The following is a 61,307-nucleotide window of genomic DNA, read 5'->3' as shown; positions in this document are numbered from 1 at the left end:
TTTTTCTTTTCTTTTATTAATAACATAAAATAGAGGGATGGGCGGTTGGTTTCCTGTTGAGATGGCCCATTTTCTTTCGAGATTGTGGGTGGGTGCCAGTCACCCCAAATCAGCTATAGCAGAGGAACTAATATTGCATAATCCTCTATTTAATTTATACAAAAAAAAAAAACTGATCGAAGATTTATTTTGCTCTGGTTTCTTCTGACATAATATCTTTTGATACACTATTCATCTTTTCGGTATTGTCCATTATCATCATAATCTATTATCTATGTATTATTTGGTACCTAACAATGGAACCACAAACACTAGAGAAAAAGGAAAAAGAAGCAAAGGCAGCTGTAGACGAACCACCAGTGGCTGCTGTAGGCGAGCGTTGTGAAATCTGTGGTGACGGTCACAGTACCGTCACATGCTCATATGATGACATTGGCCTAGATTCAGACGTAGGTAGTGATGAGGAGATACCAGAGGGATTTACAAGGGCATCATTGCACTACAGTACCAAGTCGAATGGTGAACGCATTCGAGGACCTGCTGTTCGTGTTGTTCCCATGGTTTGTTTCCGTTGTTTTAAGTTTGGTGACCACCGGCCCGAAAATTGCCCGGGAAAGGTAAGCGTGGATGATCGGACCCCAAGGTCTCAAGAATCTCGTACCTCAGAGTCAGAGGGTGGCGCTGCTGTTACTGGCTAGAGTACATACTCCTCCAGACTTGAGGGAACCCGACATGATTCGAAGCATATAATTATAGACGCTAGTACTGGCATGGCTTAGCCTGGTACGTAGTACCTAGCTCGATTATTAGCGGTGAATAAAGATTTTCCAAGTATTTTTTGTAGGGGACTTTGGAGTTAAATTCCAATTATTTATTCTATGATCAGTACTGTTTGATTTCTATATGTTGTTGTTCAATAGTATTCCCAAAAGCCTGTTATTTGTTGTTCCTGTATTTCAATCCCAAATACCAAATGATTGACCTTCTTTGGGACAATTTTACTTCATGATGCTTGGTCTAGCCATGGGCATTGCTGCCTTTGCTTGGTCAGTATGATGGTTTGCAAGAAAATGAATCTTAATTGTCATGACAAAAAAATGGCTTTGTAAAACTGATCAAGATGTAAAACACTTGGACGTAACATTTAGTTGTTATTCTATTTGGCATCAAATTATTTTAGTATTTGTCGACTAGACAAAACAAAACAAGAAAGATATATATTGTGTCCCGTCCCTATATATGTGCAAAATCATGCTTAACAGTACCTTCGTAAGCTCAAATAGTTATCTAAATAGGAAGATCGAAGTAGCATGCATTTTGTAATTACTAGAAGAACGAATGGTTTGCCCATGCTGTTTCGAATATCAAGATCGGAGGCAATGCAGGACGACCCAAGACAGAACAAACCAAACAACGTACAGAAAGATGCTCAGAAAACAAAAATAATAATTTGGAAAGTAATTAATAGCATACTAGACAAACGAAACACTTTTTTTTTTTTTTTCTTTTTTGGATAGAAAATCAAAGGGGAATTTGATTCTACAACCAAATTCACACACACCTTTTAAATTAAACTCATCTATAAGATTTTTTTTTTTTTTTTTTGGAGCAGAAAGTGATTTTTTTTTTTTTTTGCTTTTCAACTATTCTTTTTTTTTTTAATAAAAGAGTAAGAAGAAAAGAAGGAACATAGGAGGGGGACCAAACCAAACCTCCCTACAAAAGCAACGAAAAGAAATAAGCTATCGTAACCGAAATTGGGGAAAACCTAATTGGTCACTCTGACAATGCGATAAAAGAAAAGATGGTGGAGCATCCCACCACACCATATTAGGAGCAGTCGTACCATAATTCGCCAAAGCATCAGCTACCTTATTACCTTCACGAAAAATATGTGATACACGAAAAGTCATTTGAGAAATCTTGTACAAGCAATTGAGCCAGCTAATACGAAGTTGCCAGGGGACCAACAAAGGAGATTTAATAAAATCCAGAATAAGAGAAGAGTCCACTTCTAGCCATATGTGCTTCCAATCACGAACCCATGCCAGCTCAATTGCCTTAATCACAGCCATCACCTCTGCCGCAATGGAACTAGGAATCTCAAGATTAGAAGCAAAAGCTCCAAGAAAACGTCCCATATGATCCCTAAACACAGCCCCATAACCTCCAACCCCCTCATCATGTTTCCAAGCTCCATCAGAATTAATCTTAACCCAACCAATCAATGGGGGATGCCAATTCACCTCTATCACTCTAGGGGCACGACGCAATCTGCAATGGGCCCCAAAGGCTTTCAAAATGCGTAGATCTTGGATGGAATTGTGCATGGTACTTGTTGCCAAACGACTAGCTGCTTGAATATGACAAGAGACAAGCCTACAAATAGTACCAACTGAAAACACCTTTCCCTCATGTCTCATTTTGTTTCTAGCATTCCATACAAACCACAATATTGAAGTGAAACAAATCAACCATAAGTCTTTGAGCTGTCCACTTCTTCCTACAACCATACCCACTTGTAAACCCTCCAAAATTGAGGGAGGAACTCCACCCAACTCAAAGAGAGAAGTAAAATGACTCCATATTGCAGCCGTAAAAGAGCAATTAAGAAAAATGTGATCAAGAGATTCAGAATCGATACCACAAAGATCACAACGAGAGACCAAAGCTACTCCCCTTCGTTGTAAAAAATCATCAGAAATCACTCTACCTCTTAAAACCTTCCAAGCTAGCAGAGACATTCGAGGCAAGATAAATTTAGACCATAATGATTTGCCCCATGCTACTGAAGGAGAAGGCTGCCGCAAAAATATGTAAGCATGCTTTGCAGTTAACTCACCAGAAGAGGAAGCAGTCCAAATAAGTTTGTCTTCTGCTGAAGGATCTGCGGCAATTGGAACTTGACTAATCCAATCACACAAGGATGGAAAATAGAAGTGTAGAAGCTGAGGCAAATCCCATGAACCATTACTAATAAAACTCGAAACCATGTCTGGAAGATCGTCCTGTAATGCAACACAGACACCGAAGAAATCACTAATGGGTCTGCCCAAGAAATTATCCCTCCAAAAAGAAATCTTATCCCCTGAACCAATTAACCATCGAGCATTATCTTGAACAACAACCCAAAATTGCCGAATCCCAGGCCAGAAGATAGAAGAAGAAGCATAAGAACGACGCCGAATAAACCGGTTCCGAATGAATGAACAACCTTCAGATTGAGAAGAAAAAACCTCCCAGCAGCGCTTTAATAATAAGGAACGATTCAAGAGCACAAGTTGCTTAAGCCCTAAACCACCCTCATCAACTGGAGTACAGCATGACCGCCATGCCACTAGAGGAATCCCCCGCCGATCAATAGAACCTGACCAAAGAAAATTACGATACCACACCTCAACTCGTCTAAGTAAAGACACAGGCCATTCATACACTTGAAAAGTGTAAACAAACATGTTGTAAATGACAGATTTAATAAGTTGGAGTCTCCCGGCCATTGACAAAAAAGAACCCATCCAACTTGACAATCGTAGCCTTATTTTATCCACAATCGGCTGAAAATATGATATGCGAGGCTTGCCATGAAAAATAGGGGCACCCAAGTATATGAATGGAGCAGAGCCCAAAGGAATACCTAAGAAGCTGGAAATAGAGTGTCGGCGTCGATGCAAATGCTTACCAATAAAGACTTGTGACTTTTCTTTGTTGATTATTTGCCCAGAAGAATCCCCATACTCAGAAAAAAACTTCATAATTTTTGCTAAATTTTTTTGATCACCCCTGCAAAAAACAATTACATCATCGGCAAACAATACATGAGATGGAGCTAGAGTACCTCGAGGAGAACTAATGCGCTGTAACCCACCTGAAGAAATAAGCCTTGATATACCTCGACTGAGGACCTCTTCTGCCAAGCAAAAAAGCAAGGGAGAAAGAGGGTCTCCTTGACGAACCCCTCTTCCACAAGAAAAATAACCCACAGGTCTTCCATTAATTAAGAGAGAAAGCTTTGCAGAAAACAATAAAGCATGCACCCACTGAACGAATGTTGGATGAAAACCAAAGGCATGTAGAACATGCAATAGAAAATCCCAAGACAACGTATCGAAAGCTTTAGTAATATCAGCCTTAATTGCCACGTTACCTTGTTTTAATATACACCCAAACCTATTAATTAGGTTTATCTCAAAAAAAAAAAAAAAAAACCGATTAAATAAAATAAATATTAAAACTCATTGTTGTTAAGAATTACTAAAGTTGCCATCATCCCCAAACTTTCTGCAGATGCAAGTCTTGAAACGGTTGTGCAAAGACATCGCCCAGAATTAATCAACTCTTGATTCCAGCAATTGAAATCAATACCTGGGTTGGAGGTTATGTAATCTTCATATTCAAAAGCTGGAATTATAGGTGCCTAAGTCATTCTTTGAATGATTTAGGTACAAATTGTGAACTCCCTTAATGATAGGTACCTAAATCATTTGTTTATGTTAAAACCCACACGATGTTTAACACCTGAATGATAGACAAAATTATGCAATTTTACCTATGGTTCATTCTACCTAAGTTATTCTCTGATTGATAGGTATGTAAATCATTTTCTTATGTTAAAACTCACATGATATTTAACACATGTACGATGGGAAAAATTATACAATTATACCTATGGTTCATCTAGAAATACCAAAATTAGCAAGTGAAAGTTAATGACAAGGGTGTTGGATTATTCTATTTCATTTCCGGTAAATGAGGTGAAATAAATATTTTACTAAAAAGTCAACAGCTATATTTGAGGAATATTTTACCTATTTAAGGGTAAAATAGTCAAACTAAAAAAAGGTGAAAAATCATAATTATATACTTAAAACCTATAAGGAAGGTTTAATTATGTGAATGAGTGTAGATTAAAAAAAAATATATAGGAATGGGTTTTTCCTAATAGGAGCTTCATTTTTTGGGTTTTTTTTCTAATTTTCTCAAAACGAAATGCATATTTCTTGAGTTTCATAGCTGTGTAATATTATTATAATAGACAGATAATTCTAGTGGAATATTGATGTGCTCATATTTTCCTATATTCCTATACCTCTTAATTTGATATTTATGTTTAGTTCTCCTTATTTATGATTCATTTACATCTTTTAGTGTTTTTGTAGGTTTTGTTCCATAGAAAGAAGAAAAGAAGCCAAAATGAGCCAAGTAGGATTGAAAGGCAATGTGCAATCTCAGACTGGGAATCTGCCTGTGTAGAACACCCAACTTCACCTAATTACTGGGAGTTATTCAGATCGAATCAGACAATGAGCCTTATATCATTGGAAAGCTACGGATGTCTATTTTCTGTAGAATTTTACGGATCTTGATTTCGATACTTCTGGAGAAAGTTATGATTATTTGAGTGAAGATAGGTCGGACAGGAAATCTGCTCGGGAATTTACAACCATTCATGGAGAACTCAAGTTCCATGGCACAAGATCGTCAATCCTAATGTTTCAAGGAAGTTAATTCAGATGAGGATTCAATGATGAACTTATTCCTACTTCTACAAGAGATATTTCAAGGTTTTCCCATTCCAAATGAAGAAATGAATCTATTCTCAAGTCTTACAAGGAAACATGAAGCCAAAGATGAGTAGAAATCTTCCCTATATAAGGGAGCACGAATTTACATGAAGAGGAGAGTCTCAGGAGCACAATGTAGACGCCTAAGAAGCAGAGACGACTCATCCATCTTTCCCTTTCTTTTCCCTTCCATTCTTTTTATGTTTTTCCTATGTTTTACTTAGTTATCTTTTGTTAAACCTTTTCTAGGGTTATGATGATGCCCTATCATGATTGTTTATGTACTTTGATGTTTCATTGATGGATTTATAGTTTCTTTATGATGAATGCTTAATCACTATTTGAATTGATGCTTTATGTTTAAGTTCTTTGATTGATCACCTTAGGGCTTTGCATATAGTAATTGGAAGACAAATTTGAAGCAGAGATGCAATATAATTTGATTAGCTTCTTGTGATTAAGTGTGGTAAATTACATTATTACTTGAGAAAGACTAATGGTTTGCTTGATTCCCTTATTTTCTAAAGCGTAATGAGTCTTGCATGTTATATTTATACCTGAGAAGGATAAACTGCATAGTTAGGATATAAGACTTTACCCGAGAGGGAGAGCATCATACACTTAAGGAAAACTATGGTCTAGAATACCTGAGAAGGACTTAGATACGGGAATTATCATCAAAAGAGACAAAAGAATATGTTAATTGCATTGAAACATAAATAGGACTGTTAGTGGTTGATTATGAAACCCTAAGTTTTATCATTATTTGTTTGTTTCTTTCTTTCTTTAATTTTCACATTATTTGTTTAGTCGAAAACTTTAAAACCATATCTTCTTTAGTTTGATTGTTTATGTGTTTTTGTGTTTGGATTAATTAGGTTAGGATTTAAATTGATTATCAATCCTCAGTTGGAACGACCTCGTACCTGCACACTATACTAACGACGATTCGTGCACTTGCGAGTTTTAATTAAAATTTCACAACAAATATTCAATATCCAGAAGACAATCTTTGAACTTTTTAAATACCAACATACCTATTCCATAAAGGGAAAGGTTCATAATGGAGTTGGACCAGAGTAGACAATAAAATCTGGGGCAGTTTCACATACACATTTATTAATGAAGGACACTCAAAATAGTAGAACCTTCTTTGTACTTCATTGGAAGTTCCTTCAAATACAAGCTGTTCAAATTTGGAAGAACAGTCTCTTGTTTCTCACTGTTTGCTCACTCGCTTCAATTACTCTTTCCAAGAAAGGGCAACTTTGCACATAAAGGTATTCCAATTGAAAAAGACATTGAGGCTAATCATGTTGACTTGTGAGTCATGACTTGTAGAAGAAGTTTATTTTGAAGGAGAAATAAACTTGTAGGAGAAGAAAACTTGTACTTGAAGGAGAAGCAAACTTGGAGAACAAGATGACTTGTGTTATACATGTAGTAGTGTAGGGCTTGTGTATATAACCCTATATACACCATTGAATGGATATCAGAAAGTTCAATCACAAATATTTCTTTCTTTCCATATCATAATTTGACTTTGTCACGCCCCGAATTTTGAATAAATAAATTCAAATCCGAGACGCGATAACTTAACAAGCACAAGAAAAACACATAGAAAACTATTTCATTTAAATTAAGCAACTACACAAATCGAACTCACAATGTCAATACCGACTCGTTCTTTAGAGTCACATATTACATTACAGATAGTTTACAAATTAAACTGAATGACAATTCAATAAGTAAACACACCCACTACAACTCACTACACAGCGGAAGACTTAAAACTAAGAGTACCCTCCGAAGTCCACGCTACCGAACGTACACCTCAGCTTCGACGACAAGTAATCGATATTCTAACCTGCACAATAAACCCTACACCATAGAATAGTGCACCGGGTTGAACAAAACAAACCCGGTAAGTTTTTTAAGCTCGTATGAGTAAACTCAAATAAAATGACTCACGTCACGCATGCTTATAATTTCTCAATTCGTGAGCTAATTAAAGCAACAACATTTAAGATCACAAACACAACCAAACATACAATCACACTAGGTAACAATTAGTAATCCCTGCATCTAAAGTTTAGTTCAGGAGATCACCAAAGTCACCCAATTCAAATTATAGTAATCCCTGCGTCGAATTTTAGTTCAGGAAATTACAATTAAAGAAAACAATAGAATTCATAGAAATCCCAATCTCACGTAAACACAAACGAAAAACCCCAAAAACCTTCCCTGAACAACGACAGACTCAAGCTCAACTGAATCGTAACCTGTCACCTCTGCCGAGGTTCAACCTTACGACCAAACTTCAGACTCTTTGGTCCTCAGAATAGAAATCCAGGTTACCACTGTAACCTTCAAACTTCAGACCCTTCGGTCTTCAGAATAGAAATCCAGGTTACCACTGTAACCTTCAAACTTCAAACCTTCGGTCCTTAGAATAGAAATCCAGGTTACCACTGTAACCTTCAAACTTCAGACCCTTCGGTCCTCAGAATAGAAATCCAGGTTACCACTGTAACCTTCAAACTTCAGACATTTAAAGAAATCCCACACGACTCACAAATGTCACATCATAACTCCAAATCACTCTTTCAACAATATAAGTCATCAAAATTCCACATATCACAATGCCACACCATCCAGATATATATTCCACGTAAATATATATATACGTAGTCATTCACGCAGGAATGACCACAAATACCAACTATAGTTTTATAAATTATACTTCTCGAAAATCATTTTATATCAAAACATTGTTTTAACTTACCCATGAACCGTTGTCGATCAAGTTCATATATTTAAAAACAAATAATTTATTTTGATAAATATGATTTTGCATGCTAACAATTAAATCTACTAAATTAAACATAACTAATTTATCAACCGAAACACCGTGAGATTTACTCACCTCCAAATCCTGCTGCGTCTTCACACAAAACCAAGACAAGCACAAAATCATCCATACTCCGCTCACACAATTCCGTCAATCACCTAACCACATCAAGGTCACACTCAATACAACACAAAGCACACAATTCACAAAACACAATTATACGACGATCCAACAGTGGGATCCTCATCCAAGACCATCCAACGTCTTCGGAACACTTCTACGATCAATAAATCAAAACTACAAGTCGATCGAACGGCCGAATCCTCACGGATCGAAAACCGAAACGAATCGAAAACCCTAAAACCCTAACATGCTCATACGATCTCCAAAAATTACAAACTATATATCGAAATGCTCGTATCGACGAGTAGATAGAAATCAGGAACAGAAACTGTCCCTGAGGTGGCCGGAAAACACCACCACAGTGGCGGCACCGCCACTGGCCCAAAGTCGGAATTTGGCAAAACTTCCAACACCAAAGTTCTTCATCTCAACTCCAATTGAAACTTTCATAACTAACACAAAGCTTGAATCAAAGCCATTTGGCCGGAATTTACCTCGCAAGTTTTGAAAACCGATGAACCCTAAATTCCCAATCTTCCAAATTCGAGCTCCACAGGTTGAATCGTTGCAAGCCGCTTGGAGGGAAGCATCTACGTCCTCTGGGCTTCAAAAGCCCCCAAGGATCACCGGCTATGGTGGCCGGAAACGTGATCTCCGATCTGGGCGATTTGCAGTTCGGGTGCCAAACTTCCCGGAGTTGCTGCGTCGTGCACAGGTCTACCCACACAGTGAAACTTCACATGGTGCTAGATGGGAGTGAGGCGAAGAAATAGGGACAAAAATCACGGCCTATGGTGGCCGGACGGTGGAGAACGAAGCCACCGAAGTTGGCTGGGCGGAACTGAGGTCGGGAGAGAGGAGAGAGAAAAAGTTTCCCATTTCGGAAACTTCTGATTTTTCTGATTTTTTTTCTTATTTAACCAAAATGGAAACTTTTTCCAATGACCATAACTTCTTCATACGAACTCCGATTTTTGCGTTCCACATGTCCACAAACTCGTATCGACGCGCTCTACAACTTTCGTGAAGGAAGTTCTCATAGAATCTAAACGTATAAAAAGTCAAACTTCGTAACCCCCTAAAACGTGCACTTCGAATAATTATTCGTCCGAAAATAATTCAACTCCACCCTCGAACCACGAAATCGTACAAACGAACACTTTATTAATCCCAGGAAACATTTAGGAATTAATAACAAATTTCTGAGGTTTTACATTCTACGCATCAGAGCAAAGATTTGAAAGAACTTTGTCTCTTTGTTTTTTCTCATTGTTCTTTCCTCTTATTCAGTGGTTAGATTCTTGTTCCATCCTCAAAATCAGAGGATTGGATTCTTTCTCATGAGGCATTCTTTGTTTTTTGCAGTCAACTTGTTTTTTCGAAAGCCTCTGATTTTGATTAGTCGATCATCTACTCTTGACCAATCAAATTGATCTGCAACTATTGCAAGAACTTTGGACACACCATTGCAACATTTTACAAATTGGTTGGCTACCCACCTGGCTACTTTAACAATTCGAAATCTGATGGTGAGATCTCTGCGTTGGTTGTTCACAGAAATCAGGGTAAGGTTGGTGTTGCTTTACAAATTTTTGACTTTATTGGTGAAGATACTTGGATAATTGATTCAAGTGCCTCAGATCATATGACTTATGATAAATCTCATTTTTCCCATTTCTTGTCCCCACCTGTGTCTAGTGTTATAAATGTTAATGGTGAGTCTTTCCCTGTAATGGGAATAGGTAGAATTCGAGTCACTCCTGCTTTAGAACTTCATAATGTTTCATATGTGCCAACTTTATCTCATCACTTAATATCCATACCACAATTAAATTCTCATCTAAGTGCTCAGTAACATTCTTCTCTCTGTATGTCATTTTTCATGATATTCTCACTAGGGAAATAATTGGTTGTGGATATTTGAGGAGGAAACTGTTCCATCTTGATTGCATGTATGGTGGAGAGAAGCCAACAAAGACACCCTGAGCTGCTTTGACAACCAGTTCTGGTCAAATTAGTGAGGTATGGTTGTGGCATCGTCGTCTTGGGCATCATTCTTTTAGCAATATGAAAAAAACCGTGCCTTCTTTGTTTATTGGGATAAATGAGTCTACTTTACGTTGTGAAACATGTGTTCTTGCCAAGAGTGATCATGCTAGCTATCTTTCCAGTGTGTGTGTAACCACTGCAAGTGGCCTAGTGGTTCTTGCCTAGTTGGGTGTGCTCCCGAACCTAGGTTCGAACCCCGAAGCTGTCAAAGTGGTCAGGCATTGTGCTGCAATGCACAGTTGGAACATTTCACATGCGCCGAAGGGGTTTATCTTGGGCCTAGGAAGCCTTTGGGTTCCCCTTGACAAAGTCAAAAAATCTTTCAAGTGTTTCCAATAAAAGTGCTATCCCATTTGAGCTTATTCATTCTGATGTATGGGGACCTTCCAAAAAATCCACCCCCACTGACATGCGTTACTTTGCACTATTCATTGATAATTGCACTAGACTTTCTTGGGTAGTGTTGCTCATAACTAAGGATGCATTTTTCCCTGTTTTTCAAGCTTTTAAAAGTCTCATTCAAACCCAATATAATGGTCATATTAAAGTTCTTCGTCCTGATTTTTTTTTGGGGGGGGGGGAGAGGGAAGTATATGAGTCATGAGTTTCAGGATTATTTTCAGTCACATGGTATTATTCATCAAACTACTTTAATTAAGAATTACAACAACTAGTTTTCCGTGAGTCAAATTCACAACCTCCCTCTTACTAATATGAGACTTATGCCACCGGACCAAATACAATAGCATTGAACTACACTCGTTGATTTTGTCCGGAACCCCTAAGAAAGATACTGTAATATTATGTTTTTTTATTTCTCTCTTTTGGTGAATATGAAAAACAATTTGTCATTACTAAATGAGTAATGTTTTTCTTTTCTTTTCTTTTTTATGGGTAAAATCACTACAACAGAAAATGTCATCGGCGACAACCCAAAGTTGTCGTAAAAAGTCTAAATTTCTCGCTGAATTAAAAATGCGACGATTTTGGGTTGTCGCAACCAGTTGTCGCCTTATGTGTTTTACTGATTGTCAAAAGCGACGAAATTACACGGTTGTCGCTTTTTCAATATGCGACGCATTTGGTTCCTCACATATAACAAATTGTGACACACACAAGTGTGTTACTAAAAACTATATGCGAGACTTTATATTTGTTGCTATTTTTAATATACGAGACTTCGTTTACGTCGCATATTATTGTATTGAAATGATTTCAAGTTAAAGCCAGAGCATCCCGAATCTCCTTTAACGAAAGAAATAGAAGCTCGAGAAGGAATAGCAAAACCTAGTTCACTCGCTGAGTCTCTTTGCATCCATGGCTGAATGGTTACAGATTCCAACATAAGTTCTAAAAGCTATAAGCATAGACAGCCTACTTAAGACACACCATAACTCATTGAAAAAATATTGACATTCCTCACGAGCCTATAACCTAGGAAACAAAATTAAAATAAAGAAACACACTTACCCGTATTTCGAATGACGAATCAACTACTAATTAACCTCGCCTAAGTATGCAGTATATGATGTATCGTAAACAAATTACTTTAAATAAAAATTAAATTCAGAAATTTTCTACTACAGATAATTTCCCAGAAAACTAAGAGCTACCTAGTCTTGTATATAGTTGTGTTAAATTTGCTTTGGTATCCCAAACATGAATTACAGGCTTCCAGACTGATTACACGTTCACTAACCAAAAATAGGTATAACAATAAGAAAATGATTTCAAATATATTATCCCAGGATTTGCAAATATAAAAAAATTGGAATAATTAATTGTGGATCCAAAATCAAAAGGTAAGTAATAAGTTCTAACATTCCTTCAAAAATTTAATTACTGCATAGGCATGCTTCTTCTTTTCAGGGCAACATAGGTGCTACAACGGTTAGGTCATATGATCAAGATTCCATGAGGGTGAGCTAACTTCCAAACCCGAGATATTTGAAATCACACTTTCAAAAGTTTATTTTCATTCATCTATTCTCAATATATTTCAGAGGTATGTAAACGGGATCCGGCTCCTCTAAAGTGAGGAGGGTGTGAATTTATTTCAATTTCAGAAAATCTTGACTCTCAATCTAATCTAAGAGTCTTGTCAATTGACATATCACACTTCCACCAATTTTTTATTTTTTGTTTAAATCCAATCCTTCTCATCGAGAGTTAGAAAGGTTTCTCGCTGAAACTAATATTTTTGTCTGCACACTACAATGATTCAGATTAGTTTGTCAAGTTTTGGGAATATGGGCTCTCGATGACCATCATCATCATAACAAACAGTATCTTCCATCTACTTGGATTATGCTTCATGTCGATTAAAATTAAATTAATTCAGGTTATGGATTTTTAGGGTTTAAGAAACAGTGTTAGCGTTAAGAAATGCCCTTGTAGTGTCTTAAGCTTTCACATCTGTATATTAAGGTAAAGTGGATTAGATCTTCCTTATCCAGCAACATCTTCTACAAGTTACAATGAACTTACTGGGCTCCTCCATTAGGGTTTCATGTACTATGTGAGAATAAAGTTATGCATCAGCCGATACGACTAAAGGGTTTGAATAAAGTGTTGTCAAGCACACCCAGAATAGTGGCTGACGATTGTATATATATTGATGAGTAACTTACAAGTACAATTGTATTAGGAGTGAGACTCTACATATAGGAAAGATAAGACTAGTAAACAGAACCTATCTACTTGTACGTCTAGGATAAGAGAGGATAATTACAATGGTGAATATTAGGTAACAGAAGATAAGCCATGCAACAGAAGATAAGCCATGCAGCTTGATCAATTGATGATTGGTTTATCATTCCCCCGCAAGCTGAGTGGTCTAGGAAGAACGGGAAGCTTGGAGACAAGAAAATGAAATTTGGATGATGACAGACCTTTTGTAAAGATGTCCACTACCTGATCGGTAGTAGAAACAAACAAGACTTGAAGTTCCTTATTGACAACTTTTTCCCGAACATAATGGTAATCGACCTCAACATGCTTTGTGCGAGCATGAAAGACAGGATTCGAAGCTATAGCAATTGCGGAGAGATTATCACACCAAATAGTAGGACACTGGAGGAATAGACTAAGATCACAGAACATGGAACGAAGCCAAGAAATCTCAGCTGCAGTAAATGCTAGTTGACGATACTCCGCTTCGGCACTCGAACGAGAAACAGTTTTATGAGTCTTTGAACTCCATGAAATCAAATTTGGACCCAAATAAACACAATAACCACCTGTAGATTGGCGATTATCGGGATCACCTGCATAATCCGCATCAGAGTAGGCACTGATGAATAGGGAACCAGGTTGATATTTTAAACCATGATGAATGGAGTACTTCAAATAACGAAGAATGCGCTTCACAGCCGCCCAATGAACAATGGTTGGGCAATGCATGAACTTACAAACTTGATTCACCAAGTAAGAAATGTCAGGGCGAGTTAAAGTAAGATACTGGAGAGCACCCACAACACTTCGATATTCACTAGGATCAGAGAGCTTTTCACCATCATAAAGGCTCAGTTTTTGTCCAGAAGAAGCTGGAGTTGTACAAGGTTTGACTTCATGCATATTTGTGCGACGAAGCAAATCAACAATGTATTTCTTTTGGGTCAAATATAGAACAGGTCCATCATATGAAGCTTCAACACCAAGAAAATAGTGAATAGAACCAAGATCCTTCATAGAGAACATCTTCCCCAAATCAGTACTAAGATTGAACAAGTGAGTTGTGCTATTACCTGTGATGAGGATATCGTCCACGTAAATTAAGAGAATGAGGAAGACACCAGCATTACTATAAGTGAACATAGAATAGTCAGAACGGGATTCTTGAAAACCCAAGCTCTCTAAGTAATCCGCAAAGCATTGGAACCAAGCCCGTGGAGCTTGTTTGAGATCATAAAGTGACCGTCGGAGTTTGCAGACGTGATATGGAAACTGAGGATCAGTGAAGCCTACCGGTTGCCGCATATAAACCTCATCACGGAGATGACCATGAAGAAAGGCATTGTGCACATCCAATTGACGGACATGCCAACGATTACTGACAGCCAAAGCAAGAATCAATCGGATGGTGGAATGTTTAACCACTGGGGAAAAGGTCTCAGAGAAATCAATGCCCTCTTGCTGGTGAAAGCCGTTGGCTACAAGTCTCGCCTTATATCGTTCAATGGAACCATCTGCTTTCTTTTTGATCTTGAAGATCCACTTGTTGGGAAGGACATTCATGGAAGGACTGGGGGGAACAAGTTCCCATGTTTTGTTCTGTTGTAAGGCTCCGAATTCCTCTTGCATCGCAGTGCGCCAGGAGGCATGTGTAACTGCTTTCCGAAAGGATGTAGGCTCTGTCAAGTCATTAGTTAAGGAAGAGTGGAGAGCATATTTGGGATTGGGCTTCTTAATGCCATCCTGTAGCCGAGTAACCATGGAATGGGAAGGAGGAGCAGCTTGTGTGGCATGGGAGTTCTCGGTAGGGTCCAAAAGTTGTAATGATTCTGAATGTGATGGCATAGGTGTACTAGGGAGTGACGCAATAGAGGTAGTGTTTGATAAGGAGACTGGGCTAGGTGACGTGACTATTAAGGAAGAGTTAGATGGTGGGGGTTGACGAGAGGAAGGAAGAGGCGGTGATATACTTGAAGGAGGAGACAAAGATGATGTAATCAAAGGTGGAGATAATTGTGGGTTTGGTGATGGACGTGGACTAGATGAAGGAACAGACGAAGGTGGGAGACTGGAAGTAGGAGACGAAGATGGTGGAATTAAAATAGGAGATAATTGTGGGATTTGTGATGGACCTTGATTTGAGGAAGGGAGTAGTGTAGTTGAAGTAGGAGTAGTTAACGGAAAGAAAATAGGAAGAGAATATTCAGTACCTTGTGATGAAGAGGCGCTGGTGGAAGAAGTAATAACAGTCTCTGCAAAGGGAAAACAATCTTCATCGAAAAGCACATGTTTGGATAGATAAACACGTCCCGTATGTAAATCCAGACAACGATATCCTAAATGATTCAAAGAATAACCCAGAAAAACACATCGTTTGGAACGAAATTGTAATTTAGAATTATTATAAGGGCGAAGGTATGGAAAACATGCACAACCAAAAACACGTAAGAACGCATATTGTGGAGCTCGATTAAACAGTTTTTGATACGGGGAGAGATGATCAAGAATTTTGGTTGGAAGACGATTAATAATATAAACTGCAGCATTAAAGGCTTCAACCCAATAGCATGTAGGCATTTTAGAGTGAGCCAAGAGGGTAAGGCCAGTGTCAACAATGTGACGATGCTTGCGTTCTGCAAGTCCATTCTGTTCAGGATGTTTTGGGCATGAAAAGCGATGATGAATACCATTGGAAAGTAAATAGTTACGAAAATTATGAGAAGTATATTCACCACCTTCATCAGATTGGAACATTTTAATTTTCCTTGAAAATAAATTTTCAACAGATGTACGAAATGTGATAAAGAGAGAAAGAACATCACTTTTAGCTTTCATAGGGAAAATCCATGAATATCGAGAATAGTCATCGACAAAGAGTACATAATACTTGAAACCTTGAACTGAAAAGGTAGAACATGACCAAACATCCGAATGAATAAGATCCAAAGGATAATTTGATACAGAGTCTGACAATTGAAAGGGTAACTTCGTACTTTTTCCTAAAGGACAGGACTGACAAAATGACATGGACAACGTGCCAGACAAGGGCACAGTTTTATTTTCTAAAACTCTAGATAAAATTTTGGGTGATGCATGACCAAGGCGAAAATGCCAAATCTGGGATGTCACTCGTGCACCAACAAAAGCAAAATGTCCTCCGGGATCAAGACCATGTTGTTGATGAAAGCGCAGTGGGTACAGACCATTATTACTTCGTCCTCTAAAGAGCGTCCTCCCCGAAGTGAGGTCCTTCACAAGAAAATGAGTGGGATAGATTAGAAGATAACAATTATTATCATTTGTGAATTTATAAATGGAGAGGAGATTAGTAGAAGCAGAAGGACAATATAAGATATCGTTTAAGGCAAAGGAATGAGAGGCAGTGTTGAGAGTAGAGGAACCAATATGAGAAATAGATAAACCTGTGGTGGTACCTATACCATTAATATGATCAGAACCCTGATATTCCTTAGAATTCTGCAAGTTGCTCAAATTGGAGGTGATATGAGCGTTGGCACCACTGTCTAGAAGCCAAGTAGATGAGGATGGAGAAGATGTAGAAGCTGCCATAGCACTAAGCTTCTTTGTTGGAACACGTCCTTCAAATGAGAGGTTCAGACGATTGTAACAGTCAAGAGCAGAGTGACCCATACGATTACAAATTTGACATGTAGGACGACCGTGAGGAGAGGCATTTGTTGAAGAGGGATGAGATCCCAAAATAGATGAGCCACCAGGGAATCCACGAGGAGAGCCAGAGAAGGAATGAGACCCACGAGGATTAGAGACACCACGACCAAACAGAGATGGAGAGGGACGGGTGCCAACATGGGACATAGAGAACCGACCACGACCACGACCGCGGGTAGAGATCTGAGTAGCATGGAAAGCAGTGGTCATGGAGCTGACATCAAGGGCAGCTTGCTGTTGATCTTGGAGTCTGCGCTCAGCAGAAAGTAAGAGGGCCTCAAGAGAGTCATATGTGATGGGGGTATCCCTAGCCTGAGCAGAACTAACAGTAGTCTCGTACAGTGGACCAACATTATTCATAATTATTGAGACCAAATCATTATCATTCATTGGACTGTGGAGGAAGTGGTGGACAAAGCAGTTGACATGGTGGAGCTAGGTGGAAACGGTGGAGGATTGAGTGGAGGAAGTGACCCCAGCAGAGGGAGAGGGGTCAGTGGAGGAAGTGGTGGACAAAGCAGTTGACATGGTGGAGGTGGAAACGGTGGAGGATTGAGTGGAGGAAGTGACCCCAGCAGAGGCGGAAGAGAGTATGGGAGTAGTAGTCATGAGAAGGGTTGGGGGGAGGGAAAAAAAAATTTGATCGTTTAGGCTCTTGATACTGTAAAGGGTTTGAATAAAGTGTTGTCAAGCACACCCAGAATAGTGGCTGACGATTGTATATATATTGATGAGTAACTTACAAGTACAATTGTATTAGGAGTGAGACTCTACATATAGGAAAGATAAGACTAGTAAACAGAACCTATCTACTTGTACGTCTAGGATAAGAGAGGATAATTACAATGGTGAATATTAGGTAACAGAAGATAAGCCATGCAACAGAAGATAAGCCATGCAGCTTGATCAATTGATGATTGGTTTATCAACGACAGCCTATGATGAAGTTTGTCAGATCAAATCATCACTTCTCAAGGACTTTAGTTGTAATTTTGTCTTCTGTTTTTCCTCTTTTGGTTATTCTGTGGGAGAGTTTTCATGGAAGCACAGCAAGTGAATTTGGGTTGGGACTACACACAGGAAAAAGACAGTACGTGAAGTTTTTTAATTTTTTTTTGGGTGCGACTATTGCCACCCTACAATTTTCTTTGTTCACCCTACTTGCTCATTACACCCTACATTTTAATTTTAATTATTAAATTTACTTATTTAACAAATTTCTCTTTCCAAGAATATCCTTATATGACATATCCAATTTAAAAAATAAATATTTTTAGCGAAAATCTCTCATTTAATTTATACTCATAAAAAAAATTACAATTTATTAAAGTTTCCTAATAAAATCATAATTTTATTTACTCCCATTTTTTTAATTTTTTTCTTTCAATTTCAATGTTCTCTATTCCAATCTATGTAAAAAGATTAGTAAATTTACAACTATGATCAATGAAGAAGAAATTGATTTTTTTTTCTTCGTGTTTTAAATTTTTACTTTCGATGTTCACAAAGAATATTGCAAAGATTTTGATGAAGTTAAAGGTAATGGTTTTGTGAATTGAATAACGAATTAACGATGAGGAGGCAACAAAAAGACAAAAAAATAGTAATAAATTCAAATTTGGGTGGAGAAGATAAAGATTAATGTTATCCAATGAGAAATTAAGCTTTGTATTTATTTAATTACTTATATATATATATATATATATATATATATATATATATATATATTACATATTTGAATTTTAGAAAAATAATGTACTTATTAGTCATTTTGCACTTGGATAATATAGTCTTTCAATAATTCAAATGTTTGTAGGGTGAACTAAGAAAATAGTAGGATAGCAATAGTCGCACCCTTTTTTTTTTCTTCTAGGAGTTAACGATAGTTAACGGCAAGTTAACCGGGGTTTGAAAAAAAATAAAATAAAAAATTAGTGGAAGAGTGATGTGTCAATTGTCAGGACCGTTAGATTAGATAAAGAGTCAAGATTTTATGAAGTTGAAGTAAATTCACACCCTCCTCACTTTAGAGGAACCAAATCCATGTAAACTGACCATTTTGAAAAAAAATGAACAACTGATTGGCCAACCATCAATTGGTTCCTGAACAGCTCTTTCCTTATGATCTTGATAATTCATACAAGTAAATGTCAATTGATATAAAAACTATTTAAAAGTGCAGGTGTGAAATATTTGTGGATTTATATTAAACCTCATTGTGCATGCGATGTGTGGCAGATTTGGCATCGAAAACTCTATTAAGGAGATAAGAGCCTTTTCCCGTTTGGCTGAACCCGTAGTATTTTCTCCACAAAAACTGCATGAATTGGCATATTAAACTTACTATTAGTGACTCTAAAAAAAAAAAAAATGTAGCATTGGTGAACTTTAAAGCCTAAACTAATTGATCGACCGGTAAATATATATAACTATATCAATAGCCCAGGAGAGAGAGGTTAATATACCCATTCCTAGCAAGCCAGTGGGTCCAGTAACAAAGATGGTCTTGTTCTCCAGACATCCTTGAATGCTCTCCAACTCCATTGCAAAGAGAAAAGTAATAAGAATTCAGAGTGCTAGATGGAGGAAAGTATAGTGGTCGAGTCTCTACTAGTTATGATTAAATTGAGATCAATTAGCACGACAACGGGTCGCATTTAGAATGACAGATGGGATATATTTTTTGTTGTTGTTGTTTTTTTCTGTGAATTTCCTCTGTAACAGCTATACTACTTCAATAAGGAGCCATGCGTTAAGCACACAGCGGTCTATAATACTTCAATCTGAGCTAGTGTGTCAGATTAGTAGTGCACACGCATAATGTCAGCTCGAAGTAAACCATTTTAAGGATGCAAATTAGGGGATCTGGTTGGGTTTTTTCACGTTCTTATATTAAGAGAAATTTTATTAACACATTGCAAAATACTAGATACACATCTCCTACTTAATACACATTCTATTAATTTTTTTATTTTAATATTTTACTAGAAACACAACCCCGGACTTCCTAAACTATTCTCATTCATAATACATAATACATATTCACTAAATACACATCCTTTTTTTTATATATACCACCTTAACTAAAAAAAAAAAAAAAAATTCTCACTACCACTTATCTCTGGCATTTCCCGGCATTATTCTTCTTTCTATTCTTTCTTATCAGTATAAGAGTTTACCTGTAACAAGCTTTCTGATCTGCTTGAGGTTTATTGGCAGTACTGTTCTTGGTGTTTGTCTTTGTGGGAACATGTTAAGGGCATATTAAAATTACATCAGTCTAATCCCCTCATCAAGCTCGAGCTCTCAGGTTGCTATATATGTCAAGAATAATTCAAGGTAAGTTAATTGAGAACCATTGCAAACACAATTCATATAGTTCTACAAATAGAACAAAATGGTGGCAACTTCCAATAACGATAACAAACCTAGCCATTAAACTAATTAGCTCAAACAACAATTGAAATTGAAAACCTAAATTTTGTAGTAGATAAAATTCAGTCAAAGATGGAGAAGGAAAGAAGTCATACCTCAATTGAGGGCTGAGAAACACCAATATCAGAATCCATTACGCTATTGATATTTTTCTTTAATTAGAACAATGGATGTTCATTGATCAGTGTCGTTAACTGTTTCTGACTAGGGTTCTAAGTTTGCATCTTCATTCACGTCATTCACGTAAAGGAGAAGAAAACTCCAAAGAGGGATAGTATATTCTAACTATGTTTCTTTATTTTTGATATAAATGTATCTTTTAGTAATTTAACGTAACCATAAAATCTGATGTTGGGTGTATGAAAAAAAGGATGTGTATCTAGTATTTTGTAATATGTGAATAAAATTTTTCTTAAATTAAACATATATGTCAGGAGTCTGGACAACACCAACTCATTTCTACTTTGATTGATAGTACGAGGAATTTTATGGAAGTATGGAACCAAATTCATCAAGTGCACCAAATCGAACTTATTAGTCGGTTATTTTAAACCAAACTGAACCATAGCCTCTCAAATATTGGATTATAGTCAATCACTCTAACTATGCTTTAATTCCGATCGATAAATGTTTAATTGTCTATTACTAACTTTGAGTTATAATTTAATTCTAATTAATTTCACTTGCTTATTTGGTCTTTCATTAAATCTCATCATATCCCTTCATATATTTGATTTGCTGATATTGTCTACAAGTTATAGCTAGTCATCAAATCCCATCATATCTTTGATTTTTTTATAATGTTCCTACAATTTCAGCATAGATGTGTACAATCAAATTTTATAACACCAATAATCATCTTTCTGTACTTCGATCAGATCATACCTCTATTTCTCTCTGATCTCTCATTGAACAGCGTTCATGTTCTTGCTTAATTACAATGAATTCAACTGGATGCTTACACACATCAATCTTTGCTTTTATTTCTGCAAAACTAAATGCATCTTGCATCTTCAAATTTAGTTGTGGTCATGCAATACCATACTTATGTGCATCTATATACCAATTTGAATGACATAATTTGCAGAACACTATAGTCTGCGATCAAATACTTCCATCATATATCATCACGGTCATGTACCCATTGAAAAATTAAAAAAAAAATATTTGGATCCAAAAGAAGTGGACTCACTGAAAACTATCCAGAGGCATGATTTGGTCAGTTTTTAGACCATTGAGCTAATTAAGCAAACTAAAATCTTTTTCTCCTTTCTCTTCTTGTCTTCAGAATAGTATAGGAAAATGTATGCAACAAGGAAACAAAGCAATTGTAACCAAAATGCTCAGAGAAATAATGTTATTAACTTAACAACACATCGAATACTTAATTGCCAATAATGAGTAGTTACGCGGACTATAGTACTATGAAATTACCATCTTTGTTTTGGTTCCTCAACAGTTGTGCCACTATGGAAACATGGACACCAGTCCTGCTAGCCCATGCATGATAATGAGCATAAAGCTGCTTATAAGCCATACGTATCATCGAGTTCCCCCCTGCAAACGAACAGTAAGTAATTAAGTATGTTGATGACTGTAATTGGGGATCAATTGTGATGCCAGACACAATCCAACAATATAATATACATTATATTACTATAGTATAATGATTACACGCATTTCTATGCGTGCAATTGTATCTAAAACACTAGAAATAAATTAATCTCAAGTCAATTATAATGTAATTAATTTATTTTTATTATTTTGTAGAAAATAAGAAGAGTTACGGAAATCAAGACAAAATTGAAGTAAATTAGAGCGTTCGACAAAAGGACAAAATTGACGACACCGGTCAACTGCGGTCAACTGAACCCGACTACCTCTAGAAGATATGAACAGAAGTGTCTTGAGATTGTGGGACGTGAAAAAGAAAACAAAAAAAAATAAAGAAAGGAGGAAAAGAAATGTTGCTTAGTTAATTAAGTTAATTAATCAAGCTAACAATGCACTAGCCATACACGTGCAGCAGCTTAATTATGGTTCAATTAATCAATGGGTGTAGCCACCCCATTATTGACACGTAGCAACCCTAGCTACTCTTTTCTTTGCACAGATGACTCTCACCTCACATGCTTTCACGTGCCTATTCTTTAGCCTTCAGACCGCAGCACCATATATAATCATCCTTTCCATTCTATCGAGAAGAGGCACACTGGACAGCGCCGCACTTCCCAGTTTTCCATAGGGGGAGGGCTTCCACCCTTCCATTTCTCTTATTTTCTTTACTTTTCTTGTGGGTATTTGGAGGATTTCTCACTCAAGTTTCAAAGAATCATCATCAAGAGCACCACACCTCTATTTTGAGTAGTTGAGTGAAGAAATTACTTGGTTCATACTAGCTCATAGCTAGAAGTGACCAAACTAACTCTCCCCTCTCTTCCTTATTATCTAATCCATAATTTTATTTGCTATTGATGATGTATTTGACTGTGGATAGTGAGTAGTTCAATTTTGGGAGTTAGGATTGTGAAACTCTAACTCATCTTGTGTAAATATTGATGCTTTAATGAAATAAATGTAATTTTTCTTGTGTATGCTTTAAATCCGAATTTATTGGTCCTTAGAAGCATGTTTCTAGGCTTTGTCACCCTTTGAAATTATGTTGTGGGCAATTGTGATGATTAGATTGATAAATTGACAACTTATTAGTCTATGGCATCTATGATTTAAGTGTGGTAACCATTAGCTAGCTTAATTGTAGCTAAGTTTGCTTGGGTCTCTATTATCTTGCTCTCTAGGCCTCTAATTTTAGATATCGCGGCCTTAACCGGCGTAATGCCCAAATTAGAGAGTTGATTGTGGCCTTAACTGACATAATCAATACACCGAAAGGATAATTGGTTTAGTAGCGTTAACCGGTACTAGGTACGAGACTTAACACAAAGAAAATGCATGCATTTGTGAAATTGGCATCGATATTTGCAAGATAGTTAGTGTGAATCATCCAACGCTCCCATGTTCCCATTAATTTGAAAACCCAAATTTAATTTTCTAGTTCGTTAATTAGTTGTTTAGTTTACTTTTCGGTTGCGTTTTTATTTTTTTTGGAAATTAAAATAATTTATTAATTAAAAAAGATAGTAGATAAAGGGGGGGGGGGGGGGGGCATGAAAACAAGACCCCTTAGGAAAAAAAAAAAACAGCTAACTCAAAAGGCAACAAAACATAAGCAAGATTAAGCCGAATGAATCAAAGATCAAGACGCACAACGGGCGTTCGATTGCGGGTAGGGTAAGGATCACGGGAATCTCTCTTGGTCTTCAATTTTTTATTTTGAGACTTTGAGAGAGACTTAAGAAGATTCTCATCTGCCAGAGTTGCTTCACCCTCATCAAACCAAGAACACACCGGACTTATCTCAGCCTGAGCATATGTATGATGACCAAGGGGTTCATCATTTTCCAAATCACCCCAACAGAACTTAGCTTGATGAGCAATAGATTCTACCAAAGTAGAATTTGTATTATTATTGCCAACCAAATTGTCATTGCGCTCTCCAACTTCCTCTTGCTCATCTACAACAATGCTCTTTCCTTGCTGCATTTGAGAAAGAATCTCAAAGCTATTACCAGTAGAAATATTGACATTAACATTACCTGGAGAGTTTGTTGGAACTGAACTTGCAACTGGGCTAGAGATAATTTGTCCTATCTCCTGTACTATTGGAACAATGGCTTGCTCAACAACAGATGGACTAGTAGTTGGAGCAGTAACCTTCTCAACAATTGGAGTTTGTTCAACAATATCCATAACCCTATTCAATTCCAAATCAACAACCACTGCTGTAGCAAGAGGAGGAGATGCTCGTGCCAATGAAGGACCCTCTCTAGCATCTGCATTCACACTTGGCATAGGAGCAACAACCATCTTCTTTCCCTTATCCACTTGCTCAGTATTCTTTGCAACAAATACTTGTTTTGTCTTCCGTCGACGACGCTTACACGATTGACCTTGACCCATCTCAATCACAGTCCGACCAGAAGCTGCATGATTTCGTAGAAGCTTACAAGTTGTAACGTTGTGCCCAACATTTCCACAATGCGAGCAAAGATCAGGGAGACGCTCGTATCCAACTTCAATCACAACAATATCTCCGTTGTTGCGATGAACAGCCAATTCATGTAGAGGATCAGAAGATAAATCAATATCAACCAAGACCCTAGCAAAGAGACCAAGGTTTCTATCCAAGGTATTCTGATCAATTTTCACCGGCACCCCAATTCCATTTGAAATCTCAAACAGCGTCAGAGGCTCCCAAAATTCAAGACCTAAATCCCAAAAATTCACCCAAACCTGAGCATTGGTGTTCTTTTGATTTGCAGGGGAAAAATTGGGTGCCCACCTCATAAACCTCAGTATCCCAGGCTTAAGGGCAATTGCACCCTTCTCCCAAACCCTAGAACAAGCCGCATCAGATGTAAAGCTGAAAGAGAAGTATCCCTTGCCCATAGGAATAATTCTCCAATGGCCAATATCACCCCAAACCAATCCCAACTTACGATACAAGTCTGATGGAGAATAGGGTTTATCCTTATTGGCTGCCATATAGAGACGACCCAATAACATGTGTTTGCATTTTTCTAATCCGGATTGGTACCCTTCCTCTGAAATTGTCATAGTCGTTCTCCCATCATGAATAACAGGCGCAGGTAGACTCGCAATCGGAATGACCGGCGCCGCTGTTGCAGAAGCATAAGACCGAGGCGGCGCTGGCGTAGTTGCAGTGAGGAACGGCCACGGACAAAACGATCGAGGCTCAGACATAACAGACATGAAGAAGTCAAAATGATTAATCAAGGCAGAAAGAGGTTGAGACTCTGTAGCGTGAAAACCCTAGCAGAGCCATCAGTCCTCCTATCCCCGACTCAACCTTCCATTTCAAAAAGATTTTCGGTTGTGTTTAATTTAGTTAATTCACAATTTAAAACTTCCTACAATTTTCGACTCATTTGTGCATATCCACCACTAGGCTCTTTGTTTTGATTAGGCTTTGGTGAAAACTAAAGCCGAGCATTGCTAAAGCTTGGTGCCTTAGAATAGCATTTTTATTTATTTTCTTTTTCTTTTTCTTTTATTTGCTTAGTGACTCTAGTTCCGACTATCCAATGATTGTGGGTTAGCCACTAATCCCCGTGGTACGATAATTTTGGGCTTAATACTTCCATATCTTGACATGATTCGTACGCTTGCGAGAGTATATGATTCAAGTCATATAATGATATAATATATATGAAATATGCAGTGTATCAAAAATTAACTGAATAATGTATACCTTATTTATCTGCAATTTGTATTCTTAGAGTAAATGGACAACAAATTCACGAAGATGCATGCCTGAGTGTCTACAACTCTACATAAAATGTCTGTGTTTGTTTTATCTTTTTGCAGAAATCCATTATCGGCATCAGTTGATTACTAAAATGAGTGGATGAGTGACCATACCATATTGGTAATGAGAAAGAAAAAAGCTAGTTACAATTTCTGGGTAGATCATTGAACTCAAAGATTGATAGAGAAGCTCTATATTACCAAACCACCTTTTCTAAAAAATTAAGGCCAGCCCTGGATGTCATTTCAAGTTATTGACTAAATATGAACACTTTAAAGTTAAGAATTTGATAGGGACAAAATCATCACTGTCGATGAACTAGTCGGAATATCAGATTTATGGGTGTCCTAAATATGTCCTTTGATACATATATATTTTATGATACGGAGACATACCTTATCACGTCCAGAGTGGAAAGTGTGAGAGCTTTGATTCATTGTCGATCCTTCCCCGTAGTGTGCCCATATGTTGGTGATCATTTAGTTGGACTTGGCTTCTGCTGCTGATGCCAGAAGCAGAGATTGGAAACCAGGGGACTTGGTTTCTGCTGCTGAAGTCAGAAGCAGAGATTGTAACCCAGGGGCACTCATCCACGTACAAGTGTTGCAATGAAGGGCACTCGATTTCAATAATAATAGTACTGCTGCTGGTACTGGAGAACCTTGTGAGCTTTAGAAGACGTTTCAAAACTAGGTTTTTCAATTGTGGAAGAACAATCTTGTTGCTCTCTGTTTCCTCAGTTGCTTCAATTAGTCTGTCCAATCTACTACAACACTCTACCCAAACGTCTTCCAATTGCAAAAGACATCGAGCTACCTCAGATGTGAAGAGATATTTCAGTATTGGGCAATCCTTCAAGTAAAAGATTTTGAGGCTCTGGAAGATTCCAGGTGGAGCAGGACCATTCCATATGTTTATTAGCCGGTACATTTGTCTCAGTGAAATCATTCTCAACTTTGTAAAGACAACGTGTTGTGGTTCATCCCCTTCAAATCCAAACACATAATTCATAACTACATAAGAACATACTAGTTTTTCCAGACTCTGTAATCTGTGCAACAACTTTGACGGTAAAAGTGGTTTCACCAACCTAGAACAAGATTGCACATTCAATATCTTGAGATTACGTACAGAGCCAAGTGGTAAATCACCAACACATAGCTCCTCCAGGCAATGCCCGAAATAGATTTTCAACTCTTCCAAGTGCTCAAACACAGGTTCATTTGACCCCTTAGGCCATGTTATTGTGTTGAACAACACTTCTGCATATACAGATTCTATACAAAGATACTTGAGTCCATGTAATCTCCCACGGTCGTGTTCCTCGAGAAGGTTAGTTAAGCCATTGCAGCAGTTGTACCATAAATCCTCTGTTTTTTCTGTCACCACACTGATGAACCAATTGGGTAAGTTATTCATGGTTGTGTCAATGATCAATGCTCTTGAAGAAGGATGTGGAATGTGATCTCCCCTAGTGCAATTTCTGAACCCGAATCTTCTGATACGTATATAAAAGTTGACCCAATTTGGAATGGGCTCAACATTTTGAGGCAAACGTTCTACACCATATACGGAAACCTCCAAAGTGTTTAAACGTGACAAGACAGTTAACTCATCAAAGTCAGCATTCTTACCAAGAAAACACAACAAGCCTCCCTTAACTTTACTACCCCAGTAGCCAAAACTATAGTTCATGTACAGTTCTTCTAGTCTATACAACCTTGTTATCACTTGAGAGGGAACTGTCTCAAAACTAGTCTTGGTCAAGTCCAGCATTCTTAATTTGGTCAAATTTCCTATCTCTTTTGGAAATTTCTTAATAGAACAGTCTCTCATACTAAGAATCTCGAGCTTTTTCAGTTTTCTAAGTATGGATATGTCCCTAAGGTACCGGCAATTATCTAATTGCAAAGCTTGGAGTGTGGTCAGGAGACTGAATGATGGGGGCAGTGATGAAATGCCAGTATTGCTAAGATCTAAGACCCTTAAATCATTGGGACATTGAAAAAAGGTTTTTGGGATCTTTATTATACAAGCATTTTGTTGTAGCAATAAAATCTGAAGTTTTGAACATACCAACTTGTTGGGAAGCTTGCAAATGTTGCTCTCAATTAGTGAGATTGCTGAGTAGCCCTCATGCGCATCCATCGGCCAATCTTTTAAATCACAACGAGTTTTCACCAAAAAATGTTGGCCATCTGATGCAATGGACACGGCAATATCTCGAATGACATCGTGCATCTTTATACATCCGACCTTTGAACCGTCCAAAAGCAAACAAGAATCTTTAAGGTGGTCAATCACTGATTTTGCGTTGGCTCTGGCATTCTCTATTGTGCTGTTGTCATCTCGGAACAATCCTGTTCTGAAGCCATACTTCATAATGTCTTCTATTTGGATATCATAATCTTCTGGGAATAGGCAGCAGAGCAAGAAGCAATACTTGGCTTGACTTCTGGACACATCGGCATTATCGTCCAAGTAGTCATAGCTCAACTTTATACACTTGAACACATCTTTGTCCTGTTCAGGGTTGGCAGGTTGAGACATCTCAAGTTGTCGAGCTGCTTCTTTCCAGGCTTCAAAATCTTTATCTCCAAGTGCCCTCGCAACTGCTATCAACGCAACTGGGAGACCAGCACATTCTCGAGCTACCTTTCTGGCTACTTCATAAAAAGCGGTAGACTTCTGAAAAGACTTTCCTGCCTTCTTCAAAAACAAGTTCCAAGCATCATCTTCTGATAAGATACTGAGATGAATTTTTGCTTGGCTCTCCATGGTATGGCAAACATTCAATCTCCTTGTGGTGAGTAGCACTTTGGAATTGCATATTTGAAGCTCGTTGTAGCTGGGAATTCCAATGCTTGACAACTCCAGTCTATTCCAAATGTCGTCTAAGATTATAAGGATCTTATTTCTTCTAAGTATCTCCTTCTGCAATCTACTGGCTCGTCCAATTTCTGTCTCCTCCACCAATTTCAAGCCCAGCAGATCCGCAAGTGCGCCTTGAATATTTCTTTTATCTGGGGTTTGGGATACAACAGCCATAATCACATGATCAAAAAGCCCCATTTTTTGGGCCTGTGCACCGACATGTTTCACCATGGTTGTCTTCCCAACCCCTCCCATTCCATAGACCCCAATGGCAGCGACCTCATCATCTTCTAATGCCTCCATCAGCTCATTCATGGCTTTTCTTGTTGATTCAAATGCTTCAAAATTGCTGCTCGACATTATTGAAATAGGCCTTACATCACGGCGCACAAGTTCCACAATGCGTTGGACAAGTTCTTTTTCAGACCTACAAGATCAAGAAGGATCTCATAATTAATGATCAGGCAATGAGGCAAATAATAAATCCAAATGTACGACTCTTAATTGTTCAGTTATTACAATAGTTTCAAAATGCTTACCCAAATTTGTTTAAATCCAACCCAGAGAGATTGGCCACTTGTGTTAAAGCAGCTCTCCACTTCTTCACCTTCTCTACATCATCATTGCCTTGCCTATACCTCTCTTCATGCTTAGTGAAGGCTTCCGCAAAACTTCCCCTTTGATTTCGCACATCAGAGGGATCCACATAATAAAAAATTGGCAGAACTGGTGTCTTCTTGGCTTCAGAGCATTGAAGAATCTTCACAAGTTCATCCAAACACCATGTAGAAGAAGCATACTTTGGAGACAGAAGAACGATTGCATACCTCGATTCCTCTATTGCAGCTACGAGACTTGGAGAAATAGGCATCCCTTGCTGAAGCCCTTGGTCATCCATGAATGTTTGTATTCCTCTGTTTTGCAATTCATGGTATAAATAGGATACAACACCCTTGCGAGTGTCTTCACCCCTAAAACTGAGAAACACATCATGCTTTGATCGAGGAGCTGATGATGAAGGAAAAGATGGAGAGGCTGATTGGGGGCACAAGGCCATTGAAGCCACAAAACAACGATGGAGAAGAAAAGCTGAAACCAAAGGGAAGAAAGCTAGGTATAGGTATCAAGTGGGAGCTAGAGATTACCAAAATCAGATAAGGTTGTAGGAATCACTCAAAGAGTCAAAGGCAGAGAACCTAGCGTAGCTACAGATCACCATATCACCAAAAAGAGAGAAGGTTGTATGAATTGTTCAAAGGAAGTAATGAAACAGACAGAGAGAGAGAGAGAGAGAGCAGACTAAATTGACTAAACTAATTTCCACGCTTTTTATTGTCTACAGATTACACGTGGACATACACAATGGAGCATATGCATGTAATCCAACCTGACATACAAATAGAATGTCAAAGTTTCCCTCGGGTTTCTATTTTTTTTGGTCTTTAAATTTTCCCTCTGGTTATTTCTAACTTTACTTGACTGGTTACTATGCTATTTGAGACTTCATAATTCATAACGTTGCCTATGAGAATGTCTGATTTCTATTCTGCTGAAGACATGGCTCTAGTTCATCAGAAGCTTCAGATTGGGGGATGTCACATAAGTCAGAAACCAACAATTTCTCCACTTTACAGGTCCATGGCCCCCATTAAAGTTAAAGCTTGAGCCAATTGTTGATGTTTATGGTCCCAAGTCCTAACTCCTACAACATCTTGACCTAAAATCATTGACCTCAGTTTTAGAGGACTGGTTTCGTAGCCTGTAAAGGTAAAACCATTCTACCATCAAGTAGCCGTAACACTATCTGATGTCATCTCGGTACTTTGTCAACGTTTGACCCCAATTCTGTGATCAGTACATCTCAAAAGATTTTATATATACACAAGCATTAAGCATGCCTTAATATTTCCAGATTTCAAAAAAAAAAAAGGCCGGTCACCCTTAATAAAACACTATAAAACTCATCTCTTTCAAGCTTCGATCAAGCTAGAACTTCGAAATGCTTGAGAATGGTGGCTGCAAGTACATATAGACGCCAAATGTGATGACTTTTAGTTCCAGATTAGGCACCAAAGGTAGAGATTCGATCAAATATATCAGTCTACAAAAGTAAAGCACCAAATCCGCTTGCATCCATCGATTGAAGCCTTTACTTTGGCTCAGTTGGATTCAATATTTTCCCTTTACAGTGATATTTACAGTGTCCAATGTTCAGTATTTTCCCTTTTTCTTTTTCTTAGAAAAAGACTTGGGGAACTAGTCGCCACTGGTCACTTTTTATTCTTTTATGATTTGGGGTTGGCTTGTCTAAAGTATCAAGTAGGAGGGTCTTCACCAACTTATCAATGTACGTACTTGTTTTGTAGGGGGTTTGACTTGAAAGACCTTCACTTTCAAGGTGAATTCAAAGCCCTGTTCTTCATAAATCCTCACCACTTTCAAGGTAACTTCAAGGTCTCTTCCTTATACAGAGATGTTTACCAAATCAAAGGATGTGTCCAAATTCTGGCAATTTGGCAATACTAGATTTTGCAAAATTGCAAAGCAGCCACTTGACTTGTATGCATAACCATCTTCTTCTGCTTTGCTAATACCATCACATTTCTTTACAAGTTCATTATTTGCTGACATGCTAAAGTTAAAAACTTGGAATAGGATATTGAATAGACCGGGTCAACTCAATTTAAGAAACTCGCAATATTTAAGATTCAAATCTCCTATGAATACGATTCTAATTCTATGTTACGCCATTATGATACTAAAAAATTTATAAAATGTTGAAATTGTTGTAAAAGGAACATAGAAAGTGTTTCAGAAAATGGAGAGAGCTTTGCTTCTAAGAACTTGAGAGAGAGAGAGTTTAGATGCAGATAATAAGTGTAGTATTTTCTGTTTTTCATCTTCTTCCATGTATGAGAAATGGACTACATATGTAGTGGAAGACAAGGAACATATAGCCTAAAGTCCTCCATAAAACAAGGACCCTTAAAGTCCTCCTTAAAACATGGATCCCCTAAAACTAGGAAAGAGAAAAGCATCTTCTAATATACAACAATTTACATGATATAGCCATAATAGTTTACAACACTCCCCCTTGGATATTTCATGTCAATAGTGTTGCTTAGGTTGTGCGCTTCTAAGTTGTCTCATCAAAAACCTTGCCAAGTAATAAAAACCCTGTGGGAAAAAACAACCTTGGTCGAAGGAGAAACAGAGCACAACGCGCATGAGTGTGGAGTAGTAATATCACAGCTTCGGAGATAAGTGGAGTCTTCTTATTAGCACCATAAGTAGGTAGTATGTCTACGAGAGGGATGAATTTAGATTTGCTACACCAAAACCTTGCCCGGTAAACCTAGTGGGAAAAACCCGTGGTCGAAGGGAAAAGATGAGCAAATGCATATATGTTGAATCCAAACATCTTCAGGATGTAGTATAAGTGGAGCGACCATGCTAAAGATGTGCCTCGTTAAAACCTTGCCAGGTAATAAAACCCAGTGGGACAAAATAACCCTGGACGAAGGACAAAAGAGTACACGATGGTCAAGTGGGTATGCTTCTGGATACTCCCCCTGATTTCAACTCCCCCTGAAAATACATGTTAGGTAATTCAGATAATTTACGTAGACCAATACCTTGTACATGCTTCTGGAATGTAGACTTTGGTAGTGACTTAGTGAAGAGGTCTGCACGATTGTCTTCAGATCGAATCTGCTTGACTTTAATTTTCTGATGCTCCTATTGTTGCTGATTGAAGAAGAACTTTGGTGCAATATGTTTGGTGTTGTCTCCTTTGATGAAACCCGTCTTCATTTGCTTGATGCAAGCAGCATTATCCTCGTGGATAGTGGTTGGTTCATCAATGGTGGAATGCAGCCCACATGTGCTTTGTGATGGCTCTCAACCATATACATTCACGTACTGCTTCGTGAAGAGCTAGAATCTCAACATGATTCAAAGAGATAGCAACAAGGGTCTGTTTTGTAGACCTCCAAGAAATTGCAGTATTCCCAATGGCAAAGACATAACCAGTTGGGGAACGCGCCTTGTGCGGGTTGATAGATAGTCTGTATCAGCATATACAACAAGGCGAGCATCATTCTGAGGATCAAGTGGGTTTGATCCATTCCTTGATGCATAGGGATAGAATAAGCCCATGTCCGCCGTACCTCTACGGTAGCGAAAAATGTCTTTTATGTCATTCCAGTGGCGGCGTGTTGGCGCAGAGCTATATCTAGCTAACAAGTTCACATCGAAAGAGATGTTCTGTCTAGGGCATTGAGCCAAGTATAATAATGCTCCTATTGCACTTAGATATGGGACTTCTGGCACCAATATCTCTTCGTTATCACCAGCAGAACGATACGGTTCTCTCTAGACTTCGGACGACCATGGGTGTGCTTGCTTTTATCCTTATTAAAGCATATTAACATCTTCTGGATGTAATTTGGTTGATGGACCAAAATTTCATCTGCACTTTGCTCGGGCTCTAGGTCGAGACAATAATTTGTTCTCCCAAGGGCTTTCATCTCAAATTCCGACTTCAGGTGCTTTGCAGTTTCCTTGATCTCTTCAGGAATATCAATCAAATTCATGTCTTTGAAAACATAGACCGCCATAATTGCAAACCCGGAATTTGTTTCCTTAATAAACACGCATGGGCGTAGTTTATTATTCACATATCCCATCCCGATCAAATATTCACTTAGACGGTTATACCACTTCCGTCTAGATTGTTTTAATCCATAAAGTGAACACCTCAAAACTAATGGAGAACACGTTCCGTGGTCTAGAACTATGTGCATTGGGTACCTTAAGTCCTTCAGGAACTTTCAAGTATATCTCTGTATTATGATCCCCCTAGAGATAAGTTATGACCACATTCATAAGCTGCATATTCAGTTTTTCAGAAACTACCGAACTAATAAGGTAGTGGAACGTTATGACGTTCATTACGGGAGAATACGCCTCCTCGTAATCAATCACAGGGCGTTGAGAAAATTCTTGCGCCACTAGACGAGCTTTGTGTATCACAATCTCATTTTTCTCATTACGCTTCCTTATAAATACCCATTTAAATTCTACAGGTTTAACATGGGGAGGTGTAGGAACAACAAGTCCAAAACACCTTTCTCTTTGTCAAGGAATCTAATTTGACCTAGATTGCTTATTTCCTTTTTGGCCAGTCATTTCTTCGTTGACATTCATCAACGGAGCAAGGTTCGATTTCATCTCTTGTTTTAGTTTCGGTGGCCACCGCAAATACAAACACATCATCGATGATAATCTCATTCCAATTCCAAATCTCACAAAATTTACCGAGATTTCTCTATTCTCGGGAGTGGGTTCAAATGTTGGAGCGTCCCCCAACGTCGTCTCTTCTAGGACGGACCCATAATCCGGATTTATCTCGTGAGATGAATCAGTTTGAGATTGCGATGTCAAGAAGATTCATTTGTGCCGAGTTTACCCTCTTCTGGGGATAAGAATCTTTCGAACCTAATGGTCTACCTCGCTTCTGGGCAGGGACATATGACTGGTTAGCCGCCATGGTTGTACCTCGTCCATCTGGGATGACATGTCATACGGGGACGTCTATCCTTACAGGCATATTTGCAGCAGGTATATGTGATCTGGTCACTTTAGCTAGATCAGCGTCTGGCATATTTTGGGCTATACTTTGTAGATCTAGAATTCTCCGCACTTCACTATCGCATTGTGCGGTTCGGGGATCGAGATGAGACATAGTGGGGACATTCCACGTCAATTCACGTCGTTCATCAGGAACGGTAACGTTCTTATCTCCCCCTAACGGCGGGAAGACTGTCTCATCAAAGTGACAATCTGTAAACTCTCCGGCATTATCAAGTCTTATGGACTTTATGGGATAATCCGAGTGGTGAGCCACAATTTCATGATCTGGGCGAGAGTTTAGCAAAAGCAGCATTTTCTTGTGGACAATAGTGTAACATGTGATCACTTTGTCGATACATCAACCACAACCATGAAATATTTAAATGGTCCGCATGGTGGTTGGAAAGGTCCACAAATTTTCCTTGCATTCTGTGCAGAAAAATGGTGTGTGTATATACTAGTCTTTGCACATGATGGTCTAGAGTTTAACATTCCTAACGATCGAGCAAGTTTGGCATAATGTGTTACTAAACACAAGACCCTTATTCAGAAGGGGATGCCCGTGTGATAAGTTGAGGATACGGTGCATCATACTTTGACCTGGGTGTCCCAAATGGTCATGTCATAGCAAGTAGTTGCTCGAATAAGTTAGCTTCTAGCTAACAGATTTCAATTTCTCCAATATACGCTTCTGGCTGCATATTGAAAGGTTATGCAAAGATATTACACTCATTTTTCTCAGTGGTTTCAACATGATAACCGTTGGCTCGAATATCCTTAAAATTCAATAACGTTCTTCTGGAACGTGGAGAATATAAGGCCTTATTAATGGTAAATTCAATACCATTGGACAACATAAAGTGGACTATGCCATAGCCCTCTATCAGGTTGGATCGTCCTGATGCAGTTGTCACAGAGGTATGAATAGGCAATAAGTTTGAAAATATCTCCGATCTGGGAGTATGGTGTGCATAATATCACTGTTAGCCAGACAACAAACTTCTCCATAGAATATGCCTATTCATTTATTTAATTCAATGGATCACATGTATAAATAAATTTATTGAATTAAATATATTCGAACATAACCACATTTCTATAATCCAAAATAATTGAAAATATAAATCACCAAAATCTGAAGATGTTTCATTCATTAAGATGAAAATATGGCACAAGGGGCCAATTATATCCATGTCTTCGAGTTCTAATTCTCGGTATGTTTAGTAACTTCCTGAAAATCCATGATCTCTAGTGTGGAATCGATGGAAAATGACTCTTCAATAAAGTTGGTATTTCGAGTTCCACGACTGGCGAAATACTCATCTACTGCTTCGGCTATCGCACAGCAGGTGCGGGACCAACAGTCAATTCCTCCACATCGATGACAAAGATTATGCTAATTTTGGTGGCGACGAGCCAGACTAGTGTTCCTTTCAACTCGGGCTTGCTGAGCTAGGGCATCACAATTCTCACCACATGGGCATTGGCCATGTGGAGCTGGATTACGTGCTCCTTGGCCTCTTGGGCCTTGGCCACCTGACTGACGGTCATGTGGGTTATTTTCTTTCTGCCAATCATGTCTTGCTTCATGCAAGAAAATGGTCATTTGATGGTTAAAGCGCTCTTCCAGAGCGACCCAGAGAGTCTGTGCATCATCTTTATCGGATACTCAGCTTGGAGTGCTTTCTCCATATGTTTCTTTATGAAAATTATGGCACTCGCCTTAAAAGCCTCTCGGGCGACATTGTCAACATTGATTATTGATCTCATCTTCTTTGCAGTTAGATGAATTATCACATCTTGCATTGAGTCCACTTTAGATAGTTTCTTCTGGAAACCTCCAAAGCAACAAAGTCAAGTTTGTTGAGATTTGACATTTCTTACAGGAAAGGAACAAATAATCTTAGTGCTTTGGGTAGTATCATCCATAAGCAACTAATAGGAATTTCAGGTTCTATAACATGGTATGGAAAATCGGATTAAACATGTAAAATCTACTGGTTTTATCATGTGTGGTGAATTTATGAAGGAAACTTCAAGTTTCTTAAATGGCATTATCGAAACTACAGGTTCGATATGTGAATGAACTACTGGTTCATTTAGAACTTCTAGTTCATTAGGTACCTGCATTTTCTACACATATATTCTAGTGCGAAATTTAGACAAGTAACACAATAATATTGAATAGAGCAAATTGAAATAATATCTCACAAATTGAATAAATGGAAATCACAAATCAATTGAGATATTAATTGCATGCTAGTAATATAACATATTAATTATCACACAATTATGTGAATAAATGCTTCTGGCAATTAATTACACATATGAAATATGGTGAATTTATTTACAATAGTCATAATGACATGCACGTTGTCTGGGTTCAAATCTCAGTAGAATCAAATCATTTTTTCTTTTATTTGGTTCTGCTGGACCAAAGAAAGAGTGGGCTTGATAATAAACTCTACAGGGTTTAGCTGCGAGCTCGTGACCCAAGCTTTCATGCACTAGTTAAAGAGTGTGTGAGGCATGTTGGGCTGCTAGGTCCTGCAGAGGGAGAGTAGGCCTGCTGGGCTCAAATTGGTCTTTGTCATGGCAACACATGGCGAGCTTCTGTTATGGTCTTGTAGCTTGGGCCTGAGCTTCTGGCTCGGGTTTGATTTGAGTTTCTGACTCAACCACATTTAATATTCACAATTATAACATAACCAAATTCAATATATGTTATTACATCATAACGGAAACAAATTAATGCAGGGGTTATGTACCTAAGGAAATGGGTTCAAATCTCATTAATGCTTCTGACATTTCGTATAGGTAATAAATTGAGCAAATGCTTCTGGCATAACTTTATGTAATAATCGCGTAATAATTTAGCCCATAATGCTTCTAGCATAAGGAATTATAATGGCATAATTCAAATTAGTGTAACCAAAAAATTAAGTCCATAATGCTTCAACAAAAATCACAAAAACATGATTGCAGCTTCTACTGAATAACAGTCGAAAGACGAACTGAAACATTAAGCAAAACTACCCAGAAAAATACGAAAATTTACAGAGATGCACTAAACACATAAGGGCTCCAGCATACAAAATTTGGTGAGTTTTGGAGTTGATTTACTATTTCAAATAAATACTGGAACACAGAGAACAGAAGGTAAAATGAGACAGCAAAATCGGTTTTTGTTTGGAAAAAACCTACTTGGTTGTAGAGCTGGTAGAGTGAAGTTGATTGAAAGATGAACTGCCTCTTCTCTGCAACCCAAGTTATTCACCTCTCCTCTTGTCAATCTGCAATCCGAATAGTAGAGCTATTCGTGCTGATAACGTGTTGTAAAAGGAACATAGAAAGTGTTTCAGAAAATGGAGAGAGCTTTGCTTCTAAGAACTTGAGAGAGAGAGAGTTTAGATGCAGATAATAAGTGTAGTATTTTCTGTTTTTCATCTTCTTCCATGTATGAGAAATGGACTACATATGTAGTGGAAGACAAGGAACATATAGCCTAAAGTCCTCCATAAAACAAGGACCCTTAAAGTCCTCCTTAAAACATGGATCCCCTAAAACTAGGAAAGAGAAAAGCATCTTCTAATATACAACAATTTACATGATATAGCCATAATAGTTTACAACAGAAATGAATTGAATGGACCTATAAAATGTTGAAATGAATCTAATACAATAAGTGTCTCCAAAATCCAATCGTGAACTATTTCTTTCTTCAAGTACTATATAATTCGGTATTTAGAAGTTTTCTGTCTGTTCAATTCTGATTTCCCTACATTGTTTATGAATATTTGTTCCTTAAAAAAGAATCTGATTTCTTTGAATGGAAGAGTGGTTTACGTACGTATGGGATTACAGAAATTGATGCACGCCAATTACCCCAATATCAAAGTGTAAGTAGACATAAAAAAGCAAACCACTAGATAATAGATACTGACTCAAATCTAAAGACTGGTAATAATTGAAGGTGTACATACCGAGGCATTATTCTGATCATGTCAACTGATCTCTTCACTCTCACGATGTTTATGGGATGGCTAAGCTGCAATCCCTTTGGAAGTTGTTTAATTTTCATGGGATGTCACATCAGCTAGATCAATCAACTTTGTGGCTTCAGCTAGATCACCAACCTTCGGAATATATTGACAGATGAGTGAAATTATTGTGTCAAAACTATGTAATCAAAATAAAAAGCTAATAGAAAATTGATTGAGGTGAGCAAACGGTTATGAGTGAACTGTGAACTACGTGCTGAAATGAGTTCTTTTGGTTTAGCAATATGACAAGTACATGTAAAACTCAAAAGTATAATCTTGGATTGAAAAATTAAAATAGCATCAACCAATCTCAGCCCTCATACTCAGAATACTCTGAAATCATAGACTGTAAGAAAATATAACTCTTCTACTTTAACAAGAAACCAGAAAAGAAGAACAAAGCTTTAATCAAAGTATAAAACAAAATAAAGAAGCACGTAACGAGTAAACAAGTGACCTTGATTAGCAGGCAAGCCCTGGTTTTCGAATGAGAGAGCAACTCTTCAGCCAGACCACGCGCCGACATGGAGCGTTGAGTTGAGTCTGCGCGGTCTTTTCGATTACGACTGGGGATGGTATTGGATTTGATCGGATTCCCTAATGACCCGACTCATGTTATTGGGGCCTAGCATGTAATAGACTTTTGTATATACAATACGTGGACCGTTTTTCTTTTTTTTTGAAACTGTTTAAGGAAAACTGAATTGAGAGAGAATTGAATCGTGCTTTCATTGATAATAGGGGCCTCTTTATATAGAGGATTACAAGACATAGAATCAGAGTTGTACAAGGAAATATAATCGTACAATTAATCGGACAATTTTTAAAGCCATACTATTTGTTGTTTTCGTTGATTTTTAGTTCATTTGTCTAATTGAGAAGTTATGCAGTTTATGGTGCCTTTCAGATTTGAAAATTTTGTGGATGATTTAGTGAATCTGGTGGAACATGGGGAGATACCAATGTCCAGGATAGATGATGCTGTTGAGAGAATACTGAGAGTAAAGTTTGTTGCTGGTCTTTTTGAACATCCCTTTTCTGATAGATCTTTGCTGGACAAAGTTGGTTGTAAGGTAAACCTATAATACACAGTTATCCTATCTTGTTTTCACCTCAGACAATTTAATATCTGATACCAGTTTTTACGGATATCATTACAATGCAGCTGCATAGGGATCTGGCATGCGAAGCTGTTCGCAAGTCATTGGTTCTGTTGAAGAATGGAAAGGAGCCAAGAAAACCTTTTCTTCCATTAGATAGAAAAGCAAAAAGAATACTGGTTACCGGAATGCATGCTGATGATCTTGGATATCAGTGTGGAGGATGGACAGTTACTAAGGCTGGATTAAGTGGCAGGTTCACCATTGGTATGTAATATTGCTATTTCCCCGGGATTTTAATAATTGACAAGGCTACATGTTTGATACTTTGATGTTCATTATAGCATGACATTTGTACCATGTCAGGTCTGTGTTGGATGTAACAAGAAGTTTTCCATTTCAAGTTGTTACTCTTTAAACCACTCTACATCAAAGTTTTCTTGAGGTGAAAAATAGTCAAACAAAAATGGTTTTTCTACCACATGGATTCTTTTGTTTTGCAACAATATTTGAAGTTTAGACTGAAATTTTATAGATAACAAGAGCTACAAAAATTGTAAATTTTCATGTTTATATTTACATTTCCAGGCACAACCATCTTGGAAGCTATCAAGAAGGCAGTTGGAGAGGAAACAGAAATAATTTATGAGCAACTGCCATCGACGTATACCCTAGCACGTACAGATACCCTCTTTTGCAGTTGTTGCTGTTGGTGAAGGTTCATATGCCGAATGCAAGGGCGACAACTTGGAGCTTGTGATTCCTTTTGATGGACCCGATGTAATAAGCTCAGTTGCTGACAGAATCCCCACATTGGTGATTCTGATATCTGGAAGACCCTTAACTGTAGAGCCAAGTCTCTTGGAAAAGATGGATGCTCTTGTTGCTGCTTGGTTGCCTGGTACTGAAGGAGAGGGAATTGCAGATGTTATCTTTGGAGATTATAACTTCGAGGGCAAGCTACCGGTGACATGGTTTAAAAGTGTTGAACAGCTCCCATTGGATGTCGGAAGCAACTCATATGACCCTTTATATCCTCTTGGGTTTGGATTGACATGCAATACGGAGAAAGTTATACACCAAGCAGATTTTGATAAATGAGGCTGTTCTTAAGTTCTGAGTAGACCAAGTTTCTTGAATCTGTTCAAGATGAATAAGCAAGAGTGCAAATTGGCTGTTTATGAATTAATGTCTCTTTTCTGTGTGCATCTGTTTCTTTTTCTTTCCCTTAAGGTATGTCAAAACAGAATGTGCTCTGTCACTGGCTTCTTGCATTGTACGTCTCGGAATATTTAAGTAAACCTTTCAAGTCCACCAGCAATTCTTCAATTGATATATTGTTGTAGTATACATGAATCATATTGTAGTATATATGAGTCATAGTATAAATGTCTATATCATGTATAAATAGGCACTTGAGTGTATAGATAAGGTACTTGAGTGTATAATATAGGTATAGAGACTTGTGTGACAAGCTTTATGCCAAAAGGCAACAAGCATGGCAATTATCATCATCACAGCTACCATGTTGAGCTGCAGCTGTAAATCAAGTTGATACCAAGCTTGAGATTATCTTTGAGCTTTCACACTTGTAATGTATTCCTATAAATACCCTCTTGTATGAGATGAATAAACACACATGAATCTCCATTCTCTCTGAATTATTACTCTCTCTATATTTCTGTCAATTTATGCTTGTCCTCAAACACGTTATCAGCACGAAATTGCTCTAGAATTAGAATCGAAATTGTCAAAATAGAGGAAGTTCATAATCCGATTAAAGCCATTTTTCCAAACCTACAAAAAACCTCCAAACCCTAGCACATATCAAAGCCCTTGATCCAAGAAGCCCAGAACCGGTTTCAGAACCGCCAGAACCGGCCGGAAACAGCCTGAACCGGCCACCGGAAAAATTGAACCGCTGCCGAACCGCTGTCGAAGCCCTGCCGAGTCCTGCCGAGATCTGCCGAGAAGCTGCCGAGAGCTGCCGAGCGAGTCCTGCCGAGACCTGCCGAGAAGCTGCCGAGAGCTGCCGAGCGAGTCCTGCCGAGACCTGCCGAGAAGCTGCCGAGACCTGCCGAGCGAGTCCTGCCGAGTCCTGCCGAAAGCTGTCGACAGCACCTGCCGAAAGCTGCCGAGACCTGCCGAGCTCATCTGCCGAGCCCCTGCCGAGCCCCTGCTGCGCAGCTGCCGAACAGCTGCCGAAGCACCTGCCTAGCAGCTGCCGAGCTGCTGCCTAGCATCTGCCGACAGATTCCGACAACTTTCCGGCGACTTTTCCGGCGACTTTCGGAACACTTTTCCGGCGACTTTCGGAACACTTTTCCGGCGACTTTCCGACACTTTTCCGGCGACTTTCGGGACACTTTTCCGACAACTTTCCGGACACTTTTCCGGCGACTTTCGGGACACTTTTCCTGCAACTTTTCGGTCATTTCGGACAACACTATTTCGAGGTATTGCTTATTAAAAGTTCTCGTTTTTGAGTTTTTATTCATTTTTCTCCTCTTTCTTTTTATCGGGAACTTACAATCAAAAAGCGGAATTATAGAAATTCACGCTAAACGAACTAAGAGCGTTCGTGACCAATGAACTAAGAGTGTTCATAATATTCGGACTAAGAGCGTCCGCGAGCATCGATTTATGACCCTATTAAACATCATTGTTTAGGTCTAATCCAAATATTCTTGGAAATTGATTTCTTGGTAGCATAGCTCGGAAATCTGATTATTTTAGTTTTCGTGGAAGTTTAAACTCCGAAACTAATATATCTTTTCTTCTTATCTTCAGGATGTCGAATGAACCTAGACTCGATTTTCAAATCCTTGACTCAACAGGTTTGGAATACCATAGTTGGAGAACCGACGTTGAGAACCATCTCACATCGAAAGGGATATTGCCCATCATACAGGCACCAAGTGCGGGCCTTGTGTTCCAACGAACATCCATAAAGCATGCACAAGCAATTATCTTGATGCGACGCCATATGGACAAAGCACTCAGATTAGAGTATATGTCCATCAAAGATGCAAAGGACCTATGGGCAGCGCTAGAAGAGCGCTTTGGTAATATCCAAGATTCCCTCCTCCCTGACTTGAAGGTTCAGTGGAGCAATATACGCTTCTCAGACTTCAAGTCTGTTTCTGAATACAATTCAGAAGCTCTTCGCCTAAAGGCCATGCTAAAGTTCTGTGGAAAACCTATCACAGAAGAAGAGCTAATTGAGAAAACTCTCTCTACCTTCCCCGTCTCAGCAATTATACTATCAAAGCAGCATCGCACTGAATATAATGCTGGACGACTTACAAAGTTCAATGAGCTCATCAATCTTTTGTCGGTAGCTGAGAAGCACGACAACATCCTTGTAAAGAATTATAATTCAAGGCCCGTTGGAACCAAAAGCGTTCGTGAGGCGAATTATAATGCACCCAAGAGAGGGCGCAATGAGCGGTACCCTACTAATAGGGGACATGTGTACCCTAATAACAGGGGACATGAAGGACGAACGGGTCCATATAACCGCCCCAACAAAGAAGGCAGCCGCAACTATAGTGCGGGCATACGTGGTGGTAACTACACACGTGGGAGAGGTGGATATAACAACACCATGGGCCGTAACACTGTGGGCCGTGGAGGTCGCACCATACGCCGTGGTAGTAGCAGTAACAACCCGCCTAGGGAATATCCACAACGTGCACCACCTGCACCTCAAATCAAGGGAGGCAACCACAATGACGTGTGTCATCGGTGTGGTTCAATCGAGCATTGGTTTAAGCAATGCCAGGCAAGTACTCAACTAGCTGCACGCTACAAGGAGTACAGGGAAATAAGGGAGCAAGAAGCCAACCTTGCTGAAGAAGAAAATGGTGAAGATGTCAATCTCACCATAGAAGACTTCAAAGCTGTAAATGAAGAGCACGAGGATGCCGCAGACTTTGATTAGAATAGTCTTTTCTATTTTCCAATAAAACGGCAAATGTGCCTTAGTCAATAAATGACAATTGTATTGACTCTTTCTCATGTGGCGTACCTAATGAAGTATGATGTCTAGGAAAGTAATTGAGATCGGGGTATTTAAGCGAGCCTCGCTCCACCAACATCTCTCTACTTCCCTGGTCATATTTCATTGGAATTACCAAACGGATTGAGCAATTACAATTTGTATAAGTTTGATTTTATTTTGGAATAGACTTTGGAAACTTTGATGTAATCATTGGCTTTTTCCTTATTAATAAAGTATCGCATTATCATTCAATGTCATGGACATGTGTTAATATTCCGAACTTTATTTTTTCAGTATGTTTTCGGGAGAATTGGAGTGCCTTCTTGATAGTGGCACCACACATACTATATTACGACATAGGCAATTATTCTTATGGATGACGCCTAGTCAAACTTCAGTAACTACGATGGCAGGACCATCACAATTGATTCATGGTCGAGGACCAGCTCAATTTTTGTTGCCAAATGGCACAAATATTAATATCACCGAAGCTCTATATGCTCCAAGGGCTAGAAGAACCCTATTGAGTTTTAAAGATATAAGAGCCAATGATTTTCATGTGGAAACACATAGTGAGAATGGACAAGAGTTCCTTTGCATCACCTCTAATAACTACGGAAATACACGAGTATTAGAGAAACTTATGTGTCGCTCTAGTGGATTGTACGCAACCACTATTAGAGTCATTGAATCCAACCATGTCATGAATGAAAATTTATGGGATTCCGACACATATAGGCTTTGGCACGACCGTTTGGGACATCCAGGTCGTGATATGATGATCCGTATATTAAAAACTTCACACGGACATCCATTCTTCAAAACGAAAAGAAGTACGAACCAAAGAGAGGTTCAAAGAATTACTTCCCAAGCATATCATTCGTTTTGCAAAGCTTGCTCTTTAGCAAAAGTAGGATTGAGACCATCCTATGCAAATGACACTAAAGAAAATATACCATTCTTGCAAAGAATACAAGGTGATATTTGTGGACCTATCCATCCAACTTGCGGACCATTTAGATATTTTATGGTGTTGGTTGATGCATCGACACGTTGGTCACATGTCATGCTCTTATCCACAAGAAATGCTGCATTTGCTAAACTCCTAGCACAAATCATTAAGTTAAGGGCTCACCACCCTGATCACCCTATTAAGTCAATTCGTCTTGACAATGCTGGGGAGTTTACATCAAAGACTTTTGATGATTATTGCATGTCCATTGGGATCGAGGTTGAACACCCTGTCCCTCATGTACATACCCAAAATGGTCTCGCAGAAGCTGCCATTAAAAGACTTCAAATGGTTGCTAGGGCATTGGTTATGCGCACCAATCTCCCTATTTCTGCTTGGGGCTATGCAATATTGCACGCAGCTGTGCTTATTCGTCTAAGGCCCACTGCCACACAACCCTTTTCTGCGTCCCAGATGGTAACTGGGTATGAGCCAAATGTCTCACACTTACGCATATTTGGGTGTGCAGTCTATGTGCCAATTGCGCCGCCACAGCGCACTAAAATGGGTCCTCAAAGACGATTAGGCCTTTATGTTGGCTATGACTCTCCAACCATTATCCGCTACATAGAACCCTTGACAGGTGATCTATTTACCGCTAGATTTGCGGATTGTCACTTTGATGAGACAGTCTTCCCGTCATTAGGGGGAGACATGAACACTAATGTTCAACAAAAAGGACAGGAATTGTCGTGGTTTGTCCCCACTTTGTCTCATCTTGATCCCCGAACCGCACAGTCTGAAATAGAAGTGCGGAGAATTCTCGATCTTCAGAACGTAGCAGAATCGATGCCTGATGCATTTTCTGATATCGCTAAAGTGACGAGATCACACATACCTGCTGCAAATGTACCTGCAAGGATTGATGTCCCTAAAAGACATAATGCCATCTCAAGAGTACATGAGAATGGCGCCAACGTCCCCTCTATGGGTGACACATTGGCTAGGCCCACGGCTCCTGCCAGGAAGCGCGGGAGGCCCATAGGTTCAATGGATTCTCGCCCAAGGAAGAAAGCGAGTTTGGCACAAAATAATCCATTAATCATCGATACAAATAATCCATCTCATGAGAATATTCCGGATTATGGTTATGTCCAAGAGACATCATTGGGGGACGCTCCAATGACAGAACCAAATCCAGAGAATAGAGAGATCTCCATGAATTACACTAGTATACATGTGATGATGGATAGAAATTCTATGACTATTGATGATGCATTTGCATATCATATTGCAAAAGGAATTATAGAATACGATGATATCGAACCTCGCTCCGTTGAAGAATGTCAACGTAGAGCAGATTGGCCTAAATGGAAAGATGCGATCCAGACTGAATTGGATTCACTAACAAAGAGACAGGTATTTGGGTCTATAATGCTGACACCACCAAATATAAAGCCTGTTGGCCACAAATGGGTCTTTGTTAGAAAGCGTAATGAGAAAAATGAGGTTGTTAGATACAAAGCCCGCCTTGTGGCGCAAGGTTTCTCACAACGCCCTGGAATCGACTACGAGGAGACATACTCTCCCGTAATGGACGTTATAACGTTCCGCTACCTTGTCAGTTTGGTAGTTTCCGAAAAACTTGACATGCAGCTTATGGATGTGGTTACAGCATATCTCTATGGGGATCTAGATTCAGAGATATATATGAAGGTTCCTGATGGACTTCAATTACCCAAATCAAGTGGCTCTAAACCACGGAGCGCGTTTTCAATAAGATTAAGACGCTCACTATATGGATTGAAACAATCCGGACGGATGTGGTATAACCGTCTAAGTGACTACTTGATTGGGAAGGGATATGTTAACAATGAAATATGCCCTTGCGTGTTCATTAAAAAGACAAGTTCCGGATTTGCAATTGTAGCAGTTTATGTCGATGACATGAACCTAATTGGAACTCTAGATGAGTTAAAGGAAACTGCTAAATATTTGAAATCCGAGTTTGAGATGAAAGATCTTGGGAAAACACGGTTTTGCCTCGGAATAGAACTCGAGCACCGTAGTGATGGGATTATGATCCATCAGTCAGCATATACTCAAAAATTACTAAGGCGCTTTAATGAAGATAAAGCAAAGCCTGTAAGTACTCCCATGATCGGCCGTAGTCTTGAGCCCACAAAAGATCCGTTTCGTCCAAGGGATGAGGACGAAGATTTATTAGAGGCTGAAATACCCTATCTAAGTGCGATAGGCGCATTATTGTATTTAGCTCAATGCACAGGACCGGATATCTCATTCGCAGTGAACTTGTTAGCTCGACATAGTTCTGCGCCAACACGCCGTCATTGGATTGGCATAAAGACAATCTTTCGATACTTAAAAGGTACGATTGATATGGGCTTGTTTTATCCCTACAGAGAGAAAAGAAAAGACGGAAGCATGGGATCAGACCCCAAGAGGCAAAAAGCCATCTTCCGTAATGTAGACGCCGGTGACACCGTCCATGGTGACCGACGTTCTCCTCCTCCCCTCCATCAAAATGATAATGATGTTTTGATGGGATTTGCTGATGCAGGGTATCTCTCTGACCCTCATAAAGGTCGCTCCCAAACAGGTTATGTCTTTACCATGGGAAGCACGGCGATATCTTGGAGATCTACAAAACAGACCCTTGTTGCTACTTCCTCAAATCATGCAGAGATTATTGCTCTACATGAAGCTGTGCGTGAATGCATATGGCTAAGGTCTATAAATAGACACATTCGAGGAACTTGTGGTTTGAAGTTCACCACAAATGAGCCTACATGCATTTATGAAGATAATGCAGCTTGTATTGAGCAAATGAAATTAGGTTTCATCAAGGGCGACAATACCAAGCATATATCACCGAAATTCTTTTACAATCAGCAACAGCAAACACTTCTAAAAATTGAAGTAAATCAAATCCGATCAGAGGATAATGTAGCGGACTTATTTACTAAGTCGTTACCAAAATCCCCTTTCGAGAAACATGTGAAGAGCATCGGATTAAGAAGGTTATCCGAACTCCCATGATCTTCAGGGGAAGTCTAAATCAGGGGGAGTATCCAGAAACATACTCCACACTCAACGCGCGTTGTGCTCTTTTTGTCCTTCGACCAAGGTTGTTTTTTCCCACAGGGTTTTATTACTTGGCAAGGTTTTTAACGAGGCAATTTCGAAGCGCACGGCCTAGACAATGCTATTAAACATGAAATATCCAAGGGGGAGTGTTGTAGTATACATGAATCATATTGTAGTATATATGAGTCATAGTATAAATGTCTATATCATGTATAAATAGGCACTTGAGTGTATAGATAAGGTACTTGAGTGTATAATATAGGTATAGAGACTTGTGTGACAAGCTTTATGCCAAAGGGCAACAAGCATGGCAATTATCATCATCACAGCTATCATGTTGAGCTGCAGCTGTAAATCAAGTTGATACCAAGCTTGAGATTATCTTTGAGCTTTCACACTTGTAATGTATTCCTATAAATACCCTCTTGTATGAGATGAATAAACACACATGAATCTCCATTCTCTCTGAATTATTACTCTCTCTATATTTCTGTCAATTTATGCTTGTCCTCAAACATATATCATAATCTTCCCGGAACATGCAGCAAGCACGAAGAATAACTTAGCATCATCGGGATCTCATGGTATCATAGCTTAAATTTATTCTTGTGATATGCGTCTCTCTCATCTTTAGGGTTGACAGGTTGAGCTGCATTTAGTTGTGGAGCTGCTAGATTCCATTCGTCCAAGTCATTATCTCCCAGGGCCTTTGCATCTTCTTCCTTCCATTCGTCAGCCTATTTATGTCCAAGTGCCCTTGCAGCTTCTTTCAGTGCATTTGGGAGACCAGCGCATTCTCTAGCTACCTCCCTCGCTTCATCATAGGAATTGGTAGATTCATGAAAAGACTTCCCTGAATTGTTCAGGAATAGATTCCAAGAATCTTCATCTGGTAGTCTGTTGAGAGGGATCAGTGCTTGGCACCCCATAGCATGGCAGACATTCATTATCCTTGGTGAGTAGGACTTAGGAATTGCATCACTGAAGCCCACTCTGATCAGGAATTTCAATGCTTGACATATTTGGGATGTCGTCCAAGATTACAAAGATCCCATTTTCAATCACGATCCTCTCTTCAATCTTCTGGCGCATCCAACTTCTGTCTCCTCCACCATTTCGATCCCAGCAGATCTGCCAATGTGCTTTGAATTTTTTGCAAATCAGGGCTTTGGGATACAACAACCATAATCGCATAAGCAAAAAGCCCATCCTTTTCAGCTTGAACACTGACATGTTTCACCATGGTTGTCTTGCCAACACCTCCTCTTCCGTGCACCCCAAACACAGTGATGTTATCATCCTCCAGTAACCTGGTGACTTCATCCATGGCTCATCTTGTTTCTTCAAACTCTTTGTGACCTCCCATGGGTACTTCAAGTACTTTGTTGCACACAAACTTCACCATGTATTCAACAAGTTCACTTGCAGTCCTACAATGAAGTGGGTCATAAGTTCATTAGTCAAATAATAAATACAAAAATACAACTCTTGTTAAGATCGTTTATCATGCTTGCTTATAATTCCTTGTATCCCACCCAGAGAGACCGGCTACTTCTTTTAAAGCAACTCAGTTATGTCATGTAAAAAGTTTCTGTGATCTCATGTAAATCACCATTCTGTTTTGGTAATAAAATCTGGAGTTTTGGACATACCAGAGCTGTTCAGGTAGCTTGTGGATTCAATTTCATTAGTGAGATTGCAAAGTACCTCAATGCGCATTATTATTTGAAGTGCAACACTCAACAAACCATTTATAATTGTACAATGAGCTTGTATTATGTTGGTTCTTCATATAAAGGGACTTAACATACTGGGAGGGTAAAAATCAAGGACATCTCACATCAGTCAGGTCTTTGAATCGAAAAGATGACTACCATGATGAGAGCATGAAAGACTTGATGATCTTGCTACTATTACAGCATAGAGATTTATTATAAAGAATAGTTGAGAATTATATATAGACATACCCAGTGGCAAGAATTTGCTCAATCATAATCCTGAGCATGTCCACTGATCTCTTCACTGCCACAAGGTATGAGATATGGCTGCTGGAATCTCTTTAGGCACTTGTTTTTAACATCATAGTATATTAGCACATCTGCTAAATCAATCAACTTTGCAGCCTCCTCAACTGCTAGATCACCAACCTTGAACATAGTTACACATCAGTGAGACATGTCTCAATACCCACGTAATCCAAATGAAAAGTTGACAGTTGTTTTTGACACCATGATCCAGTAAACGATCGAAATTAGACATATTGACACATCGGCTAGATGACTCAACTCTGCAGCCTCAGCTAGACAACCAACCTTGAATATATTGACACACCAGTGAAACAAGTGTCAATACTCATGTAATCCAAAAGAAATGATGATAGAAAGTTCACTGAGGTTGATAACCATTTTATGAGTGAAATACATGCTCAAATGATATCGCTTATTTAATTTGAGCAGCTAGCATAACAAGCCTAGCTGCAGTTGCAATGTTTTCGGAGCTAGCAGAAGCTACATTTCAAATTAGGTGAGTAGTGAGTACTAGGACACAATGTGCTAGACAGAAGCTACCACAAAATGAACTAGACTAGAAAATAATGAAAAACAATATAATAAGCTAGGCAGCAATACTAAATTCAGAAAAGAAGTTTTGCGAAAACCTTCTGCCTGGACAAGTATGCTCAGAAATCATCCTAAGCATGTCGATTGAATGCTACACCCGAATGAGTTACTTGAATCACTACAAGAAACCTTTGCAACAATCCGATTAAAGTCACAATCAACTGAGTTTGCACCCACTGCAAGTTCATCAACCTGCACCCACATCCATACAAAATGAAAGAAGAAATCAATAGAAAGAGGAACTGAATCCAAGTTTTGAACAAAGTTTGTAAATTTGGTATAATAGGAATACACATAGGCAAACGTGAAGGACCAAGATTGTAGAGCTATGGAGTAAACAAGTGACAGTAGTGAGAGGAACTTGCCGGAATTTCAAATGAGAGAGGAGGAAGGAGACAACCACAGGCTTCAGAGAGAAGCGAGTGATCTCCACGACCGATGCAATTTCTTATGGGACTTGATCAATCTTATACCAGTGCTCGTGGATAGATCCTTTTGATGGATTTACTTCCATTAGTACGTCAAGTCTACTCTTCTATTTTTTTTTTTTTTTTGATGAAGAGAAAAACATTAAACAGCAAAACCTCTGAGACAACCAGAGTTTACAAGGTCAAACAATAAGGCTTGTGCAGCTTGAGGTGAAACTCTGTCATTCCAGGTGGAATACAAATTGGTAACTTGACCTAAATTGGCTAGAGCGTCAGCGACAAAATTAGCATCCCTTAAAACATGGTTTGAAAGCAATGGAACTGAAATTGGCAACAATCCTTCTAATGTCTTGGACAATTTTAATCAGCCTCCACGGTGGACTAATAACTCCATTAACTGCGTCGGTAACAAGTTTGGAGTTGCCTTCAATCTCCACCTTCTGAATACCTTTCTCTCTGGCATGAATGAGGCTATTTCGGAGTGCAGTCGCCTCAGCAACAGGGACTGAAGCATTTCCAGTAGGGATAGAGGCTGCATAGAGAGGCTTACCCACATGGTTTCTAATGATGAAGCCCCCAGCAGCCGAATCTCAATGGACAGAGCCATTGAAGTTTATTTTAACATGATCATGCTTTGGTGGTTCCCATCTGATCGTGGTTGGTGCAGTAACCCTCTTGTTTTTGTTAGATTGCACATTAGCATCGCTTTGGTGGTTCCCATCTGATCGTGGTTTGTTAGGAAATTCAGGTCACCTTCCGAATTCCCTAGCCCAAGACCGAAACTGAATCAAGACAATAATCACAAACTATGCAAGCAAACACAAGATTGTTGACGAGGTTCGGTCAAACAGTTGACCTACGACCCCGGGTGATGATGATGGTGGATCCACTAAACGAGAAGAAGATTACAAACTTTTGAAGAACGTTTTGGTTCTTCCACTCAAATAACCTCTCTCCTCACAACCCAAATTCTCAATAGAGAATTCCCAAATACACTCGATCTCTCAAAGCTTGCAACTCTCTAAAATCTCTCAAATTATCAGAACTCTCAATTGATCCACACCTAAAGCTATGCCTCTAAGGTCCTATTTATAGGCTCACAATTAGTCAGACTTATAATAGGATTCAGAATCATAGAAGGTAATCCTAAACCTTTATTTCCAAGGAAAAACTCCATATATAAATCCTAGATACACTAGAATAGCTTACCCAAAGCCTTCAGAAGTAAAGAATCCAAAACAGACAAGGAATTAGATATTGAGCCGCAATCCTAACAATTTCCACCTCGGCTCAAAATCTCTGAACTTTCACTGAACGCAAGCTTCTTGGGTCTTCTCAACGAACCACGATCACCACCACACCTCAGTGCGCCTCTTGGCGCGCTTAACATTAAGATGAGTTAGTCAAGTTTGAGAAGCACTCAAACTTGACCCTTGGACAACAACTCTTTCCCTCAAACATGCACTGTGCAGCCGCTTGCATGCAATCCAAGTCTCCATCAAAGTTGCCAAACCTAATAGGAGCGATCTTTAATGGTTTGCACAACTCACTTCGAGCAACATCCCCTTGAACGAATTCTCCACCATAAATGGTACCTTCTCTTGACGCATCATTCTCGATCATAACACCAAGTTTGCTTCTCATTGTCCTTACTAAATCTACTCTCCAAAGTAGGTGACACCTTAATTGTGGAATATGCATGAGCTAGCATATCTCCACCACAAACTTGTGTTGGGATCCTTATGGGTCTGCCTCCCTTTAAGGACTGCTGCAATGTTGGTTGCTCTTGAAATTTTACCTTCTTAGAAGCAAATTTCGTTCCTCCATATTTACTATTGCTCATCTTCCCTGAATGCCTATAGGAACCAAGATTGCCAATCTTTCCACCTTGAACAAAACTTTCAACAGAATCAACTGTTCCACCTTGAACAAAGCTCCCTTCCAAACGATAGAGACCATTTACCTTCTTACCCTTCATCACTATGAGTGCTCCCTTCAAAACCTTCATATTTCCATCATGACCCACAATCTTGTGGCCTTCCGAATCCAAAGTGCCAAGAGATATCAAATTCCTATCCAACTTAGGAACATGGCGAACATTCTCTAAAGTCCTCACCGATCCATCATGTACCTTCAATTTGATTGTTCCAACACCAGCAACTTTTTAGGTATGTGCACCCTGTTTGGACCCAAAATGAGCATTTTGGCCTGACAAGGCGTGTCTTGGAGAAATTGAGCCAAAGTCAGTGGCTCAAGCTATATATTGTCGACAAGTTCGAAATATATTATTTAGAGGCTAAATAAAGCCTACTATGGAAGATTATGCGAGCTGCAAGAAAAGGAAATGATGGAAGCATGGAAATGAAAAGTCAACTTTAGCACATTTTCCTACTTCGGCTAGGAGAAACCGAGCTAAACAAGGAAGGAGGGGTGGCAGACTGACCAAATGAACTCGAAATGAGCTGAAACTCTGCAGATCCATTCTAGACATCCCAAGGATCATTTCTTATGAAGAGTGCCAGAGCTATTTTTGAGTGGAAGGCCTTCAAACAATCAGTCCAATTTTCTGCAGAAGCAAAACTGGAAAACTGGACCTGTAAGAGGTCCAGCAGCGTTTCCGGCCCAACCACATGGAAGAAAGCTCTGAAAATTTGCCACAATGTTCTACACTCATTGTGGATCATTTGATGTGAAGAGGTCGAAGGCCCATTTTGAGTTCTTGGTGGAGATATAGCTGCAGAAAAATTGGAGCAGTAAGTGCTTAAACCTAACATTCCATTAGTGTTTAAGTGCTTAAACCTAACATTCCATTAGTGTTTTAAGTGCTTAAACCTAACATTCCATTAATGTTTAAGTGCTAAAACCTAACCCATTATGAGTTGTTTAAGGCCAAATAGTGTTGCTTGGTAGCCTATATATAGAGGCTACAACAAGTAACAAAAAACAACAACACAATTCAAAACATCTCTAAGATGATCTAAGTTCTCTCTAGAGCAACCTCTCTAAGAGCAACTCCTCTCCTTCTCTTTCTCTTATCGGTGATCACACTCCTAGTCCTAGTCTTCTCAGAAGCCGACTTTCAGTGCCACCAAACCCTCTGTCAACGTACTTCGGTCCTAGTCTCCTCTGGAGCCGACGGTAGTGCCGCGACCAAAACAACAACACAATTCAACAACATCTCTAAGATGATCTAAGTTCTCTCTAGAGCAACCTCTCTAAGAGCAACTCCTCTCATTCTCTTTCTCTTATCGGTGATCACACTCCTAGTCCTAGTCTTCTCAGAAGCCGACTTTCAGTGCCACCAAACCCTCTGTCAACGTGCTTCGGTCCTAGTCTCCTCGGGAGCCGACGGTAGTGCCGCGACCACAACGGTTACAGAACCAGCCAAGCAAGGGTAACGCCCTAGCAACCCAGCCAAGCTAAAGTCACGCTTTAGCAAGATCTCAATACTTCCCGGTGATTTCGCTCTGCTCAATCTGCAATATTGAGTATCGACTTGTGAACAAGAAGAAACTTCAGCAAAGTCCTCACTACGAGGCACAAAGAATCCCACGATGAGGTTGGTGCTCTCCTCGTCTACAATCGCTTGATAGAAGTCAGGTCAAGGGACACCCCCGACGACCGCACCCGAACGGTGCTGGCACGCCCGCGCAGAAAAGAGACTGTTGACCAGCTGCAACAAAATTGGAGCCAAACACACCCACCGAATTTACTAGACCTTCCTTCACATACTTGTAGGAAGAAAACCAATCCCTATTGGGACACATGTGTTCAGAACAACCTGTATCCAAAATCCACTCATCTTGTGGCTTTCCTAAACATGATGTGACCATGAGTGCATCTACATAAAATTCCCCATCATCTTCACTCGCCACCGTTGCAGTAGTAGCTCTCTTTGACTTCAATTTTGGACAATTATATTTGATATGCCCAAAATCATGACAGTAATAGCACTTCTTATCTTTGTCTCTATCTTGATCTCTAAAATTTCTCGACTTTGATCTACCACGACTCAAACCCTCTTTCACATTAGATCTCCCCCTTACAACCAAAGCAGATGTATTTGAAGATGTCTCTTCTTCATTTTTCTTTCTCCTAGATTCCTCACTCAAAAGGGTATCCTGAACTTCGTTGTAGACCAACTTATTTTTCCCAGCTGAACTGCAAATAGAGTTGACGGTAACATCCCAAGTATCTGGCATGGAGGTCAATAGTACCAATGCCTTGAGGTGCTCTCCAATTATGATATCTACCGTGGCCAATTGTTCGACAATATCACAAACCGCTGCTTGTTGTTTTCGCACAGAACCACCTTTGCTCATCTTCATTGAAAAATAACTTTCTCAATAAGTGTACTTGCTCAACAGCGCTTGGTTTCTCAAACATCTCAGACAAAGTATCCATTAACCCCTTAGTAGTTTTCTCATTAATCACATCGCGCCGAACTTCGTTTGATACCGATAGTCGAATAGCTCCTAAAGATTGAGTGTCAAGCTCCTCCCAATCCACCTTTTTCATGCCCTCCGGCTTAACTCCTAGCAAAGGCTTGGACAGTTTCTTCATATTCAAATAGTCAGTTATTTGAGACCTCCACATAACAAAATCATGCCCATCAAATTTATCAACTCTTGTCTCGACGTCTTTGTTTGGACCCAAAATGAGCATTTTGGTTTGACAAAGCGTGTCTTGGAGAAATTGAGCCAATATCAGTGGCTCACATATATATTTTCGATAAGTTCAAAAATATATTATTAAGAGGCTAAATAAGGCCTACCAAACATGGAAATGAAAAATCAACTTTAGCACATTTTCCTACTTCGGCTAGGAGAAAGCGAGCTAGACAAGAAATGAGGGATGGCGGACTAACCATCCGAACTCCAAATGAGTTGAAACTTTCCAGATTAATTCTAGACATCCCATTGATCATTTCTTATGAAGAGTGCCAAAGCTCGTTCGGAGTGGAAAACCTTCAAACAAACAGTCCAATTTTCTGCAGAAGCAAAACTTGGAAACTGGACCTGTAAGAGGTCCAGCAGCATTTCTGGCCCAACCACATGAAAATAAATTCTGAAATTTTACCACAATAATCTACATTCATGGTGGATCATTTCATATGAAGAAATCGAAGGTTGAATCTGAGTTCTTAGTGGAGATAAAAATTGAGGGATAAGGGAGCAGAAAATGACTTAAACCTAACATTCCATTAGTGTTTAAGTGCTTGAACCTAACAATTCCATAAACTCATAAGTGCTCCATAAACTCATAAGTGCTCCATTATGATTTGTTTAAATGCCAAATAGTGTTGCTTGGTAGCCTATAAATAGAGGCTACAACATAGAACAATTCACTCATTCATACATCAAAACATCTCTAAGATGATCTAAGTTCTCTCTAGAGCAAACCTCTCTAAGAGCAACTCCTCTCATTCTCTTTCTCTTATCGGTGATCACACTCCTAGTCCTAGTCTTCTCAGAAGCCGACTTTAAGTGCCACCAAACCCTCTGTCAACGTGCTTCGGTCCTAGTCTCCTCGGGAGCCGACGGTAGTGCTGCGACCAAAGACCAACTCATTCACACATCAAAACATCTCTAAGATGATCTAAGTTCTCTCTAGAGCAAACCTCTCTAAGAGCAACTCCTCTCCTTCTCTTTCTCTTATCGGTGATCACACTCCTAGTCCTAGTCTTCTCAGAAGCCGACTTTAAGTGCCACCAAACCCTCTGTCAAAATGCTTCGGTCCTAGTCTCCTCGGGAGCCGACTGTAGTACCGCGACCACAACGGTTACGGAACCAGCCAAGCAAGGGTAACGCCCTAGCAACCCAGCCAAGCTAAAGTCACGCTTTAGCAAGTACTTCTCTCTACTTCCCGGTGATTTCGCTCTGCTTAACCTACAACGTTAAGTATCGACTTGGTGACACAAGACAAAGTCCTCCAGCACGAGGCACAAAGAATCCTGCGACGAGGTTGGTGCTCTCCTCGTCTACAGTCGCTCAAAAGAAGTCAGGTCAAGGGACACCCCCAACGACCGCACCCAAACGGTGCTGGCACGCCCGCGCAGAAAAGAGACTGTTGACCAGCTGCAGCAAAATTGGAGCCAAACAGTCTTCAATCCCCATCTTTCCTCTAGCTCTTGAAACCTTGCTCTTGATACCACTTGTTAGGAAATTCGGGTCACCTTCCGAATTCCCTAGCCCAAGACCGAAACCGAACCTCGTCAACAATCTTGTGTTTGCTTGCATAGTTTGTGATTATTGTCTTGATTCAGTTTCGGTCTTGGGCTAGGGAATTCGGAAGGTGACCCGAATTTCCTAACATGGTTGGTGCAGTAACCCTCTTGTTTTTGTTAGATTGCACATTAGCATCTGTGAAACTTTTAATAGTTGTCGCGGAAGCTGCAACGACAGAAGAGGGACGATGAGTGATTCCTCTGAAGATGAGGTCATTTCTTGCTTTCTAGACCTGCCAACAAAAGAGTAATTAAATTTGCAAATAGATCATAATGATAAGGTTTTCTGATAAAGAGCTCTCAGAAGACCGAGATGTAGCCATCCTCCCAGTTAATCAAGGGGTCAATACCAGCTAGGCTCCAAACCTGCATTATAAAATCACAGGTTCCAAAAAGATGATTAGCGGTTTCATTGTCAGTACCACATAGAGGGCAAGAATTATCATTAAGCAGACCAAATCTCGTCAGTCTATCTCTAGTTTTTAGTCGTCCCCTAAGCAGGAGCCGGCCAAAAACATTGAGCTTAGGAGGGATATTGAGTTTCCAAAGTTTATCTATCAGGTCACTTTGATCATGTTTCTGATGACCATGTAATTAAAGCCAGGTAGCCGATTTGATAGTGAAGCATCCATTCGTAGAAGGTCCCCAGATAAAATTGTCTTCTTGATCATATACCGGCAAAGGAATACCAAGGATTTGTTTTACAATTAATGAGTCCAGGGAAGCTAGAAGCTTTGGTTTATTCTAGGAGCCATGTAACACATAATCATCCACAGTCTCTTATAAGTTGATCAAATGCTTGCGATTTTTAGGAATAAAATTTAAAAGGGGCGTATCAAAGACCCAATTAAATGTCCAAAACTTTATAGTCTTACCATTACCAATGATCCAGCGCATGCCCTTCAGAATGAGGTTTCTTGCATCCAGGATACCCTTCCAGGCCATCAAATTCTTCTGTTTCTTTTTTACCTAGAAAAAAGAAGAACGTTTTAGATATTTTTTTCCTAACAATTTGAGCCCACCAATTGTCATTATCCTGTAAAACTTTCCAAGCCAGTTTAGCAATTGCAGCATTGTTAAAAAAACTGGAAGGTCCAATACCAAGCCCTCCAAGAGGCTTTGGCCTACAAACTTGATCCCAAGTAATTGGGGGGCACTATCATAACCCCAAAAGAACTCTTTAGCCTGCCTGTCTATTTGGTTCGTTAGGCTTTTGGGGCATTTAAAGCAGGACATTGTGTAGTTGGACATACTAGCAAGATTGGACTGAATCAGTGTTAGTCTACCTGCTTTTGACAGTGAGGATTTTTTCCAGCCTGCTAACTTGTTAGAAATCTTTAAGAGCAACTCCTTTGCATTGACAGGGTCTTTCTAACAAATAACATTATGAATTCCCAGGTACTTACCAATGGTAGTCTTCTGTTGGATATTGAGAATGTTGACAATATTCCTTTTAAGAGAGGGATTTACCTTAGGACAGAAAAGCAGGGAGGATTTATGGTAGTTTATCTTCTGGCCCAAGGTTGAAGAGAAAGAATTTAGAACTCGAGCAATATTCCTTGCACTCTTCTTTGTTGCTTTAGCAAAGATTAAACAGTCATATGCAAACATTAGGTTAGAGATTCTAAATCCCAGAGGAGAAGAAAGCAGACCTACTTGGGATTTCGAATTACAAGCAAGATCATTGAGATGTCTAATCAAAGGTTCCATGGCTAGAATAAAAAGATAAGGGGACAAAGGATCACCCTGCCAGATTCCCCTTTGGGGTTTGAAATGGCCAGTGGGGGAGCCATTCACAAGTACTGAAAAGGAGGCAGTTGAAACACAATTCATAATTAGATTTATCCAATTATCATGGAAACCAAACCTTTTCAGGCACTTAGAAAGATACAACCAGTTTAGCAAATCATAAGCCTTTTCTAAATCCAATTTCAAAGCAAAGGCTCCAATTCTGCCATTCATCTTTTGAAAATCAGAAAAAAGTTCATCTAGAAATGCATTTTTCCAAAAGGGGTTTAACTCTACGCACCAGGATTTTGGTTAGGATTTTATACGAAACATTACAGAGACTAATTGGTCTAAAGTCTCCCACCAAGGAGGGGTTCTCCACTTTTGGAATGAGTGCAATATTAGTATATGGTTAATAAGTTTCAAGCAGTTGCTATCAATGAAAAGATTTTTTATTAGGGGGATGATAGTACCTTTAACCTATTCCCAACAGTTTTGGTAGAAAGAGTCATGGATGCCATAAGGTCCTGGAACCTTTAGGGGTCTAATGGACATAATAGCCTGAGAGATTTCATCATCAGTCACCTGTTGCAAAAGACAGTCATTATCAGTAATACTAGGATCAATAATGGAAATAAAGTCCAACAAGTCAGATTCATTGATATGGTGGTTATCTAGCTGAAATCTATTTTTGAAATTTTGCTCAAGAATTTCAGCTGTAGCCCAGTTACCAATCGGATCTCTGAGCTTTGAGATATGGTTAATTTTCTTTCTCACATTTGCCTGAGTTTGGAAAAATTTATTGTTTCTGTCGCCTAGAGAAAGCCAGTTTGCTTTTGCTTTTTGTGCCTATAAGTTTCTTCATCTTTGTAAAGCTGCATGAGTTCCTCTCTAATGGCCATATCCCTCTCCTTAAGAGTCTGAGAAGTAGGGAAAATCATTAGTTGTTGTTGGATGTCATAACTTCTGGAATTCAGATTCTCCATTCTCTTGAAAATATTTCCATAGAAAAGTTGTTCCACTTTTGTGCCTGATGAGAGAATTGACCTACAATAGTGAGAAAATTAAAAATAGGATTAGTATCAGCAGTTTGTTTCCAAATGGTGCTCACAAAAGGTTTAAAATCCTTGTGTGAGAGCCACATTGCCTCTAATTTGAAAGATTTGGGCCTTTTCCTGTGCTCACTATGTAACGTGAGACAAATTGGACCATGATCTAAACCAATAATTGGAAGATTTTCCAGCTTTAGATTTGGATAATCATTCAGAAAGTTACTATTGACATAGGCTCTATCAAGTCTTTCGAACATAAGAGTATCATCTTCATGTTTATTCGTCCAAGTAAAGGGGAGGCCAGAGGCTCTTAGAGAGAGCAAACGTAGATCATTTAAAAAACTGGAAAATTTTAACATATATCTGGTAACAACTTGGTTGCCCCCAAGTTTTTCTTCTAAGTCCAAAATACTATTGAAATCACCGATTAAAGCCCAGCAGTCATTATAAGGAGGTTGTAAAGTAGCAAGGGTATTCCAGAGTTCAAGTTGCTTTTCCTTTTTAGGATAGGCATAAACAAAGGTTATAAAGCTAGTGTGCTGCAAGGTTAAGTCAGTTAGGCGACAATGGATAAAACGGTCATGAGGTTGAATGATTTCTAAATTAATTGATCTAGTATTCCAAAGTAGAACCATTCCACTACACTGTCCTAGTGCATTAACGACGAAAGAATCATTAAACGGAAGTTTCCTGGTCTTATTTAAAATATTAGAAGAAGTTCTGGTATCCATGATACAAAGAACATCCACATCAAACAGGAAACATAGAAATGGGCTTGTGCCACAAAACCATCCCAGGCACTGCCCCTACTATTCCAAGACATAATCTTCATGGTTTCTGGAGTTTGGGAGAAGAGGCGCCACCCTCCGCTTCCTCAGCATCTGCCATGCTGTGGTCTTCAGCCATATCCCGAATACGTTTCCTTGATCCAATGCTCATGTTTGAACTATCAGCCATAAGGAATAGACCCCTCTTTCCATCTACCATCTTGATATCATATTCATTTAGGTCATCCTCCTTGCTAACAAATTTAGACCTTCTAGCATCACTAAAGTTCTGAAACTGCATGTCAAGTTGACTAAAGTTAGCATAGAAAAAATCAATAACATATGTAGGAGAATAGAGCTCCACTGGAGTAGGGTTTAATTCTAAGGTATGGTCGTCATAGAGTTTAGCAATTTCAGGAAAGTTAGAATAAGATAGTAAAAAATGATCATTTATGGCAGTAGATCTCACCACTTCCTCATCGCTTGAAGATGAGTACTTGGACCGTTTGTTAGCCTTGTCCTCTTCATTGTCACTAATGACAATGACTCCATGACCTTGCGTAGCATCTTTGAAAGAGATTCCTGGTTTGACCAGGGCCTACAACTTGTTTGCCTTTTGCAGCAGTAGTTTTTCCTTCAGACCGAGGTCCTTCAACCTTGTTGTCACTAGAAGCAGCAGTTACTTTTGAAGTCGCCTTGCTCCTGCGTCGGACAGTGGTCCATCCCGGGGAAGGGGGGTTAGGTTTGCATTGTTGAGGTTGCAATCATCATGATCTACCTATCTTTTGGCCGGCTCGGGGAAATAAATCATGACATTTTCAGAGGGAAGGCCCCTAATCTCGGAGTCCACCTCCATGCCCTCAGGTTCCACATCATTGTCTCCCTCTTCTCTATCAACCATAATGAAATGCTGATCTTTCTTTTTGCGAGGGCATTCCATGATCTTATGCTTATGACTGCCACACTCGAAGCAAACTTCAAATACTTCATACGACATAAAAAC

At 39.1% G+C, this 61,307-nt stretch overlaps 3 protein-coding genes, 1 long non-coding RNA gene and 1 pseudogene across 6 annotated transcripts in view; 1 reads left to right on the top strand and 4 right to left on the bottom strand.

Annotated features, from left to right (window-relative positions):
* Positions 1-19,058: 19,058 nt before the first annotated feature.
* LOC133731593 (probable disease resistance protein At4g27220) lies at positions 19,059-30,049 on the bottom strand. Of its 3 annotated transcripts, XR_009856724.1 has the most exons (5): positions 29,185-30,049; positions 26,167-29,072; positions 21,817-21,939; positions 19,413-20,261; positions 19,059-19,264 (listed from the first exon to the last, which is right to left on the bottom strand). XR_009856724.1 is itself a non-coding variant. In XM_062158969.1 (3 exons), the coding sequence occupies exons 1-2, from the start codon at positions 29,700-29,702 to the stop codon at positions 26,171-26,173; spliced, it is 3,420 nt and encodes a 1,139-aa protein (XP_062014953.1). In that variant the 5' UTR covers positions 29,703-30,049; the 3' UTR covers positions 21,714-21,939; positions 26,167-26,170. The 3 variants fall into 3 exon arrangements, 2 of the variants coding, with proteins under 2 accessions (XP_062014953.1, XP_062014952.1); XM_062158969.1 differs by lacking the exons at positions 19,059-19,264; positions 19,413-20,261 and having other exon boundaries at positions 21,714-21,939; XM_062158968.1 differs by lacking the exons at positions 19,059-19,264; positions 19,413-20,261; positions 21,817-21,939 and having other exon boundaries at positions 26,058-29,072.
* A 9,129-nt stretch (positions 30,050-39,178) lies between these two features.
* Positions 39,179-40,734, top strand: LOC133732974 (uncharacterized; annotated as a pseudogene).
* Positions 40,735-47,638: 6,904 nt separating this feature from the next.
* On the bottom strand, positions 47,639-50,619 carry LOC133731594 (uncharacterized). Its single transcript, XR_009856725.1, has 3 exons — positions 50,142-50,619; positions 49,453-49,797; positions 47,639-48,915 (listed from the first exon to the last, which is right to left on the bottom strand). It is a non-coding gene; the product is annotated as an uncharacterized LOC133731594 (long non-coding RNA).
* Positions 50,620-59,300: 8,681 nt separating this feature from the next.
* On the bottom strand, positions 59,301-60,268 carry LOC133728453 (uncharacterized). Its single transcript, XM_062155868.1, has 2 exons — positions 59,679-60,268; positions 59,301-59,532 (listed from the first exon to the last, which is right to left on the bottom strand). The coding sequence occupies exons 1-2, from the start codon at positions 60,266-60,268 to the stop codon at positions 59,301-59,303; spliced, it is 822 nt and encodes a 273-aa protein (XP_062011852.1).
* A 97-nt stretch (positions 60,269-60,365) lies between these two features.
* LOC133728450 (uncharacterized) overlaps positions 60,366-61,307 on the bottom strand; it is a 5,395-nt gene continuing 4,453 nt past the window's right edge. Inside the window, exons 9-10 of the mRNA XM_062155865.1 lie at positions 61,119-61,260; positions 60,366-60,599 (exon numbers count right to left, since the gene is read on the bottom strand). Of these exons, the coding sequence (XP_062011849.1) occupies positions 60,366-60,599; positions 61,119-61,260 (376 nt within the window). The remainder of the gene's footprint in view (positions 60,600-61,118; positions 61,261-61,307) is intronic.

Source organism: Rosa rugosa, chromosome 2, assembly GCF_958449725.1.
Source record: "Rosa rugosa chromosome 2, drRosRugo1.1, whole genome shotgun sequence".
Classification (NCBI taxonomy): Eukaryota; Viridiplantae; Streptophyta; class Magnoliopsida; order Rosales; family Rosaceae; genus Rosa; species Rosa rugosa.
This window is presented reverse-complemented; position numbering and strand designations above follow the sequence as displayed.

What these genes read in the sequence shown, in the direction of transcription:
- LOC133731593 (XM_062158969.1), bottom strand. Translation starts at nt 29,702, where the DNA reads ATGGCCTTGTGCCCCCAATCAGCCTCTCCATCTTTTCCTTCATCATCA. An exon ending in TTGGATTTAAACAAATTTGG is followed by an intron (nt 29,073 to 29,184) that starts GTAAGCATTTTG and finishes TTGATCTTGTAG; the next exon opens with GTCTGAAAAAGAACTTGTCC.
- LOC133728453 (XM_062155868.1), bottom strand. Translation starts at nt 60,268, where the DNA reads ATGGATACCAGAACTTCTTCTAATATTTTAAATAAGACCAGGAAACTT. An exon ending in CATGGTCCAATTTGTCTCAC is followed by an intron (nt 59,533 to 59,678) that starts GTTACATAGTGA and finishes TCACTATTGTAG; the next exon opens with GTCAATTCTCTCATCAGGCA.